Raw genomic sequence first — 72,089 nt, 5'->3', positions numbered from 1 at the left:
AATGTCACACAAGTAAGTTGTGGTTAGACATTACTTTTTCCAATATAGACCTTAGAAGCCGAGGACCTTAGTTTACCAAACCCATCTTGGCCTATTCGTAGGACGTAGTGCGAAAGTCGTTCAAGTGTAAGATTTGATACGATTGTTACGCGATACTACACTCATAAGAGTCTCTCTTGAGAATATTTTTGGAATACGAGTAGTCGTTCCTCCGATAATATCCGAAAGATGGGATTATGACTATGGGAACCTTTTGTAGAACATGTTTGGCAGGTTTAAACCTTAGTACACTCCTTTTGGGTGGTTCTTAACCTAAACTCCATGCTCGTGACTTGCAACAAACCCTTGATTCATGGTTGATCCGATTAGGTATCCTTAATATCAATGAAACTTGGGTGTTGATAAGGTGTAAACCATAATCCACCAAAATGGGTGGTTGATATTAAGGATAACATGATCCATCCCATGACCTTTGTTTGGTGTGCTCTTAATTTCTCTGCAGACAGTGCAACCTGACAGATGTTCAAGTAGATACAGCGATCCTGATTCCCATGCCACTGCACTGCATTCACATCATTTTGCATCACATCATTTTGCATTCATAATCATTCACACATGTTTATCCATTTCTGTGGGGTTTATATCTTCTACTTGATTCTAGTCGGAATTTTCTTGGTTCTCATCAACAGCTTAGTCTTTTTTTTTACATCGTTTATCTATTGAGAGACTGGAATCAAGGGGGTAGAATACCTTTGGAATTGATAAACATGTCATTGTATTTACATATTCATTAGCATGTCTTGCATAACAGGTATCGCCATAATGTTCTCAGTTTGTTTGGTGTTCCATCAGCTGATAGTTGACCCAGGCATTCACCGGTACGGTACCCGCAGAACCAACAGAGAGTAATGGAAAGCCTACAGGCAGAGTTCGCCGAGATGAAAATCCGCATGAATCAATTCATGGATGTGGTTCAAGGGGTGGCTCAGGGACATCAAGAGCTCAGGCAGATGATACAGAGGAATCCCCCTGCTCAACCAGAGATGGTGACTGATCCTCCAGCTGGAGAGGCTAACGGACCCAATGGACCGAGGCCTATCCCAATCCTACATGTCACCTCCGGTCAACAGCCCGTTCATGATGATCAGGACGATCAGTTCCCCCTGCTGCAGGAAGACTTTGGTATGGGTCATGGTGTGGACCCCATGTTTAGAAGATTGGAAGAGAGGTTGAAGGTAGTGGAAGGACAGAATCCTCTGGGAGTAGATGTTGCTGACTTGGGGCTGGTCCCAGGTGTGAGAGTGCCACCGAAATTCAAGGTCCCGATATTTGACAAATACAATGGCAACTCTTGCCCGAAGACCCATGTGCAAGCCTATTTCCGTAAAATGGTTGCATACTCCGATGACGAAAAGTTGCTTATGTACTTTTTCCAGGACAGCCTAGCTGGGGCATCCCTGGAATGGTATATGAGGCTGGACAGAGCCCACATCCGTTGCTGGAGGGATTTGGCTGAGGCTTTCGTGAAGCAGTATCAGTATAATGCAGACATGGCTCCGGACATAACTCAACTTCAAAATCTGTCTCTTAAAAGCAATGAGTGCTTCAGAGAATACGCTCAACGCTGGAGAGAAACAGCTTCCCGTGTTCAACCTCCTATGTTGGAGAAGGAAATGGCTAATATGTTCATGAACACTCTGCCAGGACCTTACTTGGAGCGCCTGGTGGGTTGCAATGCCTCTAATTTTGCTGATGTAGTCTCTACCAAAGAGAGGGTGGAGAATTACCTGAGGACATACGAGACCCAGAGTGGAGGTGGATCCTCATCAGGGGTGAAGAAGTCGTTCATTCAGGGACAGAAGAGGAGAGAAGGGGATGCAAGTGCCATATCTTCTTATCAGAACAGGGATAACCGGAGGAATAACTTTCAGAACTATCATCAACAACCGTATGTTGCGGCTGTGACCATTCCAGCTGCAGCACCACTACAACAACAACAACCACAGCGTCAACCAGCTCAGTACCAACCACAACAACCGGGTAACAGACCCGCCTATCAACCGAGGCCAAGGACGATGGACCGGCGTTTCGACACTCTTCCAATGTCGTACGCTCAGTTGCTTTCTAGTCTTCAACAACTACAACTTGTGCAGTTGCGCACTCTGGCTCCTCCCGTTGGTAGGCTTTCGGTGGGTTATGACGCCAACGCTAGGTGTAGCTTCCACTCTGGGGCACCATGGCCACAATATTGAGAACTGCAAAGCTTTTAAGCACGTAGTTCAGGACCTCATTGATTCAAAGGCCATTAACTTTGCACCAGCTCCTAATGTCGTCAACAATCCCATGCCCCAGCATGGTGGAGCCCACGTTAACATGGTTGAAGGAGAAGTCAAATTAGTCTCTGCGGTCAACAATGAAGATGGGGATAGTGATTGTGACATCGATAACTGGATGCGTCCGAGGATCCCGGGTGAAGTTCTCAACAACTGGTCTTCTGAGGAGATTGTCCAAGCCACTTGTCTGGAGGAATGCACATCACCGGATCCTATTGATAACGGTTCTGCTATGGCTCGCTTCGACTTTGAAAATCCAATCTTTTAAGCTAAAGAAGAGGGTGATGAAGACTGTGAACTCCCTGAAGAACTTGCCAGGTTATTAAAACAAGAGGAAAGGGTCATTCAGCCGCATCAAGAGTCTGTTGAAGTGATTAATCTCGGCACCGAGGACGCCAAGAGAGAAATCAAGATAGGGGTTGCTTTGGAAGACAATGTGAAGAAGGGGTTGATTGAATTGCTGCAAGAGTATGTTGACATCTTCGCTTGGTCTTATCAGGACATGCCAGGGCTTGACACAGACATCGTGGTACATCGCTTGCCGCTCAAAGAAGGTTGTCCTTCGGTCAAGCAGAAGCTCAGAAGAACAAGACCAGAGATGGCTGTCAAGATAAAGGAAGAAGTGCAAAAACAATTGGATGCAAGGTTTCTAGCAGTCACAAATTATCCGCCATGGGTTGTAAATATCGTTCCGGTACCTAAGAAGGATGGAAAGGTACGGATGTGTGTTGACTACTGGGATCTGAACAGGGCTAGTCCTAAAGATGACTTCCCCTTACCTCACATTGACGTTTTGGTGGATAACACGGCTCAGTTCTCGGTATTCTCCTTCATGGATGGCTTTTCTGGCTATAATCAAATTAAGATGGAACCAGAAGACATGGAGAAGACGACATTCATAACCCCATGGGGCACCTTCTGCTACAAGGTGATGCCGTTTGGTCTGAAAAATGCCGGAGCAACATATCAGCGAGCGATGGTGACTCTGTTCCATGATATGATTCATCATGAAATCGAGGTTTATGTTGATGATATGATTGCCAAATCTCAGACAGAAGAATAACATTTGGTGAATTTGCAGAAACTGTTTGAGCGTTTGAGGAAATTCCAGCTGAGGCTTAATCCGGACAAGTGTACTTTTGGGGTGAGATCTGGAAAACTACTGGGTTTTGTTGTTAGCGGAAAAGGGATTGAGGTGGATCTGGCCAAAGTGAAAGCGATACAGGAAATGCCTGAGCCAAGAACAGAGAAACAAGTCCGTGGTTTCTTAGGGAGGTTGAACTACATTGCAAGGTTCATCTCTCACCTAACAGCCACGTGTGAGCCAATATTCAAATTGTTGAGAAAAGATCAGGCTATCAGGTGGAATGATGATTGTCAAAGGGCGTTCGAGAAGATAAAAGAGTATTTGCAGAATCCTCCTATCCTTGTGCCTCCGGTCCCAGGGAGACCGCTGATTATGTATTTGACAGTACTAGACAATTCCATGGGTTGTGTTCTCGGTCAACACGACGAGACAGGTAGGAAAGAGCATGCCATCTACTACCTGAGTAATAAATTCACAGATTGCGAGTCGAGATACTCAATGCTTGAAAAAACATGTTGTGCACTTGCATGGGCTGCTAAGCGATTGAGACAATACATGCTGTCTCACACAACCTTACTGATCTCCAAAATGGATCCGGTCAAGTATATATTTGAGAAGCCAACTCTCACCGGAAGAGTTGCTCGTTGGCAAATGGTACTGACAGAGTACGACATCCAGTATACTTCCCTGAAAGCCATCAAGGGGAGTATTCTATCAGACTATCTTGCTCAACAGCCGGTTGAAGATTATGAGCCGATGAAGTTTGATCTTCCAGATGAAGACATCATGTTCCTCAAGATGAAAGACTGTGAAGAGCCAGTTGTTGAAGAGGGACCTGATCCAGATGAAAAGTGGACTTTAATGTTTGATGGGGGCGTCAACGCCAAAGGAAGTGGAATTGGTGCTGTCATTACAACTCCGAAAGGTGCTCACATGCCTTTCACCGCTCGTCTGACCTTCGAGTGCACCAATAATGAAGCTGAGTATGAAGCCTGTATCTTGGGTATTGAGCAAGCCATTGATTTGAGAATTAAGACTTTGGACATCTTCGGAGACTCATATACCTCGTGATGAGAACCAGATGGCAGATGCTCTTGCTACTCTATCCTCCATGATCAACGTGATTCGGTGGAACCACGCTCCCAGGATCGATGTGATGTGCCTCGACAGGGCCGCGTATGTGTTTGCTGCTGAACTGGTAGTTGATGACAAGCCCTGGTATCACGACATCAAGTGCTTTCTAAAGAATCAAGAGTACCCTGTAGGGGCATCCAACAATGATAGAAATACTTTGAGAAGATTGGCAGGCAGTTTCTTCTTGAACAAAGATGATGTGCTGTATAAGAGGAACTTCGACATGGTTTTGCTCAGATGCGTGGATAGACACGAAGCAGACATGTTAATGCAGGAAGTTCATGAAGGCTCCTTCGGTACTCATGCCGGCGGACATGCAATGGCTATGAAATTGTTGAGAGCGGGATATTACTGGATGACAATGGAATCTGATTGTTTCAAATATGCTCGAAAGTGTCATAAATGCCAGATTTATGTTGATAAGGTACATGTGCCGCCAAATCCTTTGAATGTGATGTCTTCGCCGTGGCCTTTTGCTATGTGGGGCATCGATATGATTGGAAAGATTGAGCCGACCGCTTCCAATGGGCATCGCTTCATCCTTGTTTCCATCGACTATTTCACCAAGTGGGTCGAAGCAGCGTCATTTGTGAAGGTCACCAGATGTGTGGTTGCCCGATTCATCAAGAAAGAAATCATTTGTCGCTATGGGATTCTCGAAAGAATCATTACTGATAATGGTTCTAATCTCAACAACAAAATGATGAAGGAGTTGTGCCAGAACTTCAACATTCAGCATCACAATTCTTCCCCTTACCGCCCTAAGATGAACGGTGTTGTTGAAGCAGCAAATAAGAACATAAAGAAGATTGTGCAGAAGATGGTCGTTACGTACATAGATTGGCATGAGATGCTACCCTTCGCCTTGCATGGGTACCGTACTTCAGTACGTACATCGACCGGGGCAACCCCTTACTCCCTTGTGTATGGTATGGAAGCAGTCCTACCTGTTGAAGTGGAGATTCCTTCTCTAAGAGTCCTGTTGGATGTCAAGTTAGACGAAGCTGAATGGATTCGGACAAGGTTCAATGAGTTGAGTCTTATCAAAGAGAAGCGAATGACAGCCATTTGTCATGGGCAGTTGTATCAAAGTAGGATGAAGAGAGCCTTTGATCAGAAAGTGCGTCCTCGATGCTTCCAGGTCGGAGATTTGGTGTTGAAAAGGATCCTTCCTCCTCAGACAGATCACAGGGGCAAGTGGACTCCTAACTATGATGGACTGTATATTGTCACCAAGGTTTTTGATGGTGGGGCCTTAATGCTTGCAACGATGGATGGTGAAAACTTCACTTCCCCGATGAACTCAGACGCAGTTAAAAAATACTTCGCATGAAATAGACCCGCTGGACAATAAAAAGAGTAGTCCAGGCAAAAATGGGCATCCCGACGAACCAAGAAAATGAAAAAGGTTCAAACAAAAATTAGGGATTAAAAGTGAAAAGATTGTACACCCGGTAAGTTGAAAACCTGAAAAGGCAACTTAGGCAAAAATGGGTATCCCGGTGGATTGAAAACCCGAAAAGGGCGATCCAGGCAAAAGTTAGGGATTAAGCGAATGACTGCGTTCTGAGTAGTTCTGAATCTCATCTCGTGTCAATGACTGGAAACTTTTGAAGGATAGGAAACAGTCCAATCACTCTTTCAGAAAGCTGATCATCTGGAGGATCTTGAAGACGAGCGAGTCGTAGCAGAATTGGAACCCAATAGAAATCCATTTCACATTGCCATTAGATTAATGTCTGTTTTTATCTGTTGTGCGATTACCTCTTTCCAGGGATTGCTTCCTGATGTAAATGCCTATTCAGAGGCCGTTCAATCAATAAAATCATGTTATTCAGTATATCTCTGTTTTCATTTTCATTTTTCTGTTTTGTTTGCAAAAATGACGTCCGATTTTTTTGATAAACATTACATCATGACACATAAGAGCTTTACAGGTACATGCTCAATAAACATTTAAAATTGATGTAAATTTTAAGTGTTGTGGATCGTCTATTCAGAACAGGTACCCTCGGGGCATTTCCTTAAAATCCCCTGCAGATGATCGTGAATGTTTTCCCCAGTGAAGTCGCCAACAGACGAATTCGGTATCTTATCCCTGCAGAGCTGATCAGAGCGTTGGATTCTTCAATCCCCAGCAGGTTCTCACCACTGTACCTCCCCCCAAGCGGTGGTTTCAGATTATACACTCTCCAGTAGAGTTGACAGTGTCAGACTATATACCCCCAGCGGAGTTGACAGTGCCAGACTGTATCTTCCCAGCAGAAGCGGCTGCTCCTCAGAGTTCGAGGCCAGATCGATAATCTCAATGCCAGATCCATGGTTTCTTTCCTTGAAGCAGAACCTCGGTACCGTATCGGTGTTTGCTTCCCCTGCTGAGTCATCTCTCGCAGATCGTGGTTGCCAGAACCACTATCGCTTTCCCCAACAGCAGGTTTTCAGTGCCGTTCTCCCCCCAGTCAGAATCTCGGTATTTCGTCATTGCTAGAACACCGTGTGGCAGGTCATTTCCCGACAGAATTCTTTGCGCTGTGCATCTCCAGCAGCCTTGCCAGGGTCCAGAAGATGGTGATCATTTCCCCAACAGATCCCCTTGCCCCAGCTTGGCATTCTACCCAGCATTTTGCATCCCTACATGTAGAATCATATTGCATTGCATCCTCCAAATCGCGTAGCATTTCCATTTTCATGGAGCATTACGCCATTGAAAAATTCAAACATACGCATGTAAGCATAAAACATTCTCGGTATCCCAAGTGATAAGCCAGAAGTTGTTTCCAGTACTCATACTGAAGATTGTTCATGACTTACCTTTGTTATCCCCAACAAGTGTCATTGGCCCATGCGCCGCCTCTATTATCGTTCCCTATTTCTGCCGATGCTGACAGGCATGAAGTTTCCGGTATTCAGATCGAAGTGGCGTTCAGGCCAGTTTTCCGATGTTCAGATCGAAGAAGTTTCCGACATTCAGGTCGATGCAACTTGTGGCGTTCAAGCCAGTTTTCCGATGTTCAGATCGAAGAAGTTTCCGACGTTCAGGTCAATGCAACTTGTGGCGTTCAGGCCAGTTTTCCGATGTTCAGATCGAAGAAGTTTCCGACGTTCAGGTCGATGCAACTTGTGGCGTTCAGGCCAGTTTTCCGATGTTCAGATCGAAGAAGTTTCCGACGTTCAGGTCGATGCAACTTGTGGCGTTCAGGCCAGTTTTCCGATGTTCAGATCGAAGAAATTTCCGACGTTCAGGTCGATGCAACTTGTGGCATTCAGGCCAATTTTCCGACGTTCAGATCGAAGAAGTTTCCGACGTTCAGGTCGACGCAACTTGTGGCATTCAGGCCAGCCCCTCGGTGTTCAAACCAATATTAATAATCTCATATTTCCCGATGTTCAGATCGAAGTCATTTCCAGTATTCAGACTGATGAGCGGTATTCAGGCCATGGTTATTTCTGTGTTACCATTTATTTTGGTATCCAGGTTAACATTCTTTTTCGGTGTTCAGACTGACTCTCACCGTACCATACAAATTCTTCTTTCAAGACCACCTCTTTGCCGATTCTGACATGCATTGTTACTTCACTTCACTTCAGTGCAAATTTTCGGGCTTTTATTGTATTCAATCCCTTGATACCTCGAAAGCACGAAAGCCGCTGCGATCTTCTTTCCAGGTCTCCAGTTGATTGAATATGGACAGCTGTAATACCCCAAAATTTACCCTTCATTTTTCCTGGAAGCATACGCTTTACACCTCATGCATGCATTCATTTAAGAAAAAAATGAAAAACGAATAAATAAATAAATAAATAAATAAAAGAAAAATTCTTGGACTTGGACCTCTCTCATTTGAGACCACAGGTCCACAAAAATCAGGTTATAAATTCAGAGTTTCAGTGAAACAAAATTTCATTCTATTCCTATTACCCTGTCTGGAAAAAAGATAGTGAGAGAAGAACCCTGGGGAAAAAGATAGTGAGAGAAGAGATAACAGAGTTCAGAGCAACCTCTAGGCAACTCTGAAAGGTTCATTCTGACTCACACACTTTCAGCTCAAGCAAACCCTAACATTGGTTTGCAAATCTAGTCGTGCCATTTGATTTCAACCGATCTCTCCAATCAGGTTTGCCCTATATCCATCATCTTTATGCCTTTAATTTGAATGCTCTAAATGTATGAGGTATTATGGGTGAATTTGATACCCTTTTGATGCATGTGTTTGACAAGAGGTTTAGGCCTCCTACCCTTGGTTGCTTTTTGTGTCTTTTTTGTGAATTTTAATGGCATGATTCATGTGGTTACATTTTGATTTGGGGGCAACCCTTGATTACCCTATTTTTTTGTCTCTAACCTGTTTGTTGAGTTTTTGTGAGGGCTCACATGACTTTTGCAGGGATAACTTGCGTGGTTTTCCACTTTATTTGTGGGATACCGCCTAGAGGTTTCATTCTGATTACCTGTACTGACTCACTTTCTTTGATGGTGTTAGCTTGGAAGGATCCCTGGGTTTCCCATTCCTCTAATTGTTGTTACTTCGGATCTTTATCCGCGTGGTACTTTTACATTTTTCCCGCATTTTACTGCTTTCCTAGCTCGAAGACCTCGATAGGAGGCAATGTTTTTGTGTGTTCATTTTTTTTTACAGGTTCCTTCGTCCAGGACTCTTTTTGCATGAGCATCCTAAACCCTAACCCTTCATTGATTTTTCTTCTCCTAAACACACGTTTACTCCTTCTACTACAGGCGAGTAAGTCTCCAAAGGTCGAGCATCCTGTAGATTGCGTAGTAACGTCGTTCGTCCAAAACCCAATCCATAACCCCGTAGTTAGCCGAACTACGGCTTGCTCTGATTCTCATTCCAGATGAGATACGTAGGCATAAGACGCGATGTCTTAGCGAGCACACATCCCCCCAACCCATAGGTCAGCCGAGCTACGAAGACTCTGATTCTCATATTCAGATGAGATACGTATGCAGTGGATGCAACATCCGCGCGAGTCATTTTCATTTAACCTCCTTTTTTAGTAAACAGCACAAGATAAACTCACACCCTTTAGACAAGAACTACAAAAGTGGATCCCGTAGAGTACTACGGATGCGTAGGGGTGCTAATACCTTCCCTTCGCATAACCGACTCCCGAACCCAAGATTTGGTTGCGAGACCTTGTCTTTTCCTTTCCTCTTTTCAGGTTTACTTCGAGCGTTTCCTTTCCTTCCTTTGGGATAAATAACGCACGGTGGCGACTCTTCTGTCATTTTCTTTCGCCGGTTGTTTTTTCGCACACTGTATTTTTCAGGTTGCGACACTCATATATAGATGCTGAGGATGAAGTTGGAACTCCTTTCCAAGCTTTATCTATTGCTGAGCCTATTGAGAAGAGAACTCCTTCATTTGCTTCCTACAGAGATGCAAAGTTGGCCATTGAGTGTGGTGCAACTGCTGGTTTAGGGAAGATGATTGAGCTAGAAGACAACAAGTCTCGAGCTGGCATAGGTTATTCGTCTGGGGTTTTCAAAATGCAAGGGATGTTCAAGAGTGGAAGATTCATCCACACCAGTCAAGGCGAGGATACTGCTGCCATCTTGGAAGAGGACGAAGAGGATTCTGGCAACTTCGTCATCCCTGGGGGAATCTGCAATAATTGGGTCGTTGTGGATATTCCAACAGTTATCCATAAGTCAAAGTAATGTTCATTGTGTTTAAAAAACCCTCCTCCCATGCCAAAAGGAGGAGAGATGACATTGTTGGCGCATAAATACAATGATATTTTCATTCAATAAATTCATGTTAAATGTTTGTTTTTCCAATTATTTTCCCTTTTTGCTTTTTGCATGAAATTGGTGATCACATAAAACCTTAAAAATAAAATGAAATCAATCTTTTCATTTGCATAATGATTGCCTTGTTTGAATTCTAAAGCTTTTCATATCCAAAATCATTATGCAGGTTGATCAAACCCATTGAACATAATGATCCAACACCATCTCCCAACTTTGAATTCCCTGTATTTGAGGCAGAAGAAGATGATGATGAAGAGATTCCTGACGAGATTACCCGTCTACTTGAGCATGAAGAAAAGATCATTCAGTCGCATCTTGAGAATCTGGAAACAGTCAACTTGGGGTCTGAAGATTGTGTTCGTGAAGTGAAGATTGGGGAACTCTTGGAAGAATATGTTAAGAAGGGGTTGATCGAATTGCTACGAGAATACATTGATGTCTTTGCATGGTCATATGAAGACATGCCTGGTCTAGATACAGATATTGTGCAACATTTTCTACCCTTGAAACCTGAGTGCGTGCCTGTGAAGCAGAAGCTCAGAAGAACTCATCCTGATATGGCAGTAAAGATCAAAGAGGAGGTTCAGAAGCAAATTGATGCAGGGTTTCTAGTGACTTCTACATATCCTCAATGGGTGGCCAATATTGTGCCCGTGCCTAAGAAAGATGGAAAAGTCCGAATATGTGTGGACTATAGAGACTTGAATAAAGCTAGTCCGAAAGATGATTTTCCTCTACCACACATTGATATGTTGGTAGACAATACAGCTAAATTCAATGTCTTCTCATTTATGGACGGATTTTCCGGATATAATCAGATCAAAATGGGACCCGAGGATATGGAGAAGACAACATTCATCACACCTTGGGGAACATTCTGTTATCGAGTGATGCCCTTCGGTTTGAAGAACGCCGGCGCCACGTATCAACGAGCTATGACCACCTTGTTTCATGATATGATGCACAAGGAGATTGAGGTGTATGTTGATGATATGATTGCTAAGTCAAGAACGGAAGTTGAACATGTAGAGCATTTGTTGAAGCTTTTTCAGCGTTTGAGAAAGTATAAGCTTCGTCTGAATCCCAACAAGTGTACATTTGGAGTTCGTTCTGGCAAGTTATTGGGCTTTATCGTCAGTGAAAGAGGTATTGAGGTTGATCCTACAAAGGCAAAGCAATACAAGAGATGCCTGCGCCCAAAACTGAGAAGCAAGTCCGAGGTTTTCTTGGCCGCTTGAATTATATTTCCAGATTCATATCCCACATGACTGCCACATGTGTGCCGATATTCAAGCTCCTCCGGAAAGATCAGTCCCATGATTGGACCGAGGATTGCCAGAAAGCCTTCGACAGTATTAAAGAGTATCTGTCTGAACCCCCGATCCTGTCTCCGCCTGTGGAAGGGAGACCTTTGATTATGTATCTGACTGTTCTTGAAGACTCAATGGGCTGTGTCCTTGGTCAGCAAGACGAATCAGGGAAGAAAGAGTATGCTATTTACTACCTGAGCAAGAAGTTCACTGATTGTGAGTCTCGATACTCGATGCTTGAGAAGACATGATGTGCTTTGGCTTGGGCTGCTAAGCGCTTACGCCAGTATATGATAAATCATACAACTTGGTTGATATCCAAAATGGACCCAATTAAGTATATCTTCGAGAAGCCTGCTTTAACAGGGAGGATTGCCCGTTGGTAGATGTTGTTATCTGAGTATGATATTGAGTATCGAGCTCAGAAGGTTATTAAAGGTAGTATCTTGGCTGACCACTTGGCACATCAGCCGATCGAGGATTATCAGTCAGTTCAGTATGACTTCCCGGATGAGGAGATTCTGTATTTGAAAATGAAAGATTGTGATGAGCCTACACTCGATGAAGGGCCAGAGCCTGGTTCCAAATGGAGTATGGTGTTTGATGGCGCTGTAAATCAGTATGGAAACGGTATTGGGGTAGTGATTATTACTCCTCAGGGCACACATATTCCTTTTACAGCAAGGCTAACTTTCAAATGCACGAATAATATGGTTGAGTATGAGGCCTGTATTATGGGATTGGAGGAATGCATTGATTTAAGGATCAAGCATCTTGATGTATATGGTGATTCGGCCCTCGTTGTTAATCAGATTAAGGGTGAATGGGAAACGAATCAGCCTGGTCTCATTCCATATAGGGATTATGCGAGGAGGATTTCAACGTTCTTTACTGAGGTTGACTTCCATCATATTCCTCGAGATGAGAATCGGATGGCAGATGCTCTTGCTACACTTGCTTCGATGATTGTGGTTAAACTTTGGAATGAAGTTCCCAATATCACTGTGATGCGCTTGGACAAACCAACTCATGTATTTGCAGTAGAAGAAGTGAAAGATGATAAGCCATGGTATTATGATATCAAGTGTTTCCTTCAGAACCAGGTTTACCCGCCAGGGGCATCCGTGAAAGATAGGAAGACTTTGAGGAGATTATCAGGAAGTTTCTACCTCAATGGCGATGTGCTTTATAAGAGGAACTTTGACATGGTTCTGCTCAGATGCGTGGATAGACACGAAGCAGCCCTGTTAATGACTGAGGTCCATGAGGGTTCATTTGGAACTCATTCCAAGGGACATGCCATGGCTAGAAAGATGTTAAGAGCAGGCTACTATTGGCTGACAATGGAGTCTGACTGCTGTAAATATGTGAAGAAATGCCATAAGTGTCAGATTTATGCGGATAAGATTCATATTCCCCCGACACTTCTAAATGTGATTTCATCACCATGGCCTTTCTCCATGTGGGGAATTGACATGATTGGCATGATAGAGCCGAAAGCGTCCAACAGACACAGATTCATTCTCGTAGCAATTGATTACTTCACCAAGTGGGTTGAAGCGGCGTCATATGCAAATGTGACCAGGCAGGTGGTCATGAAGTTTATCAAGAATCAGCTTATATGTCGTTATGGTGTGCCAGATAAGATCATTACTGATAATGGATCCAACTTGAACAACAAAATGATGAAAGAGTTGTGTAGTGAGTTCAAGATCGCCCATCATAATTCTTCTCCTTATAGACCCAAGATGAATGGGGTTGTTGAAGCTGCTAATAAGAATATCAAGAAGATCATCCAGAATATGGTTATCACATATAAGGATTGGCATGAGATGTTGCCATTTGCTTTACATGGATATCAGACGTCTGTCCGCACTTCAACAGGGGCAACCCCTTTCTCTCTTGTTTATGGCATGGAGGCTGTACTCCCAGTAGAGGTGGAGATCCCATCAATGAGAGTCTTGATGGAGGCCAACTTGACTGATGCTGAATGGGTTCAGAGTCGTTATGACCAGTTGAATTTGATAGAAGAAAAGAGATTAACTGCCATGTGCCATGGTCAGTTATATCAACAGAGAATGAAGAAAGCTTTTGATAAGAAGGTCAAGCCTCGTGTCTTCCGAGAAAGTGACCTTGTGCTCAAGAAAGTCTTTTCTTTCGCGCCCGATTCCAGGGGCAAGTGGACTCCAAACTATGAAGGTCCATATGTTGTTAAAAGAGCCTTTTCAGGCGGTGCTTTGATGCTTACAACTATGGATGGGGAGGATTTCACTCGTCCTGTGAATTCAGATGCAGTTAAGAAATACTTCGCCTAGAAATAAAAACAGAATAGCTCGCTAAGTTGAAAACCTGAAAGGGCGGTTTAGGCAAAAATGAGCGTCTCGGTGGATTGAAAACCCGAAAGGGCGGTCCAGGCAAAAGTTAGAGACATGAAAAAAAATGAATGATGAATATTTGTATCCCGCTAGATTGAGTACCTCACCCTGGGGCAATCTAGGCAAAAATTAGGGATTTGGCAAGTAACTGCATCCTGACAAGACTTTGTTCTACAACTGTCATCCGTCGGAGATTCTTGCTCATTCTTCATCAACCGAAGCTTCGAATACATCAAATTCAGAATTGGTGGAGAGATGGTCATTATGTTCAATGTAGCCCTTTTCCAATATATATCACCAATTTCAAATTTGTAAAGATCTATGGAGTCTTGCCATTTGCAGACTACCATTCCATCAAATAAACTTGAGCCTTTTATCCAATTATTTGCACTCTTATTTGTTTCTATTCAACAAACATTTTGCATGCTTTTAATTGAGAAAATATCATTGTTTCAAAAAAATGAATTTTTCATAACTTGTTTTTAAACAAAGTGAACATTCACAATGATGAAAATGATACTTAGGAGATCCTCAGTGCTCTCCCAAGGATGGTATGATCTCCAACAGGGTAAGACAGTTGTTCATATTCCTGGCGTGACTGTATCTTCTTCCTCCGGAGCCTTTTTGTGGTTTATCCTACTGAGTAGTATGCTTGTTGAGATATTCACCACTCTCCCCTTCAGCGGGGTAACAACCTTTCCTCCTCAACAGATGTGATCTCCTTGGTGGGTACTGCACTTGGTGGTTGATCCTCAAAATCCCTTTATCCCTTGGATAGATTCCCCAGTGGAGTTGCTTATATGGGAGATTTTATCTGTGCAATAAATTCCTTTCCCCAGCTGGAATGACTGAGGATTCATCCCCTGCGGAGGTCTTTGCTTCCTGGTATCTCTGATTCCCTGGCAGATTGGGTACTCTCTGGTGATTTTGGCTTTCTCTCTTGAGATGTAGTACAGGATGTTTGTACTCCTTGGAGCCGTTTGTGTTAGAAATGTCTGTTTGTCAGCATTCATCATACATAAACCACGCATGTGTGCATATAATTTTCAAACATTCGGATATTCATATTGCATTCTTTGTCATATATTTTTGTTTGTTATCCTCTGCTAGTTGGTAATACATTTCCCAAGCAGATGTCGGTGTTTGATCCCTCAATGTAGAGTCAGCCCCTTAAGCAGAAAGTGTTTATCTTTCCTTCCGCATTCCCCACCGAGTTATATCCTCGTGGACGACGGTTGTTTTCGTTTCCTCCCAACACATATATTGGGATGGGTTTCCCTATTGAGTTATATCCTCACTAGGACGAGTCTTGATTCAATTTGCCTCTTTGGTTTGATCCTAAATTGGCCTCTTATGTCTGTTTCCTGTGTTTCCCCGTGGTATAAATGAATAATTGCACAGCAATCAGTAATCATGCATCTTATCCCCGGCGGAGTCTGTGATTTTCTACCCTTATACCGGTAGTTGTCCCCTGTTTTCTCCCCTTTGCAGAGTTAACCTCCTTGTTCATCCTAATCGATGACGGTTACTCTTCCGTGGTTTTCTACCCAGTATCCGATAGATGTAATCCCCTCCTTGATGGTTATCATTATCCATTATTCGGTGATGATATTCCCTTCTCTTGGATAATTGCTCTGATTAGACAATTTATCCCCAGCAAATCATCTTTCATACTGGTTGCCGGTAATGTTTGTTGCTCCCCTTGAATGGTCATCATTATATACCTAGTTTTGGTATCCCGATGCCTATCTCTTTGTCGGTCGATTTATCCTTTATTAACCCAGTAACCGGTTGTGGATAATCTTCCATGCGAGTATATTATCTACATTCTGACGGTAATAGATAATATATCTCAGGCACTCTTTGGTCGAAGCTTTTTGTTCTTCCCCAGTTGAGTAAGATTCGTATCCCTATTTTGGAATCGAATGTCTATCCCTTAATCGAGTTTGCTTTTTGCCCTCTTTTTGGATGATGAGTGTTTTGGGAATATTCCCCAATTCACGCTTTGGTTGGTCACCTATTATATGCCCAGTAACCGGCATCCCTGGTGTTCCTTCCTTCTGCTCCCTATTATGACTTTTTGTCCCCTGTGGAGTCAGATTTTCCTGAGTTGAGATTACCTTTCTAGGTCTTCCTCAGATGATTTGGTCGATTGATATCTATCACCCTTATACCGGTCTTAGATATTCATTCTTCCCGAGCGTATTATTCTCTCACCCTTATACCGGTGTTCAGAACACACGTTTCCTTTGAGCTTATTACCCAATAACCGGTAATACCTCATCCCCGTTGCTTCCCCCCAGGAGATTTTTCTGTTGGGATCTCCCTCAGTTGAGTCCTTTGTGGACATCCCCACCTGAGTCCGGATTTTTATCCGAAGTATCCATTGTGGATAATTTTGGCTGTATTGGCATATTCCCCAATACTTGCATCTTCGAGTCAGCTCGAGTCTTTCCATTGGATTTATTCCCTTTGGAATTCTGTTCCCCAAGCTTTGAGTCGTGGCCTGCTCACGCGTTTTCATCCCTTTACTCCCCGTTAGAGTCTCTGTCCCATAGAATGAATTATTCATGGGAATTGTTAATTCTTCTCCTAATCTTTGCCTTTGTGGACACATACCCCCACTGAGTGTTACCAGTTGCATACATACATCTGCATCATGAGGTCTCTTATGGACCAAAATTCGTCTCTTTGTTATTATTTAAGCCCATTCTACCCCGTCGAGACGAAGATTTTAATCTTCACTTCTCCGGCTAGAATGACCTTAAATAGGGGCATCTGTAAGACCCCAATTTTGTCCCTAAGATCCCTCATGGCATCATAACATTGCATTTGGCATTGCCTCAAGGATCATAAGCATCTTGGTTCCCCTTGCCTTTGGATGGGACTCCTTGTGAGTGGTTTGAGATCACCAAGCATAATTGAATTGTATATCATTGCTTTTCTTATTGTATTTACTAACCAAAAGCACAAAAATATGTCACTAACATCTTTTGTTTGTAGCTTGAGCAATCACAAGGTCCAAAGCTTCAAGGAGATCATCTGTGAAGAGACATGGCCAAGAGAAGATGATAGCAAGCATGGTAATGGTTCCCAAAGCTCTCATCCATCAAGTATGCCTCCCTAGTATCTCAATTCATCATTTTTGATCAAAGCAAGTCAAAGGGTTTGAGGTTTGTGCCCCAAGGAAACCCTAATTCATCTGTGCACCATAATGCCTTGCTCTTGAAGCAACCTCAACCCATGATCAAATACAATCAAGGGAAGTTCTTTAATTCATCATTTCATGCATATTTGAACTTATTTGAGTGTCCTCAATCATCAATTCATCAAGATATGGGTTGTGAACTTGAGAAGTTGATCAGTCAATCCATCTGACTATTTTGAAATGCACTGAGACCTAACTTTTCATGTGTTGGTCAAATGGAGATGGTTCCAAAGGAAACAATATTCTTAAGGACAATATGCACAACTTTCATGTTCATCAAAAATTGATTTGAAGCTTGGAAGGCCATCTCCCATTCCAATACATTATAGGTCATTTTGACTAAAACCCTAATTGTGGGTCAACTTCCCAAGGACATAACTCATTCATTTTTTATGATTTTAAGGTGGGATCAAATGCATTAGAAATCTTAAGATGTCTACTTAAAATGTTATGTTGGACAAAATTTCAAAATCTAAAAGGAAATACATGTGATAATGCAAGACATTATAAGTCCCTTTTGACCAAAGGAATTAAAAGGCAAAAAAGTCCAACTTCAAGTGCCCATAACTCTTTCATCAAAAATCCAAATGATGCAAACTTTAAGTCCATTTTGATTGTCTTGAAAATATATACAACTTTGATGTTGGAGATATTTTCATTTGAGGCTTGCATCATCGAAACAGAAGGGCTTGAACATTGGCCAAATTTAGAAACCTTGCATTGACATGTTTTGCACATCACTCTTTAAACTCAAGCTTCATAAATTTCCACATTCCAAATGGATTTTTGCCCAACATAACAATTGTTCCTTACATCAAGACCTTTCCAACCATTACTCACATGATCATATTTGGATTTGGTAAATGGTATTTTCGAAGAGTTGAACATTTAGGCATAATTATGGAATGCACATGAAATCTTGATACACAAGCAATTGCCATTCAAACTACACGTCCAATTCAACTTGGTTTGTGTTCAGCATGCATTTGCATCAGCTTTTGGGCTTTGCACGCGCCTGTACAGACCCATGCATGAAGGATCCAAATTCCATGCACATGAGAATTCACCTTGCTTGCAGTTTGTTTTGCTATAAATAGAAGGGTTCAGCTTCATTCAAACTCAACCTAAAGGCGCCTAAAACCCTGCTGAAGTGATTCCCCAACCTCACCAAAGAAGCAATTTCCATTTTTCTTTAAATTTTTCAGATCCAAAATTCAACTTCATTTGGTTGAATTCTTAGATCTAAAGCTTCTAAACCTTCATCATTTATCTCACTGATCTTCTATTTTGGCAAAGCAAGCAAGGAATTGAGCTCAAGTTACCAGAATTCAAGCTTACTCTTCAACTGGTATTTCATTCGAATTTCATCATCCATTGACCTATTTGCTTAGATCTTGTGTTGGCTGAAGTCCTCTCAATAGAGGCATCATGTTTATGCATTCAATTTTTGAAATCCATTGAGTTCATGATGAACACCAGATTTTTCAACCTCTGATTTCTCACACCATAGAAATCTAGAGTGAAAATGGATGGTACAGGGATGATGTACATCATCCCAACTTTCCAAAGATGTATAGATCGTGCATTTTCATTAAGGTTTGGATCTCTGCAACTCTGGCCAGAATTCTGAGGCTCACCGGAGAAGACGGTGGCTCCGGTGGCCATCCCAACTCCAGATCAATTCCTGGCCACACGATCTTGTTTCCAGATCTAATCTGGACCGTTCCATGTTATGACTTGTTTTAATGTTGCGTGTGGTTTAGTTGACCAAGGCGTATGGTGGGAGTGCATCTTTGGAACGTATGATTTGCCAGCTCAATTAATGAGCTCAGATCTAACGCTCCTTGTTTTTTGCATTTTTTATTTTCTGATTTTATTTTCTTTAATCCAATTATTTTCAAAAATCTATATCTCTCTCATTTTTAATCCAAAAATTATGGGACCAATTGCATTAGTCTCCAAATAAATTCTAGTTTCTATTTCTGATTTTTAATATTTTTTATTGTCATTTGATATTTTTTGTGAATTTTCTCTTTTCTGGTTATTTTTAATTCATTTTAAATAGTTTTTGATATTCAAAAAATACAAAAAATATTTTCCTAACCTATTTGAATGATGATGGATCTATGAAAAATATTCTCATCAATTTTTAAATTGATTTGAGATTTATTTGAGATTTTAGTTCAATTAGGTTATATTTATTCATTTTTAATTGATTAAAAATAGTTTCTGACTTTAAAAAATGCTGAAATTTTTTGTCAAACTTTGTTTGACCTTGTTGAACTTAGGATAAATTATTTGGACCTTTCAAGGTTGATTTGAAGTGATTTTGAAGTTTGACCTTTCCATTATTTTTTATTCAAGTTTATTTTAATATTGAAAATGCCAAAAATATTATGCTTATTGTTTGATCTCCAATCTTCATCTCATTTCTGATATATCATTGTTTGACTTTGACTTTAAATGTCATTCGATCAATACATATGGATTGGTACATATTATTTCATCTTATGCATTTTGATCTTTCCATTTCTTTATCCTTTCTTCATCTTCTTCTTCATCTTTTTCTTCTTCTTTCCTTTTGATCAATGAGTTGAAAGTTGATAAGTTGGCATTGATTAGGGAGACTTAATCTTCCTTGATTCAAATCTAATTCATCTTGATCAATTGATCAAGTGAATGGCTTTGCATTAAGGATAGGTTGTCTTCTAAATCATGCAAAAGGCTTAAACCAATACAATATCAATTCTCTTTTTCTTTTTGGCATGGCAAGTTGTTGGAACTTGGTTCACTAATCAAGACTTCTAACTTGTGTTGTTGCCTACATTACTATTGACCGGCCTCAGATAGTTGTGACTTCTACATAAGTCCAATTACGATTGCTTAACATAGCGCTAAATTTGCCTTATGGCACACTAACTACTAACACTAACTATTGACAATTAACATTTACTTTTTGCTCTTTACTTTTATGCAATTTACTATTCTTGCACATATTATCCATTTGCTTTTCTCTTTGATCACTTGAGCACATGTTTATGTTAATGCCATTTTCCTTTTCTCACTTGAGCACATAATTGTGTATATATTATTATGCTTGTGTTTTGTTTTGATTGTTGTGAACCAAATGCAAAGAAATGGACTTAGTTTCTAGGACTTTCCCTATGCAAAGAATGGAGAATTGGACTTAGATTCTAGGACTTTCCTTATGCAAAATTGGAGTAAATGGACCTTAATAAAGAAGATGGATTAGAAGGACAAATCTCTAAACCCCCTCTTGTCCATTCTTGATTTACTTCATGGAACTTTTGATGTGTGTGTTTTTGTGCTAGGGAATTCTACTTGAGCTTAATTGGAGGACCATTGCCATGATCATTCAAAGTGAAAGATACAAGACACATTGAGGATCTCTTATGAGACTTGTTTGATTGCTTATGCTTTGTGATTGCTTATTCCAAAGGATGGGAACTACTTGGATCATCAATATGATCTCAAGAGAGGAACTCCTTGTGTGGTTTTGTTCTCTTCCCCTCACTTCTTGTATGCTTAGGATCTTAGCCCTTCTTCTTCTTCTCTCCACTCTAACCCAAGCCAAAACTTTTTGTGCAAACATTTAACTATGGTTTTCAAACATTAGAAACCTAAGCCTTAGGCTTTTGATTTTCAAACTTTCTTTTCATAACACTTATTTTGAATTGAACTTTTAAGTCAACTTTGACCATTTTAGTATATACTTCTAATTGGTAAATATAACCCATTTAAATGTCTTTTGTGGTTCCAATGGCCACTTTCTTAATCAAATTTTTCATAACCTTTAGCTATTAGGTTTGAGTTATCCTTGTGGTAGATGTAATACTCACCTATATCCTTAGTGATGGACAATGAGTCTTCCATGCTTATTATAGGGTTAACCCCTCACTAGCATGTTGAAGTTATCCTCACATGGTGGATTTGTGGTTTTAGGTTGAGTTTTCTCCCTTTGATAACAAAAGACCTTAAGGCTTTTGGACAAATCAATTCACCAACTCTTTTGAGATTTCTACCCCGAACTACGAGGTTTTGATCCTAAACTTTTTATAAGATGGTACGTAGGCAATGGGTTTATCCATCCAAACACAAAATGTAAATAATTTGTACATTCTCTTATCATCTCTTCAATCATGTTAGCACAAACAAAATTTCCCACAAAACAAACAACCTTCACAACAAGTATGAAAAGGGCTCCCTAGGAGTACCTAGGATGTTTTGGGTGCCTAACACCTTCCCATTACATAACCAACCCCCTTACCCAGATCTCTGTTTCTTTTACTAGTTTTTGTTAAAACTATTAGGTTTTTGTTCGCTTTCTAACCATTCCTTTGGATAAATAGAAGTGCGGTGGCGACTCGACTTGTATGATTTACCTTGGATTTAGTCAATATCTCTAATGGTAACGAATACCCCGCTACAGGAAGGATGAGGCATGCTAGAAGATGAAACCTACGGCTTCTTTTGTCTCTTCGTTACTCGGTCTTCAAGTAGCTCAATAAGTGCATCCTTGTCCTTAGTCTCCAACTGCAACTCCTCACGCTTCTTGCTCAAAGCACGAAAACGCTCTTCCCACATATCTTTCTCTTGCTTCATCTTGGCGAGTGTGTCTTCCAACTCCTCTACACCTTGGTTATGGAGAGTTAATGACTCAACCACAACAATAGATATAGGTCTCTCACAAGGACAAGGCATCTTCAACTCCAAAGCTCTCTTCTTCACCCAAATAGTGTAAGCTTCTAAAGCCACACAATTGCGCGGACCAAGCTCGAATTTTCCTTTCCTATGTACATTATGCCAAGCATGCACAATCTTCTACTTCAAATGTTGAGGATCTTTACCCTATTGATAGAAAAGACCTTCTAACAAGGTGTTATTAGGTTTGTCTCTCAAGGGGAACCCAAACTGACGACGAGCCAAAGCAGGGTTGTAGTTAATTCCTCCTTGCGTACCAATGAGAGGTATATTAGAAAATTCACCACAACAATCAATAATCTCCAAACTGCTCAAAGAAGGATCGTACCAAACTATATCATCATTAGTGAGAGACATAAGCCTCTAAGACCACCGTAGACATTGTTTGCTTTCCACAAAAACAGGTGTCTGAGGCAAGTGTGAAATAAACCACTTGTACAGAAGAGGAATGAAACAGACAATAGTTCTACCACCCTTAGAATTCCTTAAATGCAAAGAGAAATACATATCACCCAACAAAGTAGGCACATGATTCCCAATCAAGAAAATTCTAATGGCATTAACATCAACAAAACCGTCAAAGATAGGGAACAAAGTTAATCCATAAATGAGCAACACAAAGATAACATCAAAAGCGTCCATACTACCGGCTTGAGCAAAGGTGGTAACTTCCTTGATGAGGAAATCAGATGGCAACCCAAACAATCCTCCTTTCTTCACCCAACGAGCCTTTATCTTAGACTTCTTCAAGTGAAGAGCTTCAGCAATAAGATGAGATTTGGGAATATCTTCCAACCCACTAAATGGCACCCTACTAGAAAGGGGTATCCCCAAGAGATGTGCATACTCCTCCAATGTAGGCACAAGCTAATAATCAAGAAAAGTGAAGCAACGGTAGAGAGGATCGTAGAACTGCACTAATACACTCAAAAGTCCTTCAACCACATCAGCAGACAAGATAGATAGAAGCTTCCCATGATGTTGTTTGAAGTCCAAGGGATCTAATACAAAAGATGATAGCTTCCTTAACTCTTTCAAGTCGGGACATCTGAAATTGTACTTCTTAGTGTTCCTTCATCCATAATCCATGGTCTGAAAATATTTGCAGATAATACCTAAGTTCCTTGAATTTTTCGTGTGATGAATGTTAAGATGCGCATGAATGCATGAATGCAACAACCACAAATAAGGGGTTACACACAAGGTAAGCAAACAAAGGTCAAGGGATGAATCAAGTCATTGTCAAGATCAATCATCCATTTTGGTAGATTATGGTTTACACCTTATCAACACCCAAGTTCCATTAATATTGACAAGACTTGATTGGATCAACCAAGAATCAAGGGTTTGTTGTGAGTCACGAGCATGGAGTCTGGGTAAGAACCATCCCAAAGGAGTGAACTAAGGATAAAAACCTATAGATCATGTTCTAAAAAGTTCCCAGAGTCTTAATTCCATCTATCGGATATTACAGGTTAAGATGACTGACTCATCGACCCATAATATTCTCAAGAGAAACTGGTCTGAGTGTAGTATCGCGTAACAACTGTTATCAAGTATACACTTGAACAGTCTCCGCACTACGTCCTAAATAGGCCAAGAGGGGGTAAATGTTCTACGGTCCTCATCTTCTCAGACCCAAATTAGATATACTAATGCCTAACCACAAATACTTGTGTCACATTTCCAAATCCAAAAGAGTCTCCACTGAGCAGATGGATTTCAAACCAACTTGTTAAGGACTACTCCACACAAGTCGAACATGACTATACCATCCTCATATCTTAAGTGCACTCAAGTTCGGGTTAGAACTTATCTCACCACTCAGAGATCACCAAGCACAACAAGCAGATTATATCATACAAACAAATATACATACATCACATATATACAATTATATACACACACAAAAAAATAGGCTAAACCCACTGGAGATTAGTCCCCAACAGAGTCGCCACTTAATTTCTGTAGCGGTAAATTCATGATCATCAAGCTATGGATAAGTAAGACATCAAATAACAAGAGTCGCCATCCATGCTTTTATTGTTTCCAAGGGAAAAGGGAAAAGTACGAACAAAACCCAAAAGTAAGAAGTTTTCAAATCAAAACTAATAAAATGTCACATTACAGGGAAGGGGGTTGGTTACACAGAGGGAAAGTGCTAGCACCCAAAGTGTCCTAGGTACTCCTAGGGAGCCCTTTTTTATGTGCATATGTATTTTGGACAAAGTGATGTTTACAAACAAATAGAATGAGGGGATGAGAAAAGAATTCATTAATTATATTTTTGTGTTTGACAAGACCTTCGAACTTGTGCCTACATACCAACATAAAAATGCGGGATCAAAACCTCGTAGTTCGTGATATAAATTTCAAAGTAGATGTATTGCTTTTAACAAAAATTAAGTTTGAAAGGCACCAAGGCCTAAAATGGTTGGAATGAGTTAGTTCTTTTTGGCTTTTGAAAATTTTAAGTCAAGTATAATTAAGTTTATTTACAAGTTTGATTTAAGAAAAGAGGTTTGAAAATGGAATGGCATAAGGCCAAAGTTTCTAATTTGCAAAGGGTCTAAGTTAAGAAAATGACAAGTTCAAACAAAGAAGTTTTAAAAGGAGAGAGAGATTTTGAAATTAAAGAGATGGGGAGGAGATGAAGAGACTATTCCTAAGCACAAATTTAAAAGTTAAGAGTTTAAAAGATCTGACCGATGGGTAGCAATCTAATAGACAAAAATATCATATAGAAACCCCAAATTCCCTTGGACATTAGAATCAAGAAATAAACAATGCATACAATATTATCTTGAAGAGCAAGACATCAAATAAAGATAGCCCCATCCAAGCTTTAGCCACTCCATGATCTCCTTCAAATTTGCTCATGTAACAAATGAATTCCACAAGTCACAGGTTCAAAATAACAGCTACACAAGGATCATGTTGCATATGAACTCAAAGGGATTTTCAATGATGTATCAAATGAAGTTTCAAATTGCAAGCACTTGGTTACATGAGAATTGGCATTGGCCAAGTCCTTTTGCATAAGGATGTTGCCTAAAACCTAAGTCCAATTGTCAAAGATCAAACCAACAGTCCATACAATAGTTTTTTAGGGTTTTTGTTTCTTATTATGTACATTAATGGCCAAAGACCACACAAGCAAACAAAGTATACACAAACAAGATATATCACATAATATGGTCCAAGTGGACAAAGTGAAAAGGCATTAATATAAACATGTAGAATGGTATGAATAATGGCAAATGAATAGAGTTTAAAAATTAAAGTGCATTAAAAGTAAATGGCTTGAAATTAAATGTTAGTTGTTAATGAGTTAGAAGTTAGTATTGTTTTTTTGCTTTTGCTTTAAGTCATTCTTTGGAGAACACTCAACCCACTTATCACAAGCATGGATCCTTGAACCAAGACATCTTCCAAAGGAAGGAAAAAATGCCAAGTTTCCATACAATACCATGAAAGAAGGGAGACTTACAATCTCACTAACTAGAATGATATGCCTTTTTTATAAAAAAATTAGCGCTATGTTAAGCAATCGTAATTGGACTTATGTAGAAGTTACAACTATCTGAGGTCGGGCAATATAGTTTTTGTGTTAATGCATATTAGAGACATAACATAATGGACTATGCTCATCAAACATACCACACACAAAAAGAATATGCAAAAGAGGTGGTCTAATCTCATCCATACTTATGTTAATTTTTCAATCAACTAGCCTTAGGATTTAGAGACATCATAGACCAAATGAAATGGATGCATAAAGAAGGGGAATTAGATGAAGAGGGAGGGGAATGTATCAAAACTCAAATTGGTCAAAGGAGTAATTTTACCAAATTAAGATCATTCATTCATTTTGGGAGATGGAATGTACATTCCATCAATCCCCTAAATCCAATGATCTTAACCTAGCAAAGTCAAATCAACCTTGACCAAGGCCCAACAACACAAGTCAAACTTATACAAACCAGCAAAATAGCTTAACACAATTATTTGGAATTTATTCAATTTAAAATATTAAAAATAAAGCATTAAATTAAATATGGTTTGTCAAATTCCTAAAACCTCATCAAAACACCAAAGAAATGGCCATAAGATTTATCATAGGTCAAACAAGGTCAAAGGACCTTGGAAAAAAATTCAGAATTTTTAAAGACTTAAAAGTATTTTTAAACAATTAAAAATAAACACAAAATCAATTAAATCATGAAAAATATTAATAATGATCCAAAAAATAATTTTAATTCAGAATATGAAAGAGGAATTTATTTAAATTTTTTTGGTGAAACTCTCATATTTTTTGGATCAATATTAAAATTAATATGAGTTAATGAAAATAAAATAAATTAAAACAAAAATAAAAAAATCAAAAAAACGTGAGCCACTTGATCTCCCTTATTAATTGAGGTGGCATATCAAGTGGATGGAAACGCGCGTTCCATGGTGGAACTTAGTCAGTGCGCCACACGCGTGGTAATCAAAATCAACGCCTAAGATTAAAACAAATTGAATGGATCCTATGGCTGGGAGACGTGCCAACACACCGCCGGAGCCAGAGCTCTGGTCTTCTTCTCCGGTGGACCTCACCGGACTGGTCCACCCTCAACCATCACCAAAATAAAAAAGGAGGACATGATATGAAAAAAAAATGGCGTAGAGCACGAATCTGACCTCAATTTCAACTAACTCCAAATATATAAAAAGATATGAGGAGTTGAATTTTGAGGTGTGACAACTGAGTTGCTTCGATTTGACCTCAAAGCAACTCAATCTTCTTGCCTGCATTGGTAGGACTTCAAACAACCAAAGATCCAAGACAGTTGATGAGAATTGAGTGAGAATCAAAGAGAAGAAGTTTTCTAAAATTTACCTTAAATGTTGTGCAGAACTTGACGTTAATTGCTTCAAACTTGATCTGATCACACTTTAGAAGCTTGTAGGAGAGGTTTAGCAATGGTACAAAGCTTTGGATCCTGGAGTTCTTGAATATCTAAATAGTGAGATTCAAACTCAATTTTCAAGTTGAAAATTATCAGGTTTTCCTTTGAAATGTGATGGTTTCAATTGGGGGGCAAAGTTGGCGCGCAAGGTGTGTTTGAAATGAGCTCCAAGGGCCTGTATTTATAGCATTTGAGAGTGATATTTGCACACTTGAAAGATTGCTAAATTTGGACATGGTGATGCACAAGCTTTCATGGGCGTGTACAGGCCCATGAAGCAATCCAATTTGATCCATGTACAACTGTTCTGAAGTTCAAATGAGGCTTGGATGTCAAGGCAATGTGAAATGGGATTTTGAACATTTGATTTCTTCCAATGATACAGTCCTGTTAAGACCATGTGCAACCCTAGCAAATCTCATCCAAAATGCATGAAATTGGGTTCTTTGGAAAGCTTAGATCAAGGAGAACAAATTTAATGTTGGACACTTTTTCATTTGGAGCTTGGATCATGGTGAATTTTGAGGTGGAAGTTTGGAAATTTCAACATGTTGAAATTTTTTCTAAGTGTCAAGCCATATACCTCAATGTTCCACCTTACTAAACTTTTCATGTGAGCTCCAAATGAGAAAATTGTCTTCATCAAAGTTGTATATCTTTCAGAGACCTTCAAAGGTTACCAATTTCATGTCATTTAGATTTAGAATGATAGAGTTATGCATTTTTGAAGTTGAGGAAAATCACTTGTTCAATGGTATAGGTAAAAAATGACCTATAATGTATCCTCATATCACATGCTCATAAAAGTTGATTTAGCTTTCACTCAAAACATCAAAGTTGAAGTAGACATCAAATAAAAATTGAACAAGTTATGGCTTTGGGAAAGTGACTTTCAAATTAGGGTTTAGACAAAATGAACTATAATGTTTCAACATATAAAATGACTTTCCAAGGAAAATTAGATCTAGAATTCAACATGAAAGTTGTTTGGAAGTTCATTTAGAGTAACTTTTATCTTGGAATCATTTTCATATGGTGAAAATTGTAGGAGATAGGGTCTAGGGAGACCCAGTTTTGATAAGATGAATTCATCTGGCCAACCACCATCAACCAACTTGCTATCATGTAATTCTATTGACTTTCTAGGCTCATGGTAGATCATATATGCATAAGATGATGAATTTTGAAGTGTCCCTTGAGAAATTTGATCAATTGGTGAGATAGCTTGTTGGAGAAGTTACTTAAGATACTTAGTAAAACTAGGGTTTCCAAGGCAAATCACATCCAAACTCTTGAAGAATACTTGATCAATATGACATGTAGAGATCATTGGGACTCATATATGATGCTTTCTAGGCTCATGGTAGATCATATATGCATAAGATGATGAATTTTGAAGTGTCCCTTGAGAAATTTGATCAATTGGTGAGATAGCTTGTTGGAGAAGTTACTTATGATACTTAGTAAAACTAGGGTTTCCAAGGCAAATCACATCCAAACTCTTGAAGAATACTTGATCAATATGACATGTAGAGATCATTGGGACTCATATATGATGCTTCGAGGCATTATGGATCAATCTTTGACTGTGCTCTTAGCCACGAGGGTCTCAAACCCTAGATGTAAACTTGCTAAATCAATGGGGATCATGCCCTACCTACAAAAGATTTAGGCAAATACAAAGACATATTTTTGGTATTTTGGTTAGTAAAATGATAAACATACAAGTATGATACAATCACATAGTTCTTGGAGATCTCTCCCAAAACAAACCCAATGAAAGAGGGGTAAGAAGGATGCCAATGTGTGATCCCAATGCTAATGCATATGATGAGGTAGCATGAGGGATCTTAGGGTCAAAATTAGGGTCTTACAAGACGCACTTGCCAAGATGAAGCAAGAGAAGGATATGTGGGAAGAGCGGTTCCATGCTTTGAGCAAAAAACATGAGGAGTTATAGCTTGAGTTTGAGGACAAAGATGCACTTATCGAGCTTCTTGAAGATCGAGTAGTGAAGAGACAGAGAAAGCCAGAGGTTTCATCTTCCTCTAGTATGCCTCAACCTTCTGGTGCTTGGAAGAAGATTGTTGATCAGCTTGTCCTTGAGAAGACTCAGATGAAGACTTCTTTTGAGTCCGAGATTCGAGACATCCGAAGGAAGTACGCGCCTGTAGCCAAGTCATCTGACACTGTTGTTCGGGGATCCTTAGGATGACTAGTTTCCTTTCCTATTGTATTTGTAATTTGATTTCTGAAATTGTACTCAGTGTAATCCTTCCAATTATATAAATAAAATATATTTTTATGGTCAATCAAATTTGTGCAATCGTTATTATTATATATTTGCAAATAAAATAGTATGTTCCTTGAAAATAAAAACAATCAAAGCATTGCATTTCACACATCATTTGCATAATAGGTTTTTCTTCCGCCTGATGACTCATCGATACAATACCCGCGCCAATCATCCGAGAATCGTGGAACACTTGGAACAAGAGAACAGAGAATTGAAGGACGAGATCGCCTGCCTGACTGTCATGATGGAGTCAGTTTTAGTTGCTCATAGTCAATCTTCCCCAACGCCTACAACTCCTCCTCCTCAGAGGACTGTCATTTCAGAGGTTGTTACTTCAACCGTGCCTTCCACTCAGTTCGCTCCCGCTATGCCTGCCAGATTCTCGTGGGGAATGCTGGCCAACTTTGTACCCAAGGGTTTTGCCTCTACCTTTGCTTCCATGCCAACATATAGCCCGGTCATGTATGTTCCTCCTCCGATTGTTCAGACCCTGCCTTGTGTTGAGGATACCATCTACCATTCCGAGCCGTCTGAGGGTTCGGATGTCTATGATAAGATGGATGAAATGAAAGACCAATTCCTTGAGCTGCAAAAGGAGTTGAAGACCTTGAGGGGAAAGGATTTGTTTAGTAAGAGTGTTGCGGAACTTTGATTGGTTCATAATGTTAAGATCCCGATGAAGTTCAAAGTACCTGACTTTGAAAAGTATAAAGGGAATACATGTTCGCTCAGTCATCTCGTCATGTATGCTAGAAAGATGTCGACACAAACTGATAATGATCAGTTACTTATTCATTATTTCCAAGACAGTCTGACTGGTGCCGCTTTGAGGTGGTACATGGGTTTGGATAGTGCGAGTGTCCGCACGTTTAAGGATTAGGGTGAGGCCTTGTGAAATAGTACAAGTATAATATGGATATGGCGCCGGATAGGACCAATTGAGGTCGATGTCTCAGAAGGACAAGGAGACATTTAAAGTGTACGCCTAGCGATGGAGAGAGCTAGCCGCTCAGATTACCCCTCCTTTGGAAGAAAAGGAGATGACCAAGATATTTCTCAAGACCCTTAGCTCAGTTTATTATGAGCGAATGATTTTTAGTGCCCCTAGTGATTTTACCGAAATGGTAAATATGGGGATGAGATTAGAAGAAGGTGTATGTGAGGGACGGTTGTCTAAAGAAGAGGCATCATCAAGCAAGATGTATGGTAATAGTTTCGCTAAGAAGAAGGTAGCTGAAGCCAATGCAGTATCAGTTGGGCGGCAGAGGAGGCCTCATGTCAGAAGAAGTCCGCAACCCCGTCAACACCATCATCAAGTATCATATGTTATTCCAGTATTTTCCAATAATCAATCTATGCCAGTTCAACAACAACGTCAACAACAACCAAAACAAAGAACAAACAACAACAACAACAACACTAATAATCAACAACAATAACAATAGAATTTGGAGAGGAAGAAGGTCTCTTTCGACCCGATTCCTATGACTTATGTTGAATTGTGTCCATCTCTGGTTCTCAAGAGCCTTCTACAACCGAGAAATACGCCACAGATTCCAAAACCACTTCCATGGTGGTACAAACCAGTGCTTCACTGTGCATTTCACCAAGGTGCTCCCAGTCATGATATCGAGAACTGTTATCCCCTGAAATATGAAGTCCAGAAGTTGGTCAAGAGTGGGATGGTGTCCTTTGAGGACCGTGCGCCTAATGTCAAAGCTAACCCATTACCTGCTCATGGTAATCCCTCTGTCAACATGGTAGATGGTTGTCCATGGAGTTTCCGGGTATTTGATGTGCGATGAATTCGTCGATCGTTGGTTGAGATGCATAAAACCCTGTGTACTATTAGTGATTGTGAGCATGAGCATGACAGTTGTGTAATCTGCAGTATAAGCCCCCGTGGGTGTTCAGTTGTCAAGAGAGACATCCAAAGGTTGATGGATGAGAATGTAATCCAGATTCAGCAGTCTAGAGATATAGATGATGTCAATGTAATAGTTCTTGTGTTCAAGACACCCGAGAGGGTGGTAATTCAATTTGACGACAACAATAGTAACAATGTCAGCAATAGATCGGTATCTCCGTTGGTAATACGGTTGGCGTGATCGTCAAGGAGCTCCAATAAGGTACAATGGCGTGATCGTCAAGGCATTTGATGGTTCTCGCAACCCAGTTTCCATAGCGGAAGGTTCATTCATGGTAATGAACAACACTTAGCTGTTGTGATCGAGGGTGATGAAGATGAAGACTGCACCAATTTTATGAAGCATGGAAAAGCTTGCAACAATTGGACCACTGTTGATGTTCCTATTATCATGCATTGCTCTAAGTAATTGCTTTTTGTAAGACCCCAATTATGACCCTAAGATCCCTCATGCAATTTCATCATACGCATTAGCATGGGGATCATACCTGGGCATCCTCCTTACCCCTCTTTCATTGGGTTTATTTTGGGAGAGATCACCAAGAACTATGTGATTGTATCATACTTGTATATTATCAATTTACTAACCAAAATACAAAAATATGTCTTTGAATTTTCCTAACTCTTTCGTAGGTAGGGCATGATCACCATTGATCTATCAAGTTCATATCTAGGGTTTGAGACCCTCATGACAAAGAGAAAAACCATGAATTGATCCAAGAATGCTTATGAGCATCATATATGATTTCCATTGATTCCTACATGTTATATTGATCAAGTTTTCCTCAAGAGTTTGAAGGTGATTTACCTTGGAAACCCTAGTTTGACTGGGTATCTTGAGTAACTTCTCCAACAAGCTATCTCACCAATTGATCAAATTTCTCAAGGGACACTTAAAAATTCATCATCCTATCGTATATGATCTACCATGAGCCAAGAAAGTACAAAGAATTGAAGGTTAGCAAGTTGGTTGATGATGGTTGACTAGATGAATTCATCTGATAAAAACTAGGTCTCCCTGGACCCTATCTCCTACAATTTTCACCATATGAAAATGATTTTAAGAGAAAACTTACTATAAATGACATTCCAAACAACTTTCATGTTGAGACCTAGAGCTAGTTGTGCTTGGAAAATCATTTTCTATGTTGAAACATTATAGGTCATTTTGTCTAAACTCTAATTTGAAAGTCAACTTCCTAAGGCCATAACTTGCTCAACTTTTATGATATGAAAGATTTCCAAGTTGCACAATCAAATTCAATATGTCTACTTCAACGTTTATCTTTGGAGTGAGAGCTAATTCAACTTTTATGAACATGTTATATGAGGTTACATTATAGGTCGCTTTTAACCTATACCATTGAACAAGTGATTTTTCAAAACTTCAAAAATGCATAACTCTATCATTTCAAATCCAAATTAAATGAAATTGGTGACCATTTTTAAGGTCTTTTAAATAGCTACAAGTTTGATGAAGACACTTTTCACATTTAAGCTCACATAAAAAGTTAAGCAAGGTGGAATATTGAGATATATGGCTTGACACTTAGAAAAATTTTCAACATGTTGAAATTTCCAAACTTCCACCTCAAAATTCATCATGATACAAGCTTAAAATGGAAAAGTGTTGAACATGTAAGTTGTTCCTCTTGATCTAACCTTTCCAAAAAGTCCTATTTCATCCATTTTGGACAGGAATTGATAGGGTTGCGCATGGCATGAACATTGCATCATCAATTGGAAAAGATTAAACTTCAAACAGCTGTGTACAATTGCCTTGAATTCCAAGTTGATTTCAGACTCTTTTACGCTCAATTGTGGATCAAATGGAGTGATCTCATGGGCCTATACACGCCCATGCACCCATGCATCACTCATTGCCAATTTTGGAAAGTCATTTGGAAGGTGCAAAATTCACATGATCCAGCTATAAATAGAGCTCCATATGCTCAGAATTCAACAGACATTCGCGACAGCTTTGATCCTAAACCCCTAACCCTTCCATTTGAGAGGATAATCCTGAGAATTTCCATTGGAAATTGAGTTGAATTCTCACTGTTTTAAGATTCAAAACTCCAAGGATCCAAGACCTTTTGTGCGTTCTAATCCACTTCTACAAGCATATTGAGCAAGATCAAGCACAAGCCAAAGCAAGAATAGTTGAATCCAGGCCTAAATTGAAGGTATTTTCCAGAAAATTTCGTCTCTTTGATTCTCTCTTAATTTCACTCAATTCTCTTGGATCCTTGGTTGTCTGAAGTCCTACCAATGTAGGCAAGAAGATTGAGTTGTTTAGAGGTCAAATCGAAGCAAATCAGTTGACACACCTCAAAATTCAACTCCTCATATCTTTCTATATATGTGGAGTTAGTTAAAATGGAGGTCAGATTCATGCTCTACGCCATTTTTTCTTTCAGATCATGTCCTCCTTTTTCATTTTTTTAATGGTGATGAGTGAACCAGTCCGACCAGGGTCACCAGAGAAGATGACCGGCCCTTGGACGCCGGTGATGTGTTGGCATGGTTCATAGCTATTGATCCTTTTCAAATTGTTTTAATCTCGTGTGTTACTTTTAAATACCAGGCCTATACCGCGTTGACTCAAGTCCACCATGGAACGCGCGCTGGTGACCACTTGATCTGCCACCTCAATTAATGAGGGAGATCAAGTGGTCCACGTTTTTCTGATTATTTGAATTTCATTTTAATTGCTTTATTTTCATTAATTCATATTAATTTTAATATTGATCCAAAAAATATGAGAGTTTCACCAAAAATTTTCAAATAATTTCCTCTTTCATATTCTGAATTAAAATTATTTTTTGGATCATTATTAATATTTTTCATGATTTAATTAATTTTGCATTTGTTTTTAATTATTTAAAAATACTTTTAAGTCTTTAAAAATTCTGAAAATTTTGCTCCAAGGTCCTTTGACTTTGTTTGACCTACGATAAATCTCATGGCCATTTATTTGGTGTTTTGATGAGGTTTTAGGATTTTGACAAACCATATTTAATTTAAATGTATTATTTTAGTATTTTTAATTTGAATAAATGCCAAATAATTTTGTTGGCCAATTGTGATGACTTGTTTGTGTTTGAGTCTTGTTGTTGGGCCTTGGTCAAGGTTGATTTGACGTTGTCAAGTTAATATCATTGGATTTAGGGGATTGAAGGAATTTATATTTCATCTCCCAAAATGAATGGATGATATTAATTTGGTAAAAGTCCTCCTTTGATCAATTTGAGTTTTGATCCATTCCCATCCCTCTTCATCTCATTCCCCTTCTTTATACGTTCATCTCATTTGGCCTATGATATCTTAAAGTCCTAAAGCTAGTTGATTGAAAGATTAACATGAGTATGGATGAGATTAGGCCACCTCTTTTGCATATTGTTTTTGTGTGTGGTATGTTTCATGAGCATATTTCACTATACTACGTCTCTGACATGCATTAACACCAAAATTCTATTGCCCGACCTCAAATAGTTGTGACTTCTACATAAGTCCAATTACGATTTCTTAACATGTCGCTAAATTTGTGACATAAAAGGCATAGCATTCTAGTTAGTGAGATTGTAAGTCTCTCCTCTTTCACGGTATTGTGTAGAAACTTGGCCTTTTTTCCTTCCTTTGGAAGATGTGTTGGCTCAAGGATCCATGCTTGTGATAAGTGGGTTGAGTATTCTCCAAAGAATGTCTAAAAATGAAAAGAAAAAGCAAAACAATACTAACTTCTAACTCACTAACAACTAACTTTTAATTTCAAGCCATTTACTTTAGTGTCATTTAATTCTTGCCTTTCTTCATCTGCCATTGTTCATATCATTCTAATTGTTTATGTTAATGCAATTTTCACTTTGTCCACTTGGACCATATTGTGTGATATATCTTGTTTGTGTATACTTTGCTTGTTTGTGTGGTCTTTGACCATTAATGTACATAATAACAACAAAAACCCTAAAAACTTTTGTGTGGGTTGTTGGTTTGATCATTGGACAAATGGACTTAGAATTTAGGCAACACTCCTATGCTAAAGGACTTGGCCAATGCCAACTTATTGAGAAACTAAGTGCTTGCAATTTGAAACTTCATCTGATACATCATTCAAGATCCCTCTGAGTTCATTTGCAACATGATCCTTGTGTAGTTGTTATTTTGAACCCGTGACTTGTGGAATTCATCTGCTACATGGGCTAAGTTTGAATGTGGCTATCTTTATTTAATGCCTTGCTCTTCAAGATAATATAATTGTGCATTTGTGTGTTGCTTTTTTCTAAATGTCCAAGGGAATTCTGGGTTTCTATTGACATCCTTGACTATTGGATTGTTACCCATTTGGTCAGATCTTTTCAACTCTTAACTTTTAATTTTATGCATAGGATTAGTCTCTTCATCTTCTCCCTATTTCTTTAATTTCAAAATCCCCCCCCCCCCCTTTTCAAAATCTTCTTTGATTGAACTTATTTTGTTCCAAACTTTGACCATTTTGCAAAAAGGTAGAAACTTTGGCCTTATGCCATTGCATTTTCAAACTTCTTTTCTTAAATCAAAATTGTAAATGAACTTAACAATACTTGACTTAAACTTTCAAAAAAGCCAAAAAGAACTAATTTATTCAAGCCATTTTTAGGCTTTTGTGCCTTTCAAACTTAATTTTTTTTAAAAGCAATGCATCCACTTTGAAATTTGTATCACGAATTACGAGGTTTTGACCCCTCATTTTTATGTTGGTACGTAGGCACAAGACCGAAGGTCTTGCCAAACACAAAAATATAATTAATGAATTCTTTTCTCATCCCCCATTCTATTTGTTTGTAAACATCATTTTGTACCAAATACATATGCACACAAAAAGGGCTCCCTAGGAGTACATAGGACACTTTGGGTGCTAACACCTTCCCTTTGTGTAATCAACCTCCTTACATGTAATCTCTAACATTTTATTAGTTTTGATTTGAAAACTTCTTACTTTTTGGGTTTTGTTCGTACTTTTTCCCTTTTCCATTGGAAACAATAAAAGCGCGGTGGCGACTCTTGTTATTTGATCTCCAGCTTATCCATAGCTTGATGATCATGAATTTACCGCTACACTTTTATTGTTTTTAAAAATCCTTCTCCTATGCCTAAGGGAAAGTGAACTTTGTTTGGCATCTTTCAATTTGATCATTAATAAAATGCAATTCTATTCATCCACATCTATGATGTTTTATTTTTACTTTTTCTTTTCTGAAAATGGTAATCACAAAAAAAAACATAAATAAATAAATACAAGTGTCCATCTGCATAATATTTGGTCACAAATCACTTATCTAAAATCAAAATATCAAATTATTATGCAGGTTGGTTTCTAAACTCATTGAATACAATGATCCTACTCCTTCTCCAAACTTTGAATTCCCTGTGTTTGAGGCCGAGGAAGAAAGTGATGAGGAAGTGTCTGATGAATTGTCTTGTTTACTTGAGCACGAGGAAAAAGCTATTCAGCCATTCGAATATCAGATTGAGTTAGTCAACTTGGGTTCCAAAGATGATGTGAAGGAAGTCAAGATTGGGTCTCGACTGTGTCCAGAGGTTAAGAAGGGGTTGATTGATCTTCTTTGAGAATATTCAGATGTGTTTGCTTGGTCCTATCAAGACATGCCTGGTTTGGATTCTAAGATTGCGGAGCTTAGATTGTCGTTAAAGCCAGAATGTCCGCCAGTCAAGCAAAAATTGAGAAGAACTCATCCTGACATGGTAGTGAAGATCAAAGAAGAAGTGCAAAAGTAGATTGATTCTGGTTTCCTTGTTACTAATGAGTATCCGCAGTGGGTGGCCAATACTGTTCTTGTTCCAAAGAAGGATGGAAAAGTCCATATGTGTGTTGATTATAGAGATTTGAACAAAGCTAGTCTGAAAGATGATTCCCCTCTACCACACATTAATATGTTGGTAGACAATACAACTAAGTTCAAATTGTTTTCCTTTATGGACGGATTTTCCAGTTATAATCAGATTAAGATGGCACCCGAAGATATGGAGAAGCCCATATTCATTACACCATGGGGAACATTTTTTTATAGAGTGATGCCTTCGGTTTAAAGAATGCTGGTGCAACTTACCAGAGAGCATTGTGTAAGACCCCAATTTTGACCCTAAGATCCCTCATGCAAATTCATCATAAGCATTAGCATTGGGATCACACCATGGCATCCTCCTTACCCCTCTTTCATTGGGTTGTTTTGGGAGAGATCACCAAGTACTTTGTGATTGTACCATACTTTTATTTTATCATTTTACTAACCAAAATACCAAAAATATGTCTTTGCATTTGCCTAACTCTTTTGTAGGTAGGGCATGATCTCCATTGATCTATCAAGTCCATATCTAGGGTTTGAGACCCTCATGATAAAGAGCACAACCATGAATTGATACAAGAGTGGTTATGAGCATCATATATGAATACCAAGGATCTCTACATGTTATATTGATCAAGTTTTCTTCAAGAGTTTGAGGGTGATTTGCCTTGGAAACCCTAGTTTGACTGGGTATCTTGAGTAACTTCTCCAACAAGCTATCTCACCAATTGATCAAATTTCTCAAGGGACACTTCAAATTTCATCATCCTATGCATATATTATCTACCATGAGCCTAGAAAGTCAAGAGAATTGAAGATTAGCAAGTTGGTTGATGGTGGTTGGCCAAATGAATTCATCTGATCAAAACTGGGTCTCCCTAGACACTATCTCCTACAATTTTAACCATATTGTCGCAACCTGAAAAATACAGTGTGCGAAAAAACAACTGGCGAAAGAAAAAGACAGGAGAGTCGCCACCGTGCGTTATTCATCCCAAAGGAGGGAAAGGAAACGCTCGAAGTAAACCTGAAAAAGGAAAGGACAAGACGGGGTCTCGCAACCAAATCTTGGGTTCGGGAGTCGGTTATGCGAAGGGAAGGTATTAGCACCCCTACGCATCCGTAGTACTCTACGGGATCCACTTTTGTGGTTTTTGTCTAAAGGGTGTGGGTTTATCTTGTGCTGTTTACCAAAAAAAAAGGGTTAAATGAAAATGACTCGCGCGGATGTCGCATCCACTGCATACGTATCTCATCTGAATATGAGAATCATAGTCTTCGTAGCTCGGCTGACCTATGGGTTGGGGGGATGTGTGCTCGCTAAGACATCGCGTCTTATGCCTACGTATCTCATCTGGAATGAGAATCAGAGCAAGCCGTAGTTCGGCTAACTACGGGGTTATGGATTGGGTTTTGGGCGAACGACGTCACTACGCAATCTACCGGATGCTCGACCTTTGGAGACTTACTCGCCTGTAGTAGAAGGAGTAAACGTGTTGTTTTGGGTTTTAGGGTTTGGGATGCTCGAGGGCAAACAGGCAGTCCTTGACGAAGGAACCGCGCTACATGTGGGGATATGAATATAAAACAAAAAAACATGTATCTCAAAGTAAAATGCCACCAAGGGGCTCAAACATTGCCTCCTATCAAGGTCTTCCAGCTAAGAAAGCGATAAAGTACGAGAAAAGGAAAAAATTACCACACGGATAAAGATCCGAAGTTACAGCAATTAAAGGATTAGCAACCCTGAGATCTCTCCAGCTAGACCATCAAAGAAAATCAGTCAATACGATTAATCAGGATAAACCTCCGGATGGTATCCCTGATTGGAGAGCTTGATTGAAATTGAGTTGCACCCGTGAGGTTTACAAAACAATCTTTAGGGTTTATGTGAGGCAGAGGTGATTCTGTGCAGTTGAGTTCCCTTCAGGGTTTGGAGGCTGCTCTGAGTTCTCTGTCAGGTTTCTCTCCGAGTTTTGTCCAAGGTTTTGTTCCAAGGAAACCTCAGAGTATTTTGCTTCTCTTCCTTTTTCTCTAATGAATCTCCCAGTGTAACTCCAAGTGTGTTTTCCTCTACTAAAACTTCAGTATTTATAGACTGATTTTCGTGGGTAGTGGGCTTAAATGAGGGAGACCCAAGTCCAAAAATATTTGTTATATTTTATTTATTTATTTAATTAATTTTATTTATTTATTTATTTTTAACTTTTTTTTTTTAAAGTTTCTTGGATCTAATTCTGATTGACATGATGAAATGCAATGTATCAAATGTTAAATGACCTAAAAATGAATGCATGCATGAGGTGTAAAGTGTGTGCTTCCAGGAAAAATGAAGGGTAAATTTTGGGGTATTACAGCTGCCCCTATTCAATCAACTGGAGACCCGGAAAGAAGATGGCAGCTGCTTTCGTACTTTCGAGGTATCAAGGGATTGAATACAATAAAAGCCCAAAAATTTGCACTGAAGTGAAGTGAAGTAACAATGTCTGTCAGAATCGGCAAAGAGGTGGTCTTGAAAGAAGAATCCGTCTGGTACGGTGAGAGTTAGTCTGAATACCGAAAAAGAATGTTAACATGGATACCAAAATAAATGGTAACACAGAAATAACCATGGCCTGAATGCCGCTCATCAGTCTGAATACTGGAAATGACTTCGATCTGAACATCAGAAAATTGGCCTGAATGCCACAAGTCGCATCGACCTGAACGTCGGAAACTTCTTCGATCTGAACATCGGAAAGACTTGGCCTGAATGCCACTTCGATCTGAATATCGGGAAAACTTGGCCTGAATGCCACTTCGATTTGAATATCAGGAAAACTGGCCTGAATGCCACTTCGATCTGAATATCGGAACACTGGCCTGAATGCCACTTCGATCTGAATATCGGAACACTGGCCTGAATGCCACTTCGGTCTGGATACCGGAAAACTGGCCTGAATGCCACTTCGGTCTGGATACCGGAAAACTGGCCTGAATGCCACTTCGGTCTGGATACCGGAAAACTGGCCTGAATGCCACTTCGGTCTGGATACCGGAAAACTGGCCTGAATGCCACTTCGGTCTGGATACCGGAAAACTGGCCTGAATGCCACAAGTTGCATCGACCTGAACGTCGGAAACTTCTTCGATCTGAACATCGGAAAACTTCATGACTGTCAGCATTGGCAGAAATAGGGAATGATAATAAAGGCGACGCATGGGCCAATGACACTTGCTGGGGATAACCAAGGTGGGTCATGAACAATCTTCAGTCTGAGTACTGGAAACAACTTCTAGCTTATCACTTGGGATACCGAGAATGTTTTATGCTTACATGCGTATGTTTGAATCTTTCAATGGCGTAATGCTCCATGAAAATGGAAATGCTACGCGATTTGGGAGAATGCAATGCAATATGATTCTACATGCAGGGATGCGAAATGCTGGGTAGAATGCCAAGCTGAGGCAAGGGGATCTACAGGGGAAATGATCACCATCTTCTGGACCTTGGCAAGGCTGTTGGAGATGCACAGCGCAAAGAATTCTGTGGGGAAATGACCCGCCACACGGTGTTCTAGCAATGACAAAATACCGAGATTCTGACTGGGGAGAGAACGACACTGAAAACCTGCTGTTGGGGAAAGCGATAGTGGTTCTGGCAACCACGATTTGCGAGAGATAACTCAGCAAGGGAAGCAAACACCGATACGGTACCGAGGTTCTGCTTCAAGGAAAGAAACCATGGATCTGGCATTGGGATTATCGATCTGGCCTCGAACTCTAAGGAGCAGCCACTTCTGTTGGGAAGATACAGTCTGGCACTGTCAACTCCGCTGGGGGTATACAATCTGGCACTGTCAACTTTACTGGGGAGTGTATATTCTGAAACAACCGCTTGGGGAAGTACGATGGTGAGAAACTGCTGGGGAGTGAAGAATCCAACGCTCTGATCAGCTCTGCAGGGATAAGACGCCGAATTCGTCTGTTGGCGACTTCACTGGGGAAGATATTCACGATCATCTGCAGGGGATTTTAAGGAAATGCCCCGAGGGTACCTGTTCTGAATAGACGATCCAAAGCACTTAAAATTTACAGCAATTTTAAATGTTTATTGAGCATGTACCTGTAAAGCCCTTATGTGTCATGATGCAATGTTTATCAAAAATTCGGACGTCATTTTTGCAAACAAAACAGTAAAATGAAAACAGAGATATACTGAATAACATGATTTTATTGATTGAATGGCCTCTGAATAGGCATTTACATCAGGAAGCAATCCCTGGAAAGAGGTAACCGCACAAAAGATAAAAACAGAAATTAATCTAATGGCAATGTGAAATGGATTTCTATTGGGTTCCAATTCTGCTATGACTTGCCCGTCTTCAAGATCCTCCAGATGATCAGCCTTCTGAAAAGGTGATTGGACTGTTTCCTACCTTTCAAAAATTTCCAATCATCGACATGAGATGAGATTCAGAACTAACTCAGAACGCAGTCATTCGCTTAATCCCTAACTTTTGTCTGGATCGCCCTTTTCGGGTTTTCAATCCACCGGGATACCCATTTTTGCCTAAGTTGCCTTTTCAGGTTTTCAACTTACCGGGTGTACGATCTTTTCATTTTTAATCCCTAATTTTTGCCCGAACCTTTTCATTTTCTTGGTTCGTCGGGATGCCCATTTTTGCCTGGACTATTCTTTTTACTGTCCAGCGGGTCTATTTTATGCGAAGTATTTTTTAACTGCGTCTGAGTTCACAGGGGAAGTGAAGTTTTCACCATCCATAGTTGCAAGCATTAAGGCCCCACCATCAAAAACCTTGGTGACAATATACGGTCCATCATAGTTAGGAGTCCACTTGCCCCTGTGATCTGTCTGAGGAGGAAGGATCCTTTTCAACACTAAATCTCCGACTTGGAAACAACGAGGACGCACTTTCTGATCAAAGGCTCTCTTCATCCGACTCTGATACAACTGCCCATGACAAATGGCTGCCATTCGCTTCTCTTCGATAAGACTCAACTCATTGAACCTTGTCCGAATCCATTCGGCTTCGTCTAACTTGACATCCAACAAGACTCTTAGAGAAGGAATCTCCACTTCAACAGGTAGGACTGCTTCCATACCATACACCAGGGAGTAAGGGGTTGCCCCGGTCGATGTACGTACTGAAGTGCGGTACCCATGCAAGGCAAAAGGTAGCATCTCATGCCAATCTCTGTACGTGACGACCATCTTCTGCACAATCTTCTTTATGTTCTTATTTGCCGCCTCAACAGCGTCGTTCATCTTAGGGCGGTAAGGGGAAGAATTGTGATGCTGAATGTTGAAGTTCTGACACAACTCCTTCATCATTTTGTTGTTGAGATTAGAACCATTATCAGTAATGATTCTTTCGGGAATCCCATAGCGACAAATGATTTCTTTCTTGATGAAACGGGCAACCACATGTCTGGTGACATTCGTGAACGACGCTGCTTCGACCCACTTGGTGAAATAGTCGATGGCAACAAGGATGAAGCGATGCCCATTGGAAGCAGTCGACTCAATCTTTCCAATCATGTCAATGCCCCACATAGCAAACGGCCACGGCGAAGACATCACATTCAGAGGATTCGGCGGTACATGCACCTTATCAGCATAAATCTGGCATTTATGACACTTCCGAGCATATTTGAAGCAATCTGACTCCATGGTCATCCAATAATAACCCGCTCTCAACAATTTCTTAGCCATTGCATGTCCGCCAGCATGAGTACCGAAGGAACCTTCATGAACTTCCTGCATTAACATGTCCGCCTCGTGTCTGTCCACGCATCTGAGCAAAACCATGTCGAAGTTCCTCTTATACAGCACATCGTCTTTGTTCAAGAAGAAACTGCCTGCCAATCTTCTCAAAGTCTTTATGTCCTTGTTGGATGCCCCTGCAGGGTACTCTTGATTCTTCAGAAAGCACTTGATATCGTGATACCAGGGCTTGTCATCGGCTACCAGTTCAGCAGCAAACACATATGCGGCCCTGTCAAGGCGCATCACATCGATCCTGGGAGCATGGTTCCAGCGAATTAGCTTGATCATGGAGGATAGAGTAGCAAGTGCGTCTGCCATCTGGTTCTCATCACGAGGTATATGATACAATTTTACTGTTGTGAAGAAAGTCAACAGTCTTCTCGTGTAGTCTCTGTAGGGGACCAGAGTGGGCTGGAGAGTATTCCAATCACCATTCACTTGATTGATCACCAGAGCTGAATCTCCAAAGATGTCCAGAGTCTTGATTCTCAAATCAATGGCTTGCTCAATACCCAAGATACAGGCCTCGTACTCAGCTTCATTATTTGTGCACTCAAAAGTCAAACGAGCGGTGAAAGGCATGTGGGCACCTTTCGGAGTTGTAATGACAGCACCAATTCCACTTCCTCTAGCAAAGTTGGAAGCATTGCACCCCACCAGACGCTCCAGATAAGGTCCAGGCAGCGTATTCATGAACATGTTGGCCATTTCCTTTTCCAACATAGGAGGCTGAACACGGGAAGCTGTATCCCTCCAGCGTTGAGCGTATTCCCTGAAGCACTCATTGCTTTTAAGAGACAGATTCTGAAGTTGAGTTCTGTCCGGAGCCATGTCTGCATTATACTGATACTGCTTCACGAAAGCCTCTGCCAAATCCCTCCAGCAACGGATGTGGGCTCTGTCCAGCCTCATATACCATTCCAAGGATACCCCAGCTAGGCTATCCTAGAAGAAGTACATAAGTAGCTTCTCGTCATCAGAGTATGCAACCATTTTACGGAAATAGGCTTGCACGTGAGTTTTGGGGCAAGAGCTCCCATGGTATTTGTCAAATATCGGGACCTTGAATTTCGGTGGCACTCTCACACCTGGGACCAGCCCCAAGTTAGCAACATCTACTCCCAGAGGATTCTGTCCTTCCACAGCTTTCAGCCTCTCCTCTAATCTTCTAAACATGGGGTCCATGCCAAAGTCTTCCTGAAGCAAGGGGAACTGATCATCCTGACCATCCTGAATGGGTTGTTGATCTAGGTTGACATGCGGGATCGGGACAGGCCCCGGTCCATTGGGACCATTAGCCTCTCCAGTTGGAGGATCAGCCAACGTCTCCGGTTGAGTAATAGGGGGATCCATCTGTACCAACAATCTAAGCTCTTGTTGTCCTTGAGCCACCCCTTGAACCAAATCCATGAATTGATTCATGCGAATCTTCATCTCGGCGAGCTCTGCTTGTAGGCTCTCCATCGCTCTCTGTTGATTCCTTCGGGTACCGTATCGGTGAATGCCTGAGTCAGCTATCCTGCTAGTGGGACACCAAACAATATGAGAACACTGCAGCGATACCTGTTATGCAAGATATGACAATGAATATGTAAATGCAATGCCATGTTTATCAAATCCAAAAGGTATTCTACCCCTTTGATTCCAGTCTCACATCAGGCGAATAGTGCAAGAAGACTGAGTCATGGATAAACTTCTGAGATCAAGATGCAACAAAGGGAAACCAACATACAAATGAGTTCCAGGAAAGGGGCCTTAGCCAAAAGTACATCAAAAGAGGATCCCCACAACAAGCCTGTGGGTTATCACTACACAGCAACAAAACAAAAAGTAAGGGAGGAACATAAACCAGGGATCAGCCTCCTGTATACAACCCATAAGGACTGCTCCTCACTTCATCCAGTAATGCCACCGTGTCGGGATGATCTGGAGATTTTGTCAAATGCCGGATAAGCAGATTCCTCTTGTGAATGATCCCATCCAGTTCGTTGATGTGCTCTCTGTAGTAATTCCCATCATCTTCTCCGAATACCTCTTCAAGTTTGGATTTCTTCAAACCTGCCAACACCTTGAGTTCTTCAATCTGTCCTCGAGCCTCATGGAGTTGATCTGTGATGTAGCCATTAGTAGAACGGGCGCACAGAAGCTCATTGTTTTTCCCCTTCAGCAAAGTCGTCAATTTCTCTATCTGACCAGTCAGTTCGGCTACTGTCTCCTCCTCCTTTGCCTTCCGAGAAGTTGAAAATGCATCCCATTGCTCCTGCCACCCAGCTAATTTACCATGAACATCTACTAACTGCTGCTTGACTCGCCTCAACTCAGAACTGGATGATCTCAAGGCTTCGTCTGTCTTCCTGAAGAAGTCCGCCTCCACAGCAAATCTCCTCTCTGCTTCCTTTTGCACTCTGACGGCTTCCCCCTTCTGATATTCTGCCTCCTGGAATTGATGCATACAGTCTTGCAACTTCTCACTTAACTCTGAGTTCTTGGTTTGAAGTCCCTCCATGGCACTCTTCAACTTGTCGTACTCCTCTCGGCTCACCATTGTTGACTGCTCAAGAGTAGGTGGATACAAAGGTTCTTCAATAGGGAACGGCAAACCAAACTCTTCGACTCTTCCTTGAAGCCACTCTTCATACCGAGGGTAAGTTCTACAATCTCCTTTTCCAAGGACGGTTCTTCCTCTTTTGATCACCTTGAGCCAGGCCTCAGCTGCCTTACGGGATACCGTCAAATCAGGCGAAGAATGGAAAAACAGAGAAGGATTATAGTTGATTCCTCCTCTTCTTCCTACCAACGGAACATTTGGGAAGTTCCCACAACTATGAATAATATCTGCCTGAAGCAAGCTCCGGTCGGACCACCAAGGAATATCTTCAGCTCTCAACCCCATCAATCTCTTCGACCAACTCAACGAGTCCTTGACATTAACGAACACTCCTGATTTGGGTAGGTGAGAACTGAACCACCTATAAAACAAAGGCACACAACAATTCAACAATCCCCCTTTTCTATTCTTATTTTTGTGGTGCACTGAATGAAAGAAATCTCCTAGCAAGGTCGGTACTGGATTTCTCAACACGAAAAGGCGTATTGCGTCCATGTCCACAAATTTGGCGACATTAGGGAACAAGACAATCCCATACACACAAAGAGCCAACACAGCATTGAAACCCCTCTAGTTATCGTCTTCCAGCTTCTTCTTTGCTTCTCCCAGTAAGAAACTCAGATGAAAACCACTAACTTCTCCCTTCTGACACATATTAGCCTTCCAGACTGATTCCTCCAAATATATGGCTGAAGCAACCATGCTGAGATCGGGCAGAAACTCAGAACTGTAGAACAATAACTGTGACCTGATAGGAACTCTGAGAAAACTGGCAATCTCCTCCAGAGTAGGGACCAAGATATAATCCGGGAATGTGAAACACCTCAATGGAGGGTCATAGAACTGTAGCAATGTGAATAGGGCGTCATGTTGATCTTTGGAAAGAACCGTGACGAAACTTAGAATCAGACCGTAATCCTCTCGGAATCCTTCTAGAGAACCAAGATCCATTAACTGCATCAACTGTTGGATGGGCTCCAGACAGACCACCGGAAACTTGTAGGCGACAAGTCTCTTTCTGCCAATATCCATCTTAAGAGAACCAGAAAAACTCCGACTGGAATCAAGAAGAAGATGTAAACCCCCTTGAAATGGATAAACATGTGTTAAATGATATGAATGCAAATGATATGATGATGTGAATGCAATGCAGTGGCATGTCAATCAGGATTGCTGTATCTGCTTGAACATCTGTCGGGTTACATTGTCTGAAGAGAAAACCACTGAGGAATATAATACAAGATCAAAGCTCTGCTCCATTAAACCGGGTTGGTTGGAGGTTAAGGTTTCCTGAATTTAGCCCGCCCCTCACTGGTAGGTTCTAAGAACAGAAGTTCGTCAACTTCAGCCCTTCAGTCGCGAATAATACGTTTACCACTGAAGGTTTGGCATTATTACGGGATAAAAGACCTCCACTGACTCCCCTCAACAGGACATCCTAAAGCAAGTTCCTAGTCTCGGGGTCCTCGGATTGATCAGCGAGAATGCACCCACCAGAGCTAACATAATCACGTCTCGAAGGAGAGGCCTCGACTAAGTTCTCGGGAAATGGTCACCAGAGTCGACGATTTCTAAAGGAACATCATGTCGTTACGGAACATCCGTAGGACATAATATATCCAAGAGAAACCTCGTCTGGGTGTGGTTCTTCACGAACGACTTAACGTAGCAACATGTCACGCAAGCCTCATGATCATCCACTCTAAAACCTGTGTGTACACTCAAGCCTGGGTAATGGGCTTATCTCTCGTAGAACATCCCATCCCAACAAACAAACAACAGCTCCAACAGATACAGCAGATGAATGCAAGCAAGTAAGTAAATAAATGTACAAAAGCATGAACACCCAATAAACAAGAAATCACACGAGCTAGGAGGGACTCGCTTAGGGAAGATGGACCAGCAAGAGGTCAACTTCTTAGTGTCCCCAACAGAGTCGCCAACTGTCGCAACCTGAAAAATACAGTGTGCGAAGAAACAACAGGCGAAAGAAAAAGACAGGAGAGTCGCCACCGTGCGTTATTCATCCCAAAGGAGGGAAAGGAAACGCTCGAAGTAAACCTGAAAAAGGAAAGGACAAGACGGGGTCTCGCAACCAAATCTTGGGTTCGGGAGTCGGTTATGCGAAGGGAAGGTATTAGCACCCCTACGCATCCGTAGTACTCTACGGGATCCATTTTTGTGGTTTTTGTCTAAAGGGTGTGGGTTTATCTTGTGCTGTTTACCAAAAAAAAAAGGGTTAAATGAAAATGACTCGCGCGGATGTCGCATCCACTGCATACGTATCTCATCTGAATATGAGAATCAGAGTCTTCGTAGCTCGGCTGACCTATGGGTTGGGGGGATGTGTGCTCGCTAAGACATCGCGTCTTATGCCTACGTATCTCATCTGGAATGAGAATCAGAGCAAGCCGTAGTTCGGCTAACTACGGGGTTATGGATTGGGTTTTGGGCGAACGACGTCACTACGCAATCTACCGGATGTTCGACCTTTGGAGACTTACTCGCCTGTAGTAGAAGGAGTAAACGTGTTGTTTTGGGTTTTAGGGTTTGGGATGCTCGAGGGCAAACAGGCAGTCCTTGACGAAGGAACCGCGCTACATGTGGGGATATGAATACAAAACACAAAACATGTATCTCAAAGTAAAATGCCACCAAGGGGCTCAAATATTGCCTCCTATCGAGGTCTTCCAGCTAAGAAAGCGATAAAGTACGAGAAAAGGAAAAAATTACCACACGGATAAAGATCTGAAGTTACAGCAATTAAAGGATTAGCAACCCTGAGATCTCTCCAGCTAGACCATCAAAGAAAATCAGTCAATACGATTAATCAGGATAAACCTCCGGATGGTATCCCTGATTGGAGAGCTTGATTGAAATTGAGTTGCACCCGTGAGGTTTACAAAACAATCTTTAGGGTTTATGTGAGGTAGAGGTGATTCTGTGCAGTTGAGTTCCCTTCAGTGTTTGGAGGCTGCTCTGAGTTCTCTGTCAGGTTTCTCTCCGGGTTTTGTCCAAGGTTTTGTTCCAAGGAAACCTCAGAGTATTTTGCTTCTCTTCCTTTTTCTCCAGTGAATCTCCCAGTGTAACTCCAAGTGTAACTCCAAGTGTGTTTTCCTCTACTGAAACTTCAGTATTTATAGACTGATTTTCGTGGGTAGTGGGCTCAAATGAGGGAGACCCAAGTCCAAAAAAATTTGTTATATTTTATTTATTTATTTAATTAATTTTATTTATTTATTTATTTTTAACTTTTTTTTTTTTTAAGTTTCTTGGATCTAATTCTGATTGACATGATGAAATGCAATGTATCAAATGTTAAATGACCTAAAAATGAATGCATGCATGAGGTGTAAAGCGTGTACTTCCAGGAAAAATGAAGGGTAAATTTTGGGGTATTACACATATGAAAATGATTCCAAGAGAAAACATACTCTAAAGGACATTACAAACAACTTTCATGTTGAGACCTAGAGCTAGTTGTGCTTGGAAAATCATTTTCTATGTTGAAACATTATAGGTCATTTTGTCTAAACCCTAATTTGAAAGTCAACTTCTCAAGGCCATAACTTGCTCATTTTTTATGAGATGAAATATTTCCAAGTTTCACAATCAAATTGAAGATGTCTACTTCAACTTTGGTGTTGGGAGTGAGACCTAATTCAACTTTTATGAGCATGTGATATGAGGTTACATTATAGGTCACTTTGGACTTATACCATTGATCAAGTGATTTTTCCAAACTTCAAAAATGCATAAGTCTATCATTTCAAATCCAAATGACATGAAATTTGTGACCATTTTGAAGGTATTTGAAAGAGATACAACTTTGATGAAGACACGTTTCTCATTTGAAGATCATATAAAAAGTTAAGCAAGGTGGAATATTGAGACATATGGCTTGACACTTAGAAAAAATTTCAGTATGTTAAAATTTCCAAACTTCCACCACAATTCTTCAAGTTCCAAGCCCCAAATGGAAAAGTGTTGAAAATGAAAGTTATTCCTCTTGATCTCAACTTTCCAAAGAGCTCCAAATGGATATGTTTACCCTAACCGGTAACGGATGTCCTCCCTGTCAGATTTTGTTATCTCTTTACCCCGTAGCCGGTAACGGATAATACACATCTGTTCTTCCTATGTTGAAGATAATTTCTTCCCCAATTTAGTTTGAGTACGTATTTCCTCAGGGGATTGCCTTTTCCTACTTAGGTCGAGTATTTCAGCTTTGTTCTGATCTACCCATTTCCCTGGCAAATGTTTTTCTTTCCCCGGCTGAGTCCTTCCATTGATTTATTTTCATGAAATCCCTCGAGTCCCCCAGCAATTTTAAGTCGTAGCCTGGCCTACGCACAACCTTTTTATCCCCCGGAGTCTCTGTCTCCCTAGTGAGTTTTCCTTATGGAATGCGTTATGCTCCTGCGGACTTTCAGTCTCTTCGGATTCTTTTCCTTTGGGGAAACATTTCCCCATAGAGATTATTTTTAACATTTCATATAATATGCATCATGAGGTCTCTTAGGGACCAAAATTTGCTTCTATGTTGTTATTTAAGTCCATTCTACTGAGTCGATACGAAGATTTTAACCTTCATCTCCTCATCTGGAACATCCTTAAATATGGGCAACTGTAAGACCCCAATTTCGACCCTAAGAACCCTCATGATATTCTCATCATATGCATTAGCATTGGGATCACACCTTGGCATCCTCGTTACCCCTCATTCATTGGGTTTGCATTGGGAGAGATCACCAAGCACTTTTGATTGTATCATACTTTGTTTTTCATTATTTACTAACCAAAATACCAAAAATATGTCAATGTATAGTTTAGCTCTTTTGTAGGTAGTGCACATGCTCACCTATGCTCTATCAAGTTCACATATAAGGTTTAAGACTCTCAATGCAAGGAGATCAATCAAGAAATGGTCTAATGTGGCTCTAAGTATCATATATGGATCCCCATGATCTTCACATGTTTTTTTGATCAAGAAATCATCAAGAGTTTGGAGTTGATTTGCCTTGGAAACCCTAATTCATCTGGGTATCTTGTGTAACTTCTTCAACAAGTTTCTTAACAAATTGATCAAATATTTCAAGAGGATACTTCACATTTCATCATCTTATGCATATATGATTCTCCATGCGTCCCAAAAGTCAAGAGGATATCACGCTAGCAAGTTGGTTCATGGTGTTTGACCAGAGGAATTCAACTGATCAAAACTGGGGTTCCCTAGACCCTATCTCCTAGAATTGTTATCATATGAAAATTATTCAAAGATCAAACTTACTCTAAATTACTTTCTAAACAAATCTCATGTTGAAGTATAGAGCTAATTTTGCTTGGAAAGTCATTTTTTTATGGTGAAAGATTATAGGTCATTTTGTCTAAACCCTACTTTGAAGGTCAACTTCCTAAAACCATAACTTGCTCAATTTTTATGATATAAAAGTAATTCAAGTTTCATGATCAAATTCAAGATGTCTACTTCAACTTTGATGTTTGGAGGAAGATAAAATTCAAATTTTAAATGCATGTGATATGAGGATACATTATAGGTCATTTTGGGCCAATACCATTGAACAAGTGATTTTCCAACTTCTAAAATGCATAACTCCTTCATGCTAAATCCAAATGAGGTCAAATTCATGACCAATATTAAGGCATTTGAGATATCTACAACTTTGATGAAGGAACTTTTCTCATTTGAAGTCCATGGAAAAAGTTACTCAAGGTGGAAGAAGGGAACATATGGCTTGACACTTAGAATTTTTTTTGATATGTTTGATTTTCCAAACTTCCACCTCAAAATTAATTATGATCCAAGATTCAAATGAAAACTTATTCAACATAAAAGTTGTTCCTCTTGATCTAAACTTTCCAAAAAGTCCAATTTCATCCCATTTGGACAAAGTATGAGAAACTTGCGTATGCCTTAAAGTTGGATCACCATTTGGAATAATTGAACTTCCATCTTCCATACAGAAATGCATGGCTTGTTAACATGACTTCAGCAATGCTTACACATGATTTCGGACATGAATGAATCATTACATGGGCCTATCACACGCCCATACATCCATGCAAAGTGAAATTGCTATTTTTGAAAGTTTGAAACAAGTGTGCAAATAACAATGCCTTGGCTATAAATAGAAGCTCTTTCACTTAGAATTGAGGACCCTTGCGCGCCAGCTTTGAATCCCTAGCCCTAAACACCTTCATTCAAAGGATAACCTTGAGGATTTCCATTATAAATCGAGTTTGAATCTCCACTATTTTTAGATTCAAAACTCCAAGAGTCTTGCTTCTTTCTTGATTCATTTCCACTCCATCAAGCATCCAGAGCAAGACCAAGCACAATTGAGAGCAATATCATGGCCATCTGAACCTGCAGTGAAGGTGATTTTCTCAAATTTTCATCTCTTCGATTCCAACTCAATTCTCCATAATTCTTCTTGATTTTTGGTTGTGTGAAGTCCTACCAATATAGGAAAGAAGATTGAGTTACTTTGAGGTCAAATCAAAGCAACTCAGATCATGATCCTCAAAATTCAACTCTTTGTATCTTTCAATATACCTTGAGTTAGATAAAATTGAGGCCAAATTCGAGCTCCTGAGCATTTTCACTTTAAATTCATGTCCTCCTTTTTCATTTTGGTGATGGTTGAGGGTGGACCAGTCCGGTGAGGTCCACCAGAGAAGAAGACCGGAGCTGTAGCTCCGGCGGTGCGATCCATCTATTTTGTTTTAATCTCACGCGTTGGTTTTGATTACCATCCCTGCAGCGCTTTGACTTAGGTCTATCATGGAACGCGCACTGAGATCCACTTGATTTGTCACCTCAATTAATGAGGGAGATCAAGTGGTCCACGTATTTTAGCATTTTCTGATTTTTATTTTAATTGCTTTATTTTCATTAATTCATATAATTTTAATATTGATCCAAAAAATATGAGACTTTCACAAAAAAAATTCAAATAAATTCCTCTTTCATTTTCTGAATTAAAATCATTTTTTGGATGATTATTAATATTTTTCATGATTTAATTGTTTTTGTGCATATTGTTAATTGTTTAAAAATACTTTTAAGTTTCCAAAATAATGAAATTTTTTCTCCAAGGTCCTTTGACCTTGTTTGACCTATGATAAATCTCATGGCCATTTATTCAGTGTTTTGATGAGGTTTTAGGATTTTGACCAACCATAATTTAATTTAATGTATTTTTTAATTTTTTAATTACAAATAAATTGTGTTGAGCTATTTGTGTTGACTTGTTGAGTTTGACTATTGTTGTTAGGCCTTGGTCAAGGTTGATCTGACTTTGTTGATTTAAAATCATTGAATTTAGGGGATTGATGAAATGTACATTTCATCTCCCAAAATGAATGAATGATTTTAATTTGATAAAAGTTCTCCTTTGACCAATTTGTGTTGATTCCATTCCCCCTCCCTCTTCATCTCATTCCCATTCTATTCTCATTCATTTCTTGGACTTATGATTTCTCTATATCCTAAGGCTAGTTGATTGCAAAATCAACATAAGTATGGATGAGATTAGGTTCACCTCTTTGCCATTTCCTTTTGAGTGTGGTATGTTTTAGGAGTATGGTTCATAATGCCATATCTCTAACATGCATTAACACTAAAATTTCTATTGCCCGGTCTCAAATAGTTGTGACTTCAACATAAGTCCAACTACGATTGCTTAACATAGCGCTAAATTTTGACACAAAAGGCATAGCATTTTAGTAAGTGAGATTGTAAGTCTCCCCCCTTTCATGGTATTGGGTGGAAACTTGGCCTTTTTTCCTTCCTTTGGAAGATGTCTTGGTTCAAGGATTCATGCTTGTGAATAGTGGGTTGAATGTTCTCTAAAGAATGACTTTAACAATTGAAAAGCAAAAGAAATACTAACTTCTAATCAACTAACATCAACTAACATTCAATTTCAAGCCATTTACTTTTATGCACTTTAAATTCAAGTCTTTATTCATTTGCCATTATTCATACCATTTAACTTGTTTACTTTAATTCCATTTTCACTTTGCTCACTTGAGCCATATCTTGTGATTATATTGTGATTGTATATACTTGTTTGTGTTTGTGGTCTTTTGACCTTAATGTACATAATAATAAGAAAAACGCTAAAAAATGTTTGTGTGGACTGTTGGTTTTGATCTAAGACATTGGACTTAGAGTTAGGCAACATTCCCTATGCAAAAGGACTTGGCCAATGCCAACTTTTCTGAAGCCAGTCATTGTGAATTGAACTTTCATCTAAAGCAAGTATTGAGATCCTTTTTGAGTTCATCTTCTACATAATCTTGGTGAAGCTATTACTTTAAACCAGTGTCTAGTGCCTATCTATGAGCCATTCAAGGATTATGTCATCTGATACATGGAAGATTATGAAGAAGATCATGGAGTTGCTAAGCTTGGATGTGGCTATCTTTATTTGATTCCTTGCTCTTCATCTTTCTATTTGTGTATTGATATTGCTTGATTCTAAAGTCCAAGGGAAATTTGGGTTTCTATATGACATTCTTGTCTATTGGATTGCCTCCTATTGATCAGATCTTTTCAACTCTTAACTTTTAAATTTTTGCTTAGGATCAGTCTCTTCATCTCCTCCCACTTCTTTAATTTCAAATCTCTCCCTCCTTTTAAAAATCTTCTTTGCTTGTGATTTCAAAACTTTGACTTTATTGCAAATTAGAAACTTTGGCCTTATTCAATTGCATTTTTAAACTCTTTTCTTAATCAAATTTGTGAATGAACTTAACTATACTTGACTTAAAATTTCAAAAGACAAAAATAACTAACACTCATTCAAACCTTTTTAGGCCTTTGGTTCCTCTCTTAAACTTAAAATTTTGTTATAAGTAACTCATTCACTTTGAAATTGTTACCACGAACTACGAGGTTTTGATCCCTCATTTTTATGTTGGTACGTAGGCACAAGAGTGAAGGTCTTGTCAAACACAAAAATATAATTAATGAATTCTTTTCTTATCCCTCCACTCTATTTATTGCAAATATCATTTTGTACAAAAACACACATGCACACAAAAAAGGCTCCCTAGGAGTACCTAGGACACTTTGGGTGCTAATACCTTCCCTCTGTGTAACCAACTGTAGCACCTCAAATTTGCACCTATCATTGTACATACATTTTCATATTAGGTCATAGCATATCATGGTCCATTGCATAGCATTGCATTGCCTCTTTTGCCTCAAGTGCAAGCCAATCAAGGAATTAGGTCAAACTGATCAGGAGATCAGTCAACCAAGCAAGCAAGTGCATTTCTCAAGGAGCCAAGGCCCTAGGGTTGGTCCAACATGTTCATATGTCTTGGGACATCATTTGAAGTCAAGTTCTCAAGGAATTAGGGTTTGGAATTCATCAGAAGAGGTTCAGTCATCCAAAACCCTAGAAAAGTCAACTGTTGGTCAACTGTCCATTTAATCAGTGATTTGATAATGGAAATTGGTTTGAGAGGTCTCATTCATGTCCAAATAGGCCTCATGTATCATGTCAAACACCATCATGGAAGAATTTGAAGCCAGATCAGAAATTTCCAAAAATGGAAACTGGACCTGTAACTGAAACCTGCCCAAAATGGAAAGTCTTGATCCTCAAACTTACATCATGATACAAGCTTCAAATGAATTTTTGCCCAACATGAAAGTTGAAGATCTTGTTCTCCCATTTCCAAAAAAGTCCAAGAACTCTCAATTCCCATGTATGGTTGGCAAGTTATGATCAAATCATTTTCACAAAATCTTGAACTTCAAAAGGCCATATCTCTCAAACCATTTGGCCAATTTTGGTGGGGTTTTTTCCTACAAGTCACATTTGTTCCCCTCTTTCCAAAAATATAAATTTCATACACCAAAACCTTGCCAATCAAAATGGCATTTTTTGACTTGTCTCATTTAAATTCAAGTTTGACCAAGGGTTGACTTTTTGATATAATCATTTTTTTTTACCATTTGGCCAATGGAAATAGCTCAGAAATTTGGTTTTGGTCATGTTGCAAAGCCATTCCCATGAAGTACATGTAGCCCATGCTAGCTTGCTTGAAACTTGGAAAGAAAGTATAAATTCAACCACCATATCCCACATATCCATGAACCATGCTTGGTACCATCACATAGCAGATTTTATGATCATTTTCTGTCATTGGAAACCACTAATAGCAGCCACATTCTAACAGAAAAAAATCTCTCTCTCTCTCATTTTGGCTCATTCTTCATTTTGTAAAGTCTGTCAAAAACTCCAAAGAAACTAAGCCTTGCCTTGCCTAAAACATCATTCAAACAACCTTGTGAGCACATTGCAACCTTATTTTTCCAACTGGAAGCTCCTCTCCCACTGCTGTTTTAAAGAGGCATCGGCCATGGTAGCATTCGTGTTCCTCCATTTCAAGCATCATTGAGCCAAAACAGCTTCACCATTCACCTCCTGGGAGTTGTTAAAGCATCTGTTTCAAGCCAAAGCCTTCAAACCATTGCTGTTTCACAAACTGCTTCAAAAATAGGTAAGATTTCGAATCCTCTTTTTTCCAAAATCATGGTGTGTAATGCGTAGATCTCTTTATCCTGATCATTATGAGCTTTGAGTCACTGAAAACGGTTGAGTATTTGTGGAGATATGTTGTCTCAAAGTTTCATATGTGAATGTGTTTTGGTTTGTTTCTCTCATGCTAGCATAAATCATTGAAAACTATTGTTGGATTGTGAACATGTGATGGAAGATGCACGTATTGGTATACCTGTTTTTGAATTTGGAGAAAAAAATTTTTTGACCTGGGTTTGTAGTGATGAACATGTATATACTGGACATTTTCTTTTTAACATGAATGCTGTAAATATTTTTTCTGCAACATGATGCTGAGACTGCTTTCATTTGCCACTTATTGGCTGCGCATGTGGCTTCATGAAGAAACACGTGATATTGCTGTACGCCTGGCCCACACTTATGCGCTGACCCTCTCTTTTTAATGAACACGTTGCTACTGCTTCATTGGCATGCTTTGCTTTTTGTTTTCGCGTTTGTATATATGCCTTGCCTTGTTTCCAAATAAATGCCAAAAGGCCTGGGGCGAGGGGGATTCAAACCCCAGACCTTTGCCTCAAAGCTTCAAATACCAAGTGTTTTACCACTGGGGCGCAATGCCAATTCAGTTATTTAAACGCCTTCTATAAAATATATATTAAAGAGGAGCACTATTTCATGGCCATGCGCAAATCACAGCGTGCCACGTCCCCAAATGCAGCACACCGTTTCATTTAAATGTCCCAGGAATTACGCATATGCCACTGCCGGATTTAATTACCAATTAATTTAATTTCTTTTGCAATTTTTATTTCACTTGGCATGGCTATCTTCAAAAAATCATAGAGCTCTCAATTTTAACTCAAATTTCATGGGAATTTTTGTGTTGTGTTCATCACAATCTCTAGTTTTTAATCATATTTTTTCCAGAATTTTTGGATCAATGGATTTTAATTGTTATTAGGGTTTGTGACATGTGACCAATTTTTGTACACTTTGCCAAAACATTTGTGAAATGATGATACTTTATCCAATGGCTCCCAAATTGTTTGTGCTTAAACTAGACACACTCATGGTAATTTTGGTGTAGAGTTTGTGAATTTATCATTGCTGGTTTGTGAGATATGATTTTTTGAATTAGGGTGTGACAATTTGTGTCACACCATTGATGTCCAACTTGATGATTTTTGATACCATGCTTCTTGACCTCCAATTGATCTGATTTTTTGCATGAACCTACTTTTGTATGTCTAGTTTACATGTGAATTTTCTTGGAATTATTTGTGGCATTTCCTAATTGTTTGAGATTTTCTCCCCTGTTTAGTCATATGTTGACTTTTTGTGACACTTGTTCCCATTCCATTTGTGAAATTCTCATACTTTATTGGATGGACATGAAATTTCACATGAGATAACTAGACATCCTCATCTTTTCCATGGTTTTAGTCCCATTCATTTATCATACACCATTTCTGATTTATGATTTTTCTAAGTTGATGCATGTTTGGTTGACTTCATTGAGCATGTTCAAAATTGCTTTGACTTTCTGATTTTCATTGACTGCCTTCCACTTGTCCAAATGAGATGAAATTTGACATGCTTACCATGCTGTGGGTTGTGATTGATCATGATTTATTTGGTGATTTTTGGAAATGTTTAAGATTACTTTTGATGCAAGTCTTGCTGTTGACTTCTATGAGCTTCTAAATGCCATGTTTTGACCTAATTTGTTCATGAAATGATGATGATGATTGATATGAATGTGAACCCAATTGGTTGTGTTTCTTAATGGTTTTAACATGATTTTGGATGCTTGCCCTTTACTGTTTTGACTTTTCCATTCCTTTTTGACCCTAGGTTTGTCCTAGTGGTCCTGTTACTCACTTTTGAGCTTGTGTTTTCAGGTTGACCAACAAGTGACCAATGAGACCATTTCTTTTTGATTGAGCTTGCTTAAATATCCTTGTCTAACTTGTTTGTTTTGTAGGTGGCTTGGCTCACATGCCTTGAGCCTTGTGCCTTGCACATCCATTGGCCCCCAATTAACTGTTGATGTCTGTTTCTTTTTGCTTTGTTTTGAAGTTGCATACTAACATCTGCTTGACTATTTCAGGTGCTTTTAGCTGCTTAGTTCCTTGTGAACTTTTTTTTGCTTTGCTTTGCTTGTATAAGCAATTTGCATTGAGGTATATCTCTTTTTCTTCATGTAGTCTGGAAGACCTGGCCTGTTACTTGGCCAGGCAACTGTCTGAAGTCCTCCTTAAGAGGCAATGTTTGTGATTGTTTAATTTTGTCCTTGCATAGAGTCAAAGACCTCCTAAGTGAAGAGGCAATTGGCAGAACCCAAGGGATAAGCAACCTATCCCCTGCTATTCAGTGTGTCATCTGCTTTGCTCACACCACTGTGTTGATGCATTGCAGATACAAACCCAAGATCTTGTACAATTGTACAGTTGAGTCAGTATCAAATGTGTAGAAGGGTTCCCACTTTCTGAACCCACACATTCTTGTCTTGAGCTCTCCCAGGCCAGGGATAAGAGCTGTGGAGTCTTACCTTCACTCACCTTTCATCTGCTTCACCTTAGCCCCTCAATGGCAAGGTTAAGAGCACATTCACCCAGTTCCAGAGGTTTGTTTGTTGAGGTTGATATGACCCCTCGACTAAAACCTAACCCTTGTTTGAGCCAGTTGCTTGTGTATAGTGTGTGCTATTTGTGCTTGTAGGATTGTTTGACTTGCTTCCTGTGCAAGTTAGGATTGTTTGACTTGCTTCCTGTGCAAGTTAGGGTTAGTTTAGACTTGCTTCCTGTGCAAGTTAGGTTTTGCTTGGCTTGCTTCCTGTGCAAGTTAAGTGTAGGTGTGGCTTGCTTCCTGTGCAAGTCATGACTAGGATAGGCTGGCTCCCTGTGCCGGTTAGCTAGAAACCTTAACTTAGGGATGATTTTGCATGATAACATCTAGGCTCGAGTCGTAGTCTCCCTAGTTGTGTCTCCCTCTGTTATCTGGTTAGGCTAGTCCTTTATCCCTCCGTAGGGGAACTACGTCGCCCTGATCCTCATACCAGATGAGGTACGTAGGCAGGAGATGAGCAGATCTCTCCGGGCGCCTGTGTCTTTGTTTTGTCTTGTTGTGTGCTTGGAAGCTGATGTAAGTCCATCGAGTGGCAGTTAGGTTCCAGTGTGCGTGTGTTTTGGTTCGGATGCTGATGTAAGTCCATTGATTGGCATTCGGGCTCCACGTTTGCCTTTGCCTTTGTTTGTTTGTGTGCGTGTCAGCCGAGCTACGAATGCTCTGATTCTTCTCTCGTCCGAGAAGATACGTATGCATAGGATGCGACATCCTAGCGAGCATGTGTCGTTTCCCCAGTCCGAACTACTTCGACTCTGATGTCTATGCTTGATAGACTAAGTAGGCCCAGGATGCGACATCCTGCCGAGTCAGTCTTGTCTGTCTTTCTGTGTCTCTTTCAGCCAGTGTGTGTGAGTGTTTGAGCAGTGTTTAGCAACCATTTTCCTTCCTTTTGTGCGTGGATCCCGTAGAGTACTACGGATGCGTAGGGGTGCTAATACCTTCCCTTCGCATAACCGACTCCCGAACCCATTCTCTTTGGTCGCGAGACCATGTTCTTTCCTAGGTTTACTTCGAGCGTTTCCTTTCCCTCTTTTGGGATAAATAACGCACGGTGGCGGCTCTGTTGTTCTTCTTTTCCCGCCGGTTTTTCGCGTGATGCGACAGCTGGCGACTCTGCTGGGGACTAAGAGAAGTTGACCTGTGCTGGTCCATCTTCCCTAAGCGAGTCTCTCCTAGCGCTCTCTAGGTTAGGGTTTGGTTGCTTTTGCTGTTGTTTATTGCATTCATTTGTATATATGTGCATTTACTGTTTGCATTTATTTGTTTGCATTAATGTTTGCATTCATATTCATCTGTTCACCTGGCTGGTTGTCTGTTTCTCTCTGTTGGGGTGGGAGTTACATGAGGTAAAAGGCCCCGTATGCTTCGATATCGGTAAATATCAGATCCCCAGTCGCAGTAGCCATCGGTAAATGGTCAAGTTGAAGTTGATATCGGTAAATGTCAAGTTTCCTTGAGGCCACCATCGGTAAATGGTCTTGCTTCCTTTTACATCAGATTTGTTTCCCAACAGCCATCAGTAAATGGTTTTGCTGAAGTTGATATCGGTAAATATCAAGTTACCAGTCTCTAACCATCGGTAAATGGTTTCACCTTTCTGAAGTTGTCAATTGCAGGCGTCATCAGTAAATGACGTGGCTCTCCTTGTATCATATCCAGCAGAGTGCAAATTTCTTCGGTTCTTGGTATTCAATCCCTGTTTACCCTGAAAGACTGACAGCCGTTGCTCTCATCCATTCGGGTTCCCAGCTGATTGAATAGGGGCAGCTGTAGCACCTCAAATTTGCACCTATCATTGTACATACATTTTCATATTAGGTCATAGCATATCATGGTCCATTGCATAGCATTGCATTGCCTCTTTTGCCTCAAGTGCAAGCCAATCAAGGAATTAGGTCAAACTGATCAGGAGATCAGTCAACCAAGCAAGCAAGTGCATTTCTCAAGGAGCCAAGGCCCTAGGGTTGGTCCAACATGTTCATATGTCTTGGGACATCATTTGAAGTCAAGTTCTCAAGGAATTAGGGTTTGGAATTCATCAGAAGAGGTTCAGTCATCCAAAACCCTAGAAAAGTCAACTGTTGGTCAACTGTCCATTTAATCAGTGATTTGATAATGGAAATTGGTTTGAGAGGTCTCATTCATGTCCAAATAGGCCTCATGTATCATGTCAAACACCATCATGGAAGAATTTGAAGCCAGATCAGAAATTTCCAAAAATGGAAACTGGACCTGTAACTGAAACCTGCCCAAAATGGAAAGTCTTGATCCTCAAACTTACATCATGATACAAGCTTCAAATGAATTTTTGCCCAACATGAAAGTTGAAGATCTTGTTCTCCCATTTCCAAAAAAGTCCAAGAACTCTCAATTCCCATGTATGGTTGGCAAGTTATGATCAAATCATTTTCACAAAATCTTGAACTTCAAAAGGCCATATCTCTCAAACCATTTGGCCAATTTTGGTGGGGTTTTTTCCTACAAGTCACATTTGTTCCCCTCTTTCCAAAAATATAAATTTCATACACCAAAACCTTGCCAATCAAAATGGCATTTTTTGACTTGTCTCATTTAAATTCAAGTTTGACCAAGGGTTGACTTTTTGATATAATCATTTTTTTTTACCATTTGGCCAATGGAAATAGCTCAGAAATTTGGTTTTGGTCATGTTGCAAAGCCATTCCCATGAAGTACATGTAGCCCATGCTAGCTTGCTTGAAACTTGGAAAGAAAGTATAAATTCAACCACCATATCCCACATATCCATGAACCATGCTTGGTACCATCACATAGCAGATTTTATGATCATTTTCTGTCATTGGAAACCACTAATAGCAGCCACATTCTAACAGAAAAAAATCTCTCTCTCTCTCTCATTTTGGCTCATTCTTCATTTTGTAAAGTCTGTCAAAAACTCCAAAGAAACTAAGCCTTGCCTTGCCTAAAACATCATTCAAACAACCTTGTGAGCACATTGCAACCTTATTTTTCCAACTGGAAGCTCCTTTCCCACTGCTGTTTTAAAGAGGCATCGGCCATGGTAGCATTCGTGTTCCTCCATTTCAAGCATCATTGAGCCAAAACAGCTTCACCATTCACCTCCTGGGAGTTGTTAAAGCATCTGTTTCAAGCCAAAGCCTTCAAACCATTGCTGTTTCACAAACTGCTTCAAAAATAGGTAAGATTTCGAATCCTCTTTTTTCCAAAATCATGGTGTGTAATGCGTAGATCTCTTTATCCTGATCATTATGAGCTTTGAGTCACTGAAAACGGTTGAGTATTTGTGGAGATATGTTGTCTCAAAGTTTCATATGTGAATGTGTTTTGGTTTGTTTCTCTCATGCTAGCATAAATCATTGAAAACTATTGTTGGATTGTGAACATGTGATGGAAGATGCACGTATTGGTATACCTGTTTTTGAATTTGGAGAAAAAAAATTTTTTGACCTGGGTTTGTAGTGATGAACATGTATATACTGGACATTTTCTTTTTAACATGAATGCTGTAAATATTTTTTCTGCAACATGATGCTGAGACTGCTTTCATTTGCCACTTATTGGCTGCGCATGTGGCTTCATGAAGAAACACATGATATTGCTGTACGCCTGGCCCACACTTATGCGCTGACCCTCTCTTTTTAATGAACACGTTGCTACTGCTTCATTGGCATGCTTTGCTTTTTGTTTTCGCGTTTGTATATATGCCTTGCCTTGTTTCCAAATAAATGCCAAAAGGCCTGGGGCGAGGGGGATTCGAACCCCAGACCTTTGCCTCAAAGCTTCAAATACCAAGTGTTTTACCACTGGGGCGCAATGCCAATTCAGTTATTTAAACGCCTTCTATAAAATATATATTAAAGAGGAGCACTATTTCATGGCCATGCGCAAATCACAGCGTGCCACGTCCCCAAATGCAGCACACCGTTTCATTTAAATGTCCCAGGAATTACGCATATGCCACTGCCGGATTTAATTACCAATTAATTTAATTTCTTTTGCAATTTTTATTTCACTTGGCATGGCTATCTTCAAAAAATCATAGAGCTCTCAATTTTAACTCAAATTTCATGGGAATTTTTGTGTTGTGTTCATCACAATCTCTAGTTTTTAATCATATTTTTTCCAGAATTTTTGGATCAATGGATTTTAATTGTTATTAGGGTTTGTGACATGTGACCAATTTTTGTACACTTTGCCAAAACATTTGTGAAATGATGATACTTTATCCAATGGCTCCCAAATTTTTTGTGCTTAAACTAGACACACTCATGGTAATTTTGGTGTAGAGTTTGTGAATTTATCATTGCTGGTTTGTGAGATATGATTTTTTGAATTAGGGTGTGACAATTTGTGTCACACCATTGATGTCCAACTTGATGATTTTTGATACCATGCTTCTTGACCTCCAATTGATCTGATTTTTTGCATGAACCTACTTTTGTATGTCTAGTTTACATGTGAATTTTCTTGGAATTATTTGTGGCATTTCCTAATTGTTTGAGATTTTCTCCCCTGTTTAGTCATATGTTGACTTTTTGTGACACTTGTTCCCATTCCATTTGTGAAATTCTCATACTTTATTGGATGGACATGAAATTTCACATGAGATAACTAGACATCCTCATCTTTTCCATGGTTTTAGTCCCATTCATTTATCATACACCATTTCTGATTTATGATTTTTCTAAGTTGATGCATGTTTGGTTGACTTCATTGAGCATGTTCAAAATTGCTTTGACTTTCTGATTTTCATTGACTGCCTTCCACTTGTCCAAATGAGATGAAATTTGACATGCTTACCATGCTGTGGGTTGTGATTGATCATGATTTATTTGGTGATTTTTGGAAATGTTTAAGATTACTTTTGATGCAAGTCTTGCTGTTGACTTCTATGAGCTTCTAAATGCCATGTTTTGACCTAATTTGTTCATGAAATGATGATGATGATTGATATGAATGTGAACCCAATTGGTTGTGTTTCTTAATGGTTTTAACATGATTTTGGATGCTTGCCCTTTACTGTTTTGACTTTTCCATTCCTTTTTGACCCTAGGTTTGTCCTAGTGGTCCTGTTACTCACTTTTGAGCTTGTGTTTTCAGGTTGACCAACAAGTGACCAATGAGACCATTTCTTTTTGATTGAGCTTGCTTAAATATCCTTGTCTAACTTGTTTGTTTTGTAGGTGGCTTGGCTCACATGCCTTGAGCCTTGTGCCTTGCACATCCATTGGCCCCCAATTAACTGTTGATGTCTGTTTCTTTTTGCTTTGTTTTGAAGTTGCATACTAACATCTGCTTGACTATTTCAGGTGCTTTTAGCTGCTTAGTTCCTTGTGAACTTTTTTTTGCTTTGCTTTGCTTGTATAAGCAATTTGCATTGAGGTATATCTCTTTTTCTTCATGTAGTCTGGAAGACCTGGCCTGTTACTTGGCCAGGCAACTGTCTGAAGTCCTCCTTAAGAGGCAATGTTTGTGATTGTTTAATTTTGTCCTTGCATAGAGTCAAAGACCTCCTAAGTGAAGAGGCAATTGGCAGAACCCAAGGGATAAGCAACCTATCCCCTGCTATTCAGTGTGTCATCTGCTTTGCTCACACCACTGTGTTGATGCATTGCAGATACAAACCCAAGATCTTGTACAATTGTACAGTTGAGTCAGTATCAAATGTGTAGAAGGGTTCCCACTTTCTGAACCCACACATTCTTGTCTTGAGCTCTCCCAGGCCAGGGATAAGAGCTGTGGAGTCTTACCTTCACTCACCTTTCATCTGCTTCACCTTAGCCCCTCAATGGCAAGGTTAAGAGCACATTCACCCAGTTCCAGAGGTTTGTTTGTTGAGGTTGATATGACCCCTCGACTAAAACCTAACCCTTGTTTGAGCCAGTTGCTTGTGTATAGTGTGTGCTATTTGTGCTTGTAGGATTGTTTGACTTGCTTCCTGTGCAAGTTAGGATTGTTTGACTTGCTTCCTGTGCAAGTTAGGGTTAGTTTAGACTTGCTTCCTGTGCAAGTTAGGTTTTGCTTGGCTTGCTTCCTGTGCAAGTTAAGTGTAGGTGTGGCTTGCTTCCTGTGCAAGTCATGACTAGGATAGGCTGGCTCCCTGTGCCGGTTAGCTAGAAACCTTAACTTAGGGATGATTTTGCATGATAACATCTAGGCTCGAGTCGTAGTCTCCCTAGTTGTGTCTCCCTCTGTTATCTGGTTAGGCTAGTCCTTTATCCCTCCGTAGGGGAACTACGTCGCCCTGATCCTCATACCAGATGAGGTACGTAGGCAGGAGATGAGCAGATCTCTCCGGGCGCCTGTGTCTTTGTTTTGTCTTGTTGTGTGCTTGGAAGCTGATGTAAGTCCATCGAGTGGCAGTTAGGTTCCAGTGTGCGTGTGTTTTGGTTCGGATGCTGATGTAAGTCCATTGATTGGCATTCGGGCTCCACGTTTGCCTTTGCCTTTGTTTGTTTGTGTGCGTGTCAGCCGAGCTACGAATGCTCTGATTCTTCTCTCGTCCGAGAAGATACGTATGCATAGGATGCGACATCCTAGCGAGCATGTGTCGTTTCCCCAGTCCGAACTACTTCGACTCTGATGTCTATGCTTGATAGACTAAGTAGGCCCAGGATGCGACATCCTGCCGAGTCAGTCTTGTCTGTCTTTCTGTGTCTCTTTCAGCCAGTGTGTGTGAGTGTTTGAGCAGTGTTTAGCAACCATTTTCCTTCCTTTTGTGCGTGGATCCCGTAGAGTACTACGGATGCGTAGGGGTGCTAATACCTTCCCTTCGCATAACCGACTCCCGAACCCATTCTCTTTGGTCGCGAGACCATGTTCTTTCCTAGGTTTACTTCGAGCGTTTCCTTTCCCTCTTTTGGGATAAATAACGCACGGTGGCGGCTCTGTTGTTCTTCTTTTCCCGCCGGTTTTTCGCGTGATGCGACAGCTGGCGACTCTGCTGGGGACTAAGAGAAGTTGACCTGTGCTGGTCCATCTTCCCTAAGCGAGTCTCTCCTAGCGCTCTCTAGGTTAGGGTTTGGTTGCTTTTGCTGTTGTTTATTGCATTCATTTGTATATATGTGCATTTACTGTTTGCATTTATTTGTTTGCATTAATGTTTGCATTCATATTCATCTGTTCACCTGGCTGGTTGTCTGTTTCTCTCTGTTGGGGTGGGAGTTACATGAGGTAAAAGGCCCCGTATGCTTCGATATCGGTAAATATCAGATCCCCAGTCGCAGTAGCCATCGGTAAATGGTCAAGTTGAAGTTGATATCGGTAAATGTCAAGTTTCCTTGAGGCCACCATCGGTAAATGGTCTTGCTTCCTTTTACATCAGATTTGTTTCCCAACAGCCATCAGTAAATGGTTTTGCTGAAGTTGATATCGGTAAATATCAAGTTACCAGTCTCTAACCATCGGTAAATGGTTTCACCTTTCTGAAGTTGTCAATTGCAGGCGTCATCAGTAAATGACGTGGCTCTCCTTGTATCATATCCAGCAGAGTGCAAATTTCTTCGGTTCTTGGTATTCAATCCCTGTTTACCCTGAAAGACTGACAGCCGTTGCTCTCATCCATTCGGGTTCCCAGCTGATTGAATAGGGGCAGCTGTAGCACCTCAAATTTGCACCTATCATTGTACATACATTTTCATATTAGGTCATAGCATATCATGGTCCATTGCATAGCATTGCATTGCCTCTTTTGCCTCAAGTGCAAGCCAATCAAGGAATTAGGTCAAACTGATCAGGAGATCAGTCAACCAAGCAAGCAAGTGCATTTCTCAAGGAGCCAAGGCCCTAGGGTTGGTCCAACATGTTCATATGTCTTGGGACATCATTTGAAGTCAAGTTCTCAAGGAATTAGGGTTTGGAATTCATCAGAAGAGGTTCAGTCATCCAAAACCCTAGAAAAGTCAACTGTTGGTCAACTGTCCATTTAATCAGTGATTTGATAATGGAAATTGGTTTGAGAGGTCTCATTCATGTCCAAATAGGCCTCATGTATCATGTCAAACACCATCATGGAAGAATTTGAAGCCAGATCAGAAATTTCCAAAAATGGAAACTGGACCTGTAACTGAAACCTGCCCAAAATGGAAAGTCTTGATCCTCAAACTTACATCATGATACAAGCTTCAAATGAATTTTTGCCCAACATGAAAGTTGAAGATCTTGTTCTCCCATTTCCAAAAAAGTCCAAGAACTCTCAATTCCCATGTATGGTTGGCAAGTTATGATCAAATCATTTTCACAAAATCTTGAACTTCAAAAGGCCATATCTCTCAAACCATTTGGCCAATTTTGGTGGGGTTGGTTTTTTCCTACAAGTCACATTTGTTCCCCTCTTTCCAAAAATATAAATTTCATACACCAAAACCTTGCCAATCAAAATGGCATTTTTTGACTTGTCTCATTTAAATTCAAGTTTGACCAAGGGTTGACTTTTTGATATAATCATTTTTTTTTTACCATTTGGCCAATGGAAATAGCTCAGAAATTTGGTTTTGGTCATGTTGCAAAGCCATTCCCATGAAGTACATGTAGCCCATGCTAGCTTGCTTGAAACTTGGAAAGAAAGTATAAATTCAACCACCATATCCCACATATCCATGAACCATGCTTGGTACCATCACATAGCAGATTTTATGATCATTTTCTGTCATTGGAAACCACTAATAGCAGCCACATTCTAACAGAAAAAAATCTCTCTCTCTCTCTCATTTTGGCTCATTCTTCATTTTGTAAAGTCTGTCAAAAACTCCAAAGAAACTAAGCCTTGCCTTGCCTAAAACATCATTCAAACAACCTTGTGAGCACATTGCAACCTTATTTTTCCAACTGGAAGCTCCTTTCCCACTGCTGTTTTAAAGAGGCATCGGCCATGGTAGCATTCGTGTTCCTCCATTTCAAGCATCATTGAGCCAAAACAGCTTCACCATTCACCTCCTGGGAGTTGTTAAAGCATCTGTTTCAAGCCAAAGCCTTCAAACCATTGCTGTTTCACAAACTGCTTCAAAAATAGGTAAGATTTCGAATCCTCTTTTTTCCAAAATCATGGTGTGTAATGCGTAGATCTCTTTATCCTGATCATTATGAGCTTTGAGTCACTGAAAACGGTTGAGTATTTGTGGAGATATGTTGTCTCAAAGTTTCATATGTGAATGTGTTTTGGTTTGTTTCTCTCATGCTAGCATAAATCATTGAAAACTATTGTTGGATTGTGAACATGTGATGGAAGATGCACGTATTGGTATACCTGTTTTTGAATTTGGAGAAAAAAATTTTTTTGACCTGGGTTTGTAGTGATGAACATGTATATACTGGACATTTTCTTTTTAACATGAATGCTGTAAATATTTTTTCTGCAACATGATGCTGAGACTGCTTTCATTTGCCACTTATTGGCTGCGCATGTGGCTTCATGAAGAAACACATGATATTGCTGTACGCCTGGCCCACACTTATGCGCTGACCCTCTCTTTTTAATGAACACGTTGCTACTGCTTCATTGGCATGCTTTGCTTTTTGTTTTCGCGTTTGTATATATGCCTTGCCTTGTTTCCAAATAAATGCCAAAAGGCCTGGGGCGAGGGGGATTCGAACCCCAGACCTTTGCCTCAAAGCTTCAAATACCAAGTGTTTTACCACTGGGGCGCAATGCCAATTCAGTTATTTAAACGCCTTCTATAAAATATATATTAAAGAGGAGCACTATTTCATGGCCATGCGCAAATCACAGCGTGCCACGTCCCCAAATGCAGCACACCGTTTCATTTAAATGTCCCAGGAATTACGCATATGCCACTGCCGGATTTAATTACCAATTAATTTAATTTCTTTTGCAATTTTTATTTCACTTGGCATGGCTATCTTCAAAAAATCATAGAGCTCTCAATTTTAACTCAAATTTCATGGGAATTTTTGTGTTGTGTTCATCACAATCTCTAGTTTTTAATCATATTTTTTCCAGAATTTTTGGATCAATGGATTTTAATTGTTATTAGGGTTTGTGACATGTGACCAATTTTTGTACACTTTGCCAAAACATTTGTGAAATGATGATACTTTATCCAATGGCTCCCAAATTTTTTGTGCTTAAACTAGACACACTCATGGTAATTTTGGTGTAGAGTTTGTGAATTTATCATTGCTGGTTTGTGAGATATGATTTTTTGAATTAGGGTGTGACAATTTGTGTCACACCATTGATGTCCAACTTGATGATTTTTGATACCATGCTTCTTGACCTCCAATTGATCTGATTTTTTGCATGAACCTACTTTTGTATGTCTAGTTTACATGTGAATTTTCTTGGAATTATTTGTGGCATTTCCTAATTGTTTGAGATTTTCTCCCCTGTTTAGTCATATGTTGACTTTTTGTGACACTTGTTCCCATTCCATTTGTGAAATTCTCATACTTTATTGGATGGACATGAAATTTCACATGAGATAACTAGACATCCTCATCTTTTCCATGGTTTTAGTCCCATTCATTTATCATACACCATTTCTGATTTATGATTTTTCTAAGTTGATGCATGTTTGGTTGACTTCATTGAGCATGTTCAAAATTGCTTTGACTTTCTGATTTTCATTGACTGCCTTCCACTTGTCCAAATGAGATGAAATTTGACATGCTTACCATGCTGTGGGTTGTGATTGATCATGATTTATTTGGTGATTTTTGGAAATGTTTAAGATTACTTTTGATGCAAGTCTTGCTGTTGACTTCTATGAGCTTCTAAATGCCATGTTTTGACCTAATTTGTTCATGAAATGATGATGATGATTGATATGAATGTGAACCCAATTGGTTGTGTTTCTTAATGGTTTGAACATGATTTTGGATGCTTGCCCTTTACTGTTTTGACTTTTCCATTCCTTTTTGACCCTAGGTTTGTCCTAGTGGTCCTGTTACTCACTTTTGAGCTTGTGTTTTCAGGTTGACCAACAAGTGACCAATGAGACCATTTCTTTTTGATTGAGCTTGCTTAAATATCCTTGTCTAACTTGTTTGTTTTGTAGGTGGCTTGGCTCACATGCCTTGAGCCTTGTGCCTTGCACATCCATTGGCCCCCAATTAACTGTTGATGTCTGTTTCTTTTTGCTTTGTTTTGAAGTTGCATACTAACATCTGCTTGACTATTTCAGGTGCTTTTAGCTGCTTAGTTCCTTGTGAACTTTTTTTTTCTTTGCTTTGCTTGTATAAGCAATTTGCATTGAGGTATATCTCTTTTTCTTCATGTAGTCTGGAAGACCTGGCCTGTTACTTGGCCAGGCAACTGTCTGAAGTCCTCCTTAAGAGGCAATGTTTGTGATTGTTTAATTTTGTCCTTGCATAGAGTCAAAGACCTCCTAAGTGAAGAGGCAATTGGCAGAACCCAAGGGATAAGCAACCTATCCCCTGCTATTCAGTGTGTCATCTGCTTTGCTCACACCACTGTGTTGATGCATTGCAGATACAAACCCAAGATCTTGTACAATTGTACAGTTGAGTCAGTATCAAATGTGTAGAAGGGTTCCCACTTTCTGAACCCACACATTCTTGTCTTGAGCTCTCCCAGGCCAGGGATAAGAGCTGTGGAGTCTTACCTTCACTCACCTTTCATCTGCTTCACCTTAGCCCCTCAATGGCAAGGTTAAGAGCACATTCACCCAGTTCCAGAGGTTTGTTTGTTGAGGTTGATATGACCCCTCGACTAAAACCTAACCCTTGTTTGAGCCACTTGCTTGTGTATAGTGTGTGCTATTTGTGCTTGTAGGATTGTTTGACTTGCTTCCTGTGCAAGTTAGGATTGTTTGACTTGCTTCCTGTGCAAGTTAGGGTTAGTTTAGACTTGCTTCCTGTGCAAGTTAGGTTTTGCTTGGCTTGCTTCCTGTGCAAGTTAAGTGTAGGTGTGGCTTGCTTCCTGTGCAAGTCATGACTAGGATAGGCTGGCTCCCTGTGCCGGTTAGCTAGAAACCTTAACTTAGGGATGATTTTGCATGATAACATCTAGGCTCGAGTCGTAGTCTCCCTAGTTGTGTCTCCCTCTGTTATCTGGTTAGGCTAGTCCTTTATCCCTCCGTAGGGGAACTACGTCGCCCTGATCCTCATACCAGATGAGGTACGTAGGCAGGAGATGAGCAGATCTCTCCGGGCGCCTGTGTCTTTGTTTTGTCTTGTTGTGTGCTTGGAAGCTGATGTAAGTCCATCGAGTGGCAGTTAGGTTCCAGTGTGCGTGTGTTTTGGTTCGGATGCTGATGTAAGTCCATTGATTGGCATTCGGGCTCCACGTTTGCCTTTGCCTTTGTTTGTTTGTGTGCGTGTCAGCCGAGCTACGAATGCTCTGATTCTTCTCTCGTCCGAGAAGATACGTATGCATAGGATGCGACATCCTAGCGAGCATGTGTCGTTTCCCCAGTCCGAACTACTTCGACTCTGATGTCTATGCTTGATAGACTAAGTAGGCCCAGGATGCGACATCCTGCCGAGTCAGTCTTGTCTGTTTTTCTGTGTCTCTTTCAGCCAGTGTGTGTGAGTGTTTGAGCAGTGTTTAGCAACCATTTTCCTTCCTTTTGTGCGTGGATCCCGTAGAGTACTACGGATGCGTAGGGGTGCTAATACCTTCCCTTCGCATAACCGACTCCCGAACCCATTCTCTTTGGTCGCGAGACCATGTTCTTTCCTAGGTTTACTTCGAGCGTTTCCTTTCCCTCTTTTGGGATAAATAACGCACGGTGGCGGCTCTGTTGTTCTTCTTTTCCCGCCGGTTTTTCGCGTGATGCGACAGCTGGCGACTCCACTGGGGACTAAGAGAAGTTGACCTGTGCTGGTCCATCTTCCCTAAGCGAGTCTCTCCTAGCGCTCTCTAGGTTAGGGTTTGGTTGCTTTTGCTGTTGTTTATTGCATTCATTTGTATATATGTGCATTTACTGTTTGCATTTATTTGTTTGCATTAATGTTTGCATTCATATTCATCTGTTCACCTGGCTGGTTGTCTGTTTCTCTCTGTTGGGGTGGGAGTTACATGAGGTAAAAGGCCCAATACCCAGGCCATGAGTGAAATCTAGGATACTTAGGAATAGAGTGATTCATGGGAAGCGGGTGGTATTGCGCCACTTAGCGGAACATTGATATCACGAGCAGTTCAGACCCTGGTGGGATATTATCGTTACATACTTCGGGTGTGTATATGATGATGTTCTGCGAAAGGTTATTTATGCTGCGTTTCTCTCGACCTTACCCTGGCCTAGATGACACCCGTGAGTGGGGAGGGAATGATCATTATTACAGGTACAGTTGGTGACTTGTTGGTGACTTGTTGGTGACTTGTGATCCTGTTGGTGACTATTGGTTCAGAATTTTGGGGTCTCAGATGACTTTGGGTTTCAGATGAATTTGTGGTTCCGAGTTCAAGCCGAAGCTTTGATCCTGTGTTCTGAGAGACACAGCCAACCAGTCGTGTCTGCATCATTTGCATCATAGCATATTTATTTTTCAAAAGAAACGCAATAAAAAAAGGATACAAAAAAAAGAAAAGAAAAGAAAAAAAACTAATCCCTGCATGCATATCATTTCTCAG

Source organism: Lathyrus oleraceus, chromosome 3 (assembly GCF_024323335.1).
Source record: "Lathyrus oleraceus cultivar Zhongwan6 chromosome 3, CAAS_Psat_ZW6_1.0, whole genome shotgun sequence".
NCBI classification, from domain to species: Eukaryota; Viridiplantae; Streptophyta; class Magnoliopsida; order Fabales; family Fabaceae; genus Lathyrus; species Lathyrus oleraceus.
The sequence above is the reverse complement of the archived record's forward strand: the minus strand, read 5'-3'. Positions refer to the sequence as shown.